This window comes from Bos javanicus, chromosome 27, assembly GCF_032452875.1.
Source record: "Bos javanicus breed banteng chromosome 27, ARS-OSU_banteng_1.0, whole genome shotgun sequence".
In the NCBI taxonomy this organism is placed as follows: domain Eukaryota; kingdom Metazoa; phylum Chordata; class Mammalia; order Artiodactyla; family Bovidae; genus Bos; species Bos javanicus.
The window spans coordinates 6,809,796-6,881,884 of NC_083894.1; the positions used below are offsets into that span (position 1 = coordinate 6,809,796).

General features: G+C 45.5%; 1 long non-coding RNA gene across 3 annotated transcripts; it reads left to right on the forward strand.

The window, feature by feature from the left end:
* Positions 1–41,678: 41,678 nt before the first annotated feature.
* LOC133239819 (uncharacterized) lies at positions 41,679–57,952 on the forward strand. 3 transcript variants are annotated; one of them, XR_009733984.1, is made up of 4 exons: positions 41,679–41,976; positions 44,362–44,614; positions 52,454–52,700; positions 57,744–57,952. It is a non-coding gene; the product is annotated as an uncharacterized LOC133239819 (long non-coding RNA). The 3 variants fall into 3 exon arrangements; XR_009733982.1 differs by having other exon boundaries at positions 41,691–41,976; positions 44,485–44,614; XR_009733983.1 differs by lacking the exon at positions 44,362–44,614 and having other exon boundaries at positions 41,705–41,976.
* Positions 57,953–72,089: the final 14,137 nt, after the last annotated feature.

The following is a 72,089-nucleotide window of genomic DNA, read 5'->3' on the forward strand; positions in this document are numbered from 1 at the left end:
GTCATTAACCAAGCAGGTCCAGTTGTTTAGTCACTCGGTTGTGATCCACTCTCTGCGACCCCATGTACTGTCGCCCACCAGGCTCCTCTGTCCATGGGATTCTCCAGGCAAACATACCAGAGTGGGTTGCCGTTCCCTTCTCCAGGGGATCTTCCCGACCCAGGGATCAAAACCGCATCTCCTGCATTGGCAGGTGGGCTCTTTCTCTGTAGGGCCACCTGGGAAGGCCTTTATCTGGTATGCTTTGGTGCTTCTCACTCAAGAATACACTGATGAGTTACCTGTATTAAGAAATACTCTAGCCCATAAAGGCTCATCTGATTGTGGTCTATGCAAGAACTGTTTAGGAGGGTTCAATCCTCTCTGAAAATGGTATCAGAAAAAAAAAAAAAAAAGGAAAGAAAAAAGAAATGTTGAGAGTGAAACAAGATCATTTTAATTTCCAAAATTCCTTTTGGACGGTCAAAGGTGTATGTGTGTTGGGTTGTTTTTGTTCCGTCAATGAGTCGTGTCCAACTCTTTGGGACCCATGGATTGAGGGTGTTTACTCTGAAAGGAGAAATGGACACATGCAGAGACATGAAAAAAAGGTGAAAAAAAGTGCATAATTTTCCAACAGAATGCAATGTTCAAGGATGTGTCTCCAACAAATGCACCAAGCCTCAGAGCCATAAGCAGAAGTGAGAATCAATGTGGAAATCCTGACATCCTGCAAACCACTTCCTTTAGGACAGGCAAACACTTGGACCATGTGTCCATAGATGAAACATCCTCAAATGAGGCCCAGGCCCAGCTGAACATGTCTGGGAGGATCAAAGCACTTTCTTTCCAGCTGAAATTTTCAAACTCTCTGCCAGACCGCCTGCCCCGATTCAGGTGTGCCACCAGACACTGGTTCTATTGCAATTCCGAAAACTCCTTTCCCATCATGAAGCTACTGTACCTTCCCTTCCTTTTACTTGTGTGTCTTATCCAGACAACATCGGGTTAAATGGCAGAGGCAACTGGTCGGATGATATGGTGGATGAGCTTGGAGCCTAGAGTAGGGAAGCTGAAGTTGGTTCCTCATCCAGGGATGTGCTAAAGGGAATAATAGCAAATCTGAGAGAAGCATAGGATATGCGACATGCTCCATTCTACAAATAATGAAAGAGAAGCTTAAAGACGTGAAAAATAGCCTCCCACGTTTGCCCTTAACTAGTTGGTGGTAAACCCATAAATTGTAACGGTGATAGAAAACATTTACAGGGGCCTTTACAGCTTGCAAACGATTTCCATGTGACTAACAGTAACAGTAAGAATAGTAAATCATGTTGACCACTTCCAATCCCAAAGAAGGGTAATGCCAAAAAATGCCCAAACCAACACACCATTGCACTCATCTCACACGTCAGTTAAGCAGTGCTCAAAATTCTCCAAGCCAGGCTTCAGCAGTGCATGAACCGTGAACTTCCAGATGTTCAAGCTGGTTTTAGAAAAGGCAGAGGAACCAGAGTTCAAATTGCCAACATCCGCTGGATCATCGCAAAAGCAAGAGAGTTCCAGGAAAACATCTGTGTCTGCTTTCTTGACTATGCCAAAGCCTTTGACTGTGTGGATCACAATAAACTGTGGAAAATTCTGAAAGAGACGGGAATACCAGGCCACGTGACCGGCCTCTTGAGAAACCTGTATGCAGGTCAGGAAGCAACAGTTAGAACCGGACATGGAAAAACGGAATGGTTCCAAATAGGAAAAAGAGTACAGTACGTCAAGGCTGTCTAATGTCACCCTGCTTGTTTAACTTATATGCAGAGTACATCATGAGACATGCTGGGCTGGAAGAAGCATAAGCTGGAGTCAAGACTGCCGGGAGAAATATCAATAACCTCAGATATGCAGATGACACCATCCTTATGGCAGAAAGTGAAGAGGAACTAAAAAGCCTCTTGATGAAAGTGAAAGCGGAGCGTGAATAAGTGGGCTTTAACCTCAGCATTCCGAAAACCAGGATCATGGTATCTGGTCCCATCACTTCATGGCAAAGAGATGGGGAAGCAGTGGAAACAGTGCCAGACTTTGTATTTTGGGGCTCGAAAATCACTGCAGATGGTGGCTGCAACCATGAAATTCAAAGACGCTTACTCCGTGGAAGGAAAGGTATGACCAACGTAGATGGTATATTGAAAAGCAGAGATACCACTTTGCCAACAAAGGTCCGTCTAGTCAAGGCTATGGTTTTTCCAGTGGTCATGTATGGATGTGAGAGTTGGACTGTGAAGAAAGCTGAGTGCCGAAGAGTTGATGCTTTTGAACTGTGGTGTTGGAGAAGACTCCTGAGAGTCCCTTGGACTGCAAGGAGATCCAACCAGTCCGTCCTCAAGGAGACAAGTCCTGGGTGTTCATTGGAAGGACTGATGCTGAAGTTAAGGTCCAATACTTTGGCCAGCACATGCGAAGAGCTGACTCATTGGAAAAGACTTTGATGCTGGGAGGGATGGGGGTGGGGGGCAGGACGAGAAGGGGACGACAGAGGATGAGAGGGCTGGATGGCATCACGGACTCGATGGGCATGAGTTTGAGTGAACTCTGGGAGTTGGTGATGGACAAGGAGGGCTGGCGTGCTGCGATTCATGGGGTCACAAAGAGTCAGACACGACTGAGAGCCTGAACTGAACTGAACTTCCTCTTTGACTGAAACGATGAAACTTTTAATGTCTTATCCCAAATATATTCCTCATTCCAATATTTATCGGGTAGGCCATTTTACAAGATGGGATTAAGAAATCAAGTAATTTGTTCAAAGGAGTGCAGATTGAATGTAGGGAGCACTTGAACTCAAGCCCAAGTGGCTTTGACTCCAAAGCCCTTGTTTTATTAAATATTCAACAGTCCCAGAAAACTAACGTACTTACTGAATTACATGAAATCAACAAACGCTTTAGCTCAAGTGTGATCTGTGCATCCGTCGGGACATACTTATCCTACAAGGTTATGTGTTGCTCAGCTGCAACGCAGGCTAAACTGTGTTTCTTGCATTTTCCCTGCAGTCCTCCTCAGATGACAGCATGGTCCAGGCTGTGCTGTTTTGAGATCGCCTCCAGTTCCTAGCATTTCCAGTGAGCCACATTTAATTCTTGGTGAAATCTCGCCAACCCCGGAAGGTCTGGTTGGTCTGATCAGACCCTGCACCTGCGAGGATCAGCCACCACCGTGGGTGCTGCTGGTGCTTAGTCCAAGTAGAGTGTTCTCAGGACTCTTGTGCTGGAGATTAAGGGTCCCAGCCCTGAAGGGAAAGGTCAGTTCCGCTCAGAAGTCATTAATCAAGCAGGTCCAGTTGTTTAGTGACTCGTTTGTAGTCCACTCTTTGTGACCCCATGTAGTGTTGCCCACCTGGCTCCTCTGTCCATGGGATTCTCCAGGCACGGATACTGAAGTGGATTTCCATTCTTTCTCCAGGGGATCTTCCTGACCCAGGTATCAAAACTGCATCTCCTGCATTGGCATGTTGTCTCTTTGTCTTAGGGCCACCTTGGAAGCCTCTTATCTGCTATGCTTTGGTCCTTTTCAGTCAAGAATACATTGATGAATTACCTGTAAAAAGAAATACTCTAACCCATAAAGCCTCATCTGATTGTGTTCTATGCAAGAGCTTGCTTAAGATGGATCAATTCTCTCTGTAAATGGAAAAAAAATAAAATATATATATTGAGACTGAAAAAAGACCATTTTAATTTTTCCAAAATTCCTTTTCATTTTTCGATTGTAAAAGGTATGCGTGTTGGATTGTTGTTGTTCAGTCAATCACTCGTGTCCAACACTTTGCAACCCATGGATTGAGGGTGTTTATTCTGACAGGAGAAATGGACAGACGAAGAGCAATGAAATAAAGGTGAAAAAAAAGAAATGAATAATGTTCTAACAGAATTCAATATTTAATGATTTTTCTCCAAAAAATTTTCCAAACTTCCCAGCCATAAGCAGAAGTGAGAATCAATGTGGAAACCCTGACTTCCTGCAAACCACTTCCTTTAGGACAGGCAAACACTTGGACCATGTGTCCATAGATGAAACATCCTCAAATTAGGCCCAGGCCCGGCTGAACATCTCTGGTACGATAAAAACCCTTTTTTCCAGATGAAGTTTTCAAACTCTCTCCCAGATTGCCTGCCCCGATTCAGGTGTGTCACCAGACACTGGTTCTACTTGGAATTCCAAAAACTCCTTTCCCATCATGAAGCTACTGTACCTTCCCTTCCTCTTACTTGTGTGTCTTAACCAGACAACATCGGGTAAGTGGCAGATGCTTCGGTCGGGTGATATGGTGGATAACCTTGGAGCCTGGAGTAGGGAAGGTCAAGTTGATTCATCATCCAGTGATGTGCTAAAAGGAATAACATCAAATCTGAGAGAAGCATAGCATATGCAACATGCTCCATTTTACAAATAATGACAGAGAAGCTTAAAGAAGCTACAAATACCTCCCATGATTGATTTTTACTAGTTGGTGGTAAATCCATCAACCGTATTCGTGAGAGAAAATATTTACAGGGGACTTTATGGCTTAAAAATCATTTCCATGTGATTAACAGTAACACTAATAATAATAGTAAATCATGTTGACCACTTCAAATCCCAAAGAAAGTCAATGCCAAAGAATGTTCAAACGAACACACAGTTGCACTCATATAACACCCAGTAAAGTAATGCTCAAAATTCTCCAAGCCAGGCTTCAGCAGTACATGAACCATGAACCTCAGATGTTCAAGCTCTTTTTAACAAAGGCAGAGGAACCAGAGATCAAATTGCCAACATATGCTGGAACATAGCAAAAGCAAGTGTGTTCCAGAAAAACATCTATTTCTGCTTTATTGACTATGCCAAAGCCTTTGACTGTGTGGATCACAATAAACTGTGGAAAATTCTGAAAGTGATGGGAATACCAGGCCACATGACCGGCTTCTTGAGAAACCTGTATGCAGGTCAGGAAGTAACAGTTAGAGCTGGACATGGAACAACAGAATTGTTCAAAATAGGAAAAACAGTACGTCAAGGCTGTCTATTGTCACCCTGCTTATTTAACTTATATGCAGAGTACATCATGAGAAATGCTGGGCTGGACAAGATTGCCGGGAGAAATATCAATAACCTCAGATATGCAGATGAAACCATTCTTATGGCAGAAATTGAAGAAGAACTAAAAAGCCTCTTGATGAAAGTGAAAGAGGAGAGTGAAAGCATTGGCTTAAACCTCAACATTCAGAAAACTAAGATCATGGTATCTGGTCTCATCACTTCATGGCAAATAGATGGTGATACAGTTGAAACAGTGCCAGTCTTTATTTTTTGGGGCTCCAAAATCACTGCAGATGGTGGCTGCAGCCTTGAAATTACAATACGGTTACTCCTTGGAAGGAAAGGTATGACCAACCTAGATAGTATATTGAAAAGCAGAGATATTACTTTGCCAACAAAGGTCCATCTCATCAAGGTTATGGGTTTTCCATTGGTCATGTATGGATGTGCGAGCTGGACTGTGAGGAAAGCTGAGTGCTGAAGAATTGATGCTTTTGAACTGTGGTGTTGGAGAAGACTCTTGAGATTCCCTTGGACTGCATGGAGATCCAACCAGTCCATCCTAAAGCAGACAAGTCCTGGGTGTTCATTGGAAGGAGTGATGCTGAAGCTGAAGCTCCAATACTTTGGCCACCTCATGGGAAAAGGTGACTCATTGGAAAAGACCTTGATGCTGGGAGGGATTGGGGGAAGGAGGAGAAGCTGATGACAGAGGATGAGATGGCTGGATGGCATCATGGACTCGATGGACATGAGTTTGAGTGAACTCTGGGAGTTGGTGATGGACAAGGAGGGCTGGCATGCTGTGATTCATGGGGTCATAAAGATTCAGACACCACTGAGCGCCTGAACTGAACTTTCTCTTTAATTAAACAATGAAACTTTTAATGTCTTTTCCCAAATATATTCCTCAGCGTCATTTATGGGGTAGGCTATTATACAAGATGGGATTTAGAAATGAAGTAATTTGTTCAAAGGAGTGCAGATTGAATATAGGGAGCACTTTAACTCAAGCCCAAGTGGGTTTGACTCAAACGACCTTGTTTTATTAAATATTCAACAATCCCAGAAACTGATTTACTTACTGAATTACATAAAATCAACAAATACTTTAGCTCAAGTGTGATCTGTGCATCAGTCAGGACATACTTATCCTACAAGGTTATGTGTTGCTCACCTGCAATCCAAGCTAAACTGGGTGTCCTGCTTTTTCCCTGCAGCCCTCCTCAGGTTATAGCATGCTTCAGGCTGTTCTGTGGTGATAGCGCCTCCAGATCTTGGCATCTTAAAAGAGCCAAAGTTAATTCTTGCTCAAATGACGTCAACCCAGGAGGGCCCCGGTGCTCTGATCAGACCCCCTACTCCGGAGGAGCAGCCACCACCGTGGGTGCTGCTGGTCCTCTGTCTGAGCAGATAGCTCTCAGGACTCTGCTGCTGGTGATTCAGGGCCCCAGCCCCTCAAAGGAAAAGTCATTTCTGCTCAGAATTGTTTAACCAAGCAGCTCCAGTTGTTTAGTGACTCGGTTGTGGTCCACTCTTTGCCATCTCATGGATTGTCGCCCACTAGGCTCCTCTGTCCATGGGATTCTCCAGGCAAGGATACTGGAGTGCGTTGCCATTTGCTTCTCCACAGGATCTTTCTGACCCAGGGATCGAACCTTCATCTCCTATGTCTCCTGCAGTGGTAGGCGGATTCTTTACCAGCTTAGCCATCAGGGAAGCCTGAGGGAAGCCCCATAGTCCCTGTTTAAATGAATGAGCAAGATCACCTTCCTATAGAACAATTTAAGGCCCCTTCTCAGTTTTTACTATTATTTTAAAAAATGTGGAAAACATTCTAAGCTTATAGGTCACACCAAACCGAGGAGAGTGCCAGTTGTGTCCCTGTGGCCTGTAATTTGGAGTCCCTTGCTATACAAGATGAATTCTGGTAGCTTTAGTTACACATGCCTTATTTATTTGTTTCTTTTTCACCTCCCCTTCATTTATAGGGAAAGAAAAAAAGAAAAAACCTTGAATGTGAGAAAATGGGTGGTGCCTGCAAGTATCAGAACACCCATGGGTCTGTCATCCTGCCTGGAGAATGCAAGAGTCGGAAGAAACACTGCTGCATCGTCTAGTTTCAGCATTGGAGCATCCTCAGCAGCACAAGACACTCCCTACACCTGAGTCCTGTTAAAAAAAGCCACTGCTCACTCGGGTCCTTGGGGTCTTTCTGAGTGCATGAGGTCATGAACTGGATGGGAAGATTTCAGTTGGAAGTCGGGTCACACCACTCGTTAGCTGATTAACTCTGGACAGGCCTTGCCTTTCCTAGGTCTCAGTCTCTGCTCCTGTGACTGTTGAAATGGATGTTCTCCACAACCTCATTTGTTGGTGGTGGGGTTTAGTTGCTAAATCATGTCTGACTCTTCTGTGACCCCATGGACTGAGTCCGTGCGATTTTCTAGGCAAGGATACTGGAGTGGGTTGTCCTTTCCTTTTCAGGAGATCTTTCTGACCCAGGGATCAAGCCCACATCTCCTATGTCTCCTGCATTGGCAGGCAGAGTCTTTAGCACTGAGCCCCAGGAAAGCCAACCTGTTCATAGACAAATGTATGGACTGAGGGAAAGAGCTTTGAGTGTGTGTGTGTGTGTGTGTGTGTGTGTGTGTGTACGTGTTATAGTATGAAAAGTCACCGAGGTTTTGTGTCCCTTTGTGGAAGGATATCTGTGTTTTCATTGGCATATGGGTTTCCACATGGTCAACATGTGCTTAACATCACAAGAGACAGAAAACTGCTTTATGAAGCAGCTATAGTCACTGCTGATAATCTCATTGGCCTCTGAATTTCCAGGCTCTCAATGTTCCCATCCCTCGTCACACCTCCATGTAAAATTCTCGGTGTTTCTCTGTAAAAAGGATGAAGGACAAATTCTCTAGTGTCTCAGGTCCTTCACCGGGTTGCCATACTTTCTCGAGTTTCATCTTATCTCAGCCTGGTTCTCAAACTAACCCCTGACACAGTGTTAGTCGTCTTTCTGGCGTATTGTGTTCTCCTCACACTGAAACACACTTACGCTACTTGTCCTCCGAGTTTCCCTGCCTGATTTGTACTCAGTTTTTATAGTCTCAGCTCACACATGGCCTTCACTGGGAAGACATCCTTCATTCACCCAACTTGAGTAAGAGAAGAGACTTTGGTTCCATGGCCTCAGCTACCAGTACAGTTTCTAGCACACAGTAGGTGTTCAATAGATGTTGACAGAATAGTCGATGAATAAAGAAAACGATAGAATGAGGCTTCAGCTTTCCAATGTAATTCAGGGATGATCCATTAAATGTGAATTCCTCAGTTTACTTAATTCAGGAAGTTCCATCAAACATGAGTCCATCATACAGCGGAAGTGTTTACCATGTGATGAAGGCAATTTATTTTCTTCCCAGGCACACACTTGTGTGAGAGTCACACAAATTAAGCATTCAACAACCTAAAGAAAGAACAAAAATGTCTGTTTCTGGAAGAAAGTCTTGAGATCACGATCCGGGGGAAGAAATAATTCAGTTCAACCAGGAATCCCCAAAATACACTGCCAGGAAAGTATTGTCTTATGCACCTCTTTTCCCTCACTTTGTCCCTCCTATTATACTTGCTTGTTCAGTAGGAGAAAGGCTGAATTTCAAATTTGTTGTGAATAGAAAGTTTATACTATAATTTGGAAACTAGGATCAGAGAGTGTAAACAGCTCTCTTGGGCTGACATTTACAGCCTGTTATTGTGCCCTCTGAAATGTGCCATTTTGGGGTTATCAGATGTCTTTTGGAAACAGCACATTAAAATTTTGTAAGTTTGTGTTTTCATTTTCCTGGCAAGGGATCCCGCTGAAGACAAGATGGTAGCACAGCCCTCAGATATTTACTAAAATCTGTGAACATACTTACACATATGCCCCACACAGTTGAAGAGTGTCAGCAATACTCTGAAGGTCACTCACCATTCCCAGGCTAAGAATATACGCCTGCATTCAGGGTTTCTCAGATAAGTCTTACAATTAACATTAAAGATCTAAACATTAAGACCCTGAAGCCAAGGACGGAGAATGATCAGGGCACCAGGTGAGGGGAGAGAGGTTTCTAAAAGAGAAAAGGAATAGCCCGCCTGGCTCCAAACCAGGACTAAGGTTGGTTTGGGACTTCTCTGGTGGTCCAGTGGCTGGGAGTCCACCTGACAGCACAGTGTACACGGGTTTGATCCCTGGTCTTGGAAGATCCCACATGCCTCGGGGCACCTAACCCCATGTGCCAAATGGCTGAGCCTGCGATCTAGAGTCCAGGGCCCACAACAAGGGAAGTCACCACAATGAGAAGCCTGAGGACCACAACTAGAGAGGAGCCCCCAGTCACTGCAACTAGAGAAAGCTTGGGCTCAGCAGCAAAGACCCAGCACAGCCAAAAATTAAAAAAAAAAAAAAAGTTGCTTTTCCTGCCTCTTAGCAGGTGGGGGAGATAAGCAAGGGCCCCCCAAGGACCCTCTAAGTCCAGCCTGTCCACTCTGGGTCATTAGTAGAGGTCACCAGCTTTGGAGCCCAGGTTGAGTGATCAGAGGGCTGGCTCTCCTTGGCTTTGGCCTGGGGGGGGTCAACGCCTTGTGGGATCAATGCCAGGGCTGGCGGCAGGGTCACACTCCCCGCTCTGCCCATTCAGGGACGTCAACCTTGTTTCCACTTTCTTGAACTGCTCATTCTACCCACAGGCTGGAGGGAACATGCCAGCACTTGGCTTCCAGCAGAGAGCTTGCTCATCACATGTCCTTGCACCTGAAGCTCTGTGCCACATTGTGGAGGCTGTCCTGATTCCCACCCATGCCACACTGGGCTTCATCATGGCAGCTATGACCCAGGAGCTCTGACCCCTGGACCGCCCATCGCTGGACCCATGGATATCCTAGCACTGTGCTGAGAATTTCACATGAGGAGTTCTGCGGCTCTATCTTCAATCTTACCCTGGACATCCCCTCAGAGCCCAGTGGAGGAAGGGAATCTACGCCCCCTTCTCTCTGATTGAAAGTTAGCCCAGTGAGGAAACTGACATGGGGTCACTCATCTGAGTGAGGCCACAGAATGGATGACTGTGCCCAGTGGGCCCACAGCAGAGATCGGCTTCTTGACCAGAGGCAGACAAAGGACAGGGTCTGGGGGTGGGCATCAGGGGAGCTACTGCATCCATCCAGCCCCTGCTCGCTTAGCTCATTATCTGTCAGGTTTTGTGAGCTAACACCCTGGGAAGCACAAGGAGCCCTGAGCAGTGAGACCTAGGAAAGGAAGGTTGGTCAGATGAGTGTATTTACATTAGGTGGCTCAGGTGGTCCAGAATCTACCTGCAATGTGGGAGATCTGGGATAGATCCCTGTGTCAGGAAGATCCCATGGAGGAGGGCATGGCTACCCACTTCATTATTCTTGCCTGGAGAACCCCATGGACAGAGGAGCCTGGCTAGACCATGGGGTCACAAAGAGTCAGACACGACTGAGCAACCACATGGTGTGATGTGATGATGGGAGGAAGTGAGTGAGAGGAGACAGAGGATGAAGGGCTGTGGGCACCAAGCACAACATGGCGACAAAAGACAAGAGTCCGTGCAGGAGGTGAGGTGCCGGCTCTCAGGGACCCTCCAGCCCGTCTCAGCCACACCAGCCACTCTCTTCCGGCACATTCAAGTGATCTTACTGCCCTCTGAGCTGTCCCGTGACAGTTAGCACTTCCACTGATGCGAGGAGCAATCACACAGGGGCTCAGACCCTCACCTCTCCTTCTTTTCTCATCCCTGCCACCGCTTGCTCAAGATATGGAGCAGAATATACATCTGTGTTTTTTCCCAAAATGCCGTGGTTCTACCTATATGAATTATCTCCTACAGAATACCTCTAAGCCTCCTCTTTTTTCGTGCTCTGCAGCCAGGAACAAAATGCCTCTGGAATGAGGCAAACTTTAGATACTATTATCAGCTCAGACACACGTCAGTAGGTGGAAGGTTTAAAAAAGGAGACTATGTGTGATATGGCTATATCATCATATTAGACTTTAAAGAAAGCAGATGATGGTTTGTTTCCATTCTTTCCCATTGACTTCAGGGTTTCTTCTCTATGCCTCCAGGCCAGATGGCCTTTGGCAAACCTGGCTGGGAAACTTCCCTTTTCTTCGCTTCCCAGATTAGCATCCCTGAGCTGCTTTGGGGACACCAGGGTATTTCTCTGAAAGTGGAGCAGGTTGGAGAAATGAAATTGAACTCAGACATGACAGGGAATTGCCAGAGACCATTTACCCGGGATCACTTGAGAAAAGAAGACAAGAAAGATGAGAAGGTAAGACAGCTTCAAGGCTGATTCAGAAGAGACTCCTTGCAAGTTCCTGGAAAGGAGAAAACAAACAGCCCTTCAGTGGGTTGAATAAAAAGCGACCCAAAGCTTCTTTTATAGGTCCAATCAGGGCGAATGCATGTGGAAGACAGTGTTCAATTCTGATCTGAGTACTAACTAAAATATTTGCTGGACTTCGAAAGCCCATGATATGAACAGGAGCAACGATTAACAATGTTTCAGGCAAAGCTGGAGGGGTTTCTTTTGTTAGCTCTTAATGGGTACAGGACCAGAAGAGAACAACAATGATGATGACAGTAAAAATAAGAGAATGAATAGATGGGATGTCCCTGGCAGTCCAGTGGTTAAGACTTGGCCTTCCAATGCAGGTGATGTGGGTCCCAACCTTGACTGGGGAGCCAAGATCCCACATGCCTTGTGGTCAGAAAGACAAAACATAAAGCAGAAGAAATAGGGTAACAAATTCAATAAAGTTTTAAAAACAGTCCACATCAAAAAAAAAAAAAAAGTCTAAAAGAATGATTAAAATTGATGGAGCACTTACTCTATGGGAACCTGTGAATGGTTTAGATGACGTTTTCCCCATTTGCTTTCATGGAGTTAGTACCATCCACTACTTCAACTCAGGCACAAATACAGTCAAGATACAATCTTTTATTTTTCCGATAGTCACTCTTGCACTTAACCAAATGGGACTTCGAGAAGGAAAACTATCACAGGGTTCAGGACTCACTTCTCTTCAGATGCCGAGAGGTGTCTGCGATCTATTGTAGCATGTCACTTGGCTCAGTTTGTAGAAGACGGTCCCCCTGTGTCTGACAATGGGCTTTATCTGTGCTCTAGGAATGACCCTGCTGATTCAGGGCCCTGTCCAGGCCATGGTGATGTCTAATGACCCGTAAAGCCTCATGATCTTGACTCTTGTGCTGTAAAACACAGCATAGTTCCAGGGTAAGTGAAAGTCGAAGGGCTTTGCTCCTTAGCCAAAGCCTGAATCAAAACAAGTTTGGGACAGGGACTTAGTGTCCCTGATGAAGGACAGAAGGAATGAAAACAGCTCACCAAACTGAGATGGCATCTTGAGACCAAAAAATAAGGAGGCTGCTGGATATAATCAGTAAGTCCATTTTTTACCACGGTGGGGGGAGCACCTTACTTACTCACAGAGCAGGACTCCAACGCTCCCTCTGAGGAGCCACTGGGGCTATTTTGTTGCTAACCTGGTGTATGCAGGTGGGGGCTTGGAAATAGGGATCTATTTTCCTAAGATTTGTATAAGGGTAACTAGTCACATGGGAATACATCAGGGAAGTTTATCCTCATTGTTTGGGGACTAACAGAGTATAGAGGCTGCCTGGTCCTAATGGTTATTAAACAATATCTATTAACTACAAGACCCTGATGACAGAGATGTGATTCACCACACAGGCCAGTTCCGGGCAGGGTCAGTGGTGGGAGCTGCCCGAGCCCAGGATGGCGTCAGTGATGCTAACAGACATCCAGGCACCCTCCTCCTGGTTTTCCTTAACCTGCTGTTTCTCTCTTCTGTCCCCGGGCTTTGGCTGAGCTGTCCCTAACTTAAGTCTCAGCAGCTGGGGGTGAGATTTCAGTTTTTTCTCACCCAGAAAATCTTGGGCTTCTCATAAGAAATGATCCCCCTTATTCTGAATGAAGCATTTTTCAGTAACAAATGTCTTCAAAATGACTGACTCAAGAATTCTTGTATTTTCCCTCTCATCTCAAGATGATGGCTGATTACTAATCCTACATTTATGCAGTTAATCAGAACCCACCAAGTGAAGCGTATTGAGGTGATTATGATGGCCTTCCTACAACCAGAAGTAAATTAGTCTTACATTATACCAATACTAATATCATCCCTAATGGTATCCATGAGGAAAAAATAAGACTAGAGATATTCAGTGTGGTGTTCGAGTTTGTCTGTGGTGAAATTAAAGATGGAATCAGGAATCTGACTCTAGATACTGAATTCTTTATTACTGCACGATGTTCTACTGGTCTCTGTCCTCAAGGATTAAGTATTAGAATCAAGTGAAAATTATTATACATTTTAAAAGAATGATAAATTGGCTCACGACTTTCCATACACTAGTAATAATCTAGAAATTAGGATTAAAAATATTTTTATATTGACCAAATTAATTTTAAAATACCCTGTAAAGGGAAAACTTGCAAGAATAAGCAGGATAATTTTTATAAAGAACAACGCAGTGACTTTCATTACCAGTTATTAAAATTTATGATGATGCTGAGGCTTGAAATATGTTACTTTGGCTGAGGAATTAAAATAAAATGAAACCTGAGGCAAAACAAAGAAGCCAGAAACAGTACACTGGTTGTTCATCTGCTAAACTGTTCTGAATTTTCTTTAATTATTCATGATTGAAAATCAAGTGAAAGTGTTAGTTGCTCAGCGGTGTCTGACTCTTCCTGACCCCATGAACTGTAGCCCACCAGGCTCCTCTGTCCATGGGATTTCCTAGACAAGAATACTAGAGTGGATTGCTGACTCCTCCTCCAGGGGTTCTGTCCAACCAGAAATCTGCATAGCAGGCAGATTCTTTACCATCTGAGCCACCAGGGAAGCCCACTCATCACTGATTGGGACCCAGTTATAGAACTGGTCCTCGTCACATCACCGCAATGCCAGTCACACTCTTTCTTTCCCATGGGATTCTTCAGGTTTTGGAAGAATGCTCGTGTCTCTTGTCCTTCCTCTTTGTCCCCCGCTTCCTGGGCACCTTGCATCCTGTCTCCATCCTCCCACCCTAAACCTGCTCTGTAAACTGAAGAAAGCTGTGGTCCTGTCAAGGCCTGCTCCCTCCCCAGAGGGAGAAGAGTGACACCTGTATGGAGAGGCAGCCTACTCAGCAAACTACAGACGGGGCCACGCCTTGGACAAGACACGTGAGCAAGGAAGACATCGAATGACCGCACCTCTCTCAGGACTCCAGCCTCGGGCCAAAGTGGCTTAAGGGTCACATTTGCTCTGTGAATGAAAACACTGTTGCAACATTTGTGTTCAGTCGCTCAGTCCTGCCGAACTCTTTGCAACCCCATGGACTGTAGCCTGTCAGGTTCCTCTATCCATGGAATTTTCCAGGCAAGAATTTAAAGCATAATAACTGTCTCCCTCCCACTGCCTACCCTGCCATGGAAAACAACATCAGTCCTAATGATAAAACATTCGATTGTGTAGATGTGAGAACTGTCTGCTTTTATTTGCACAAGAGGAGACTTGCTCAGGGTCTCTCGCCGGGTTCCTCAGCTGGGCTGTCTCCATCAGCTCAGCTTTATTTTGCAGCAAACGGTGAATGCCCAGCAGGGTCCTCTGAAGGGCTCACAGCTCGGCATCCCTTGCTTCAGGCAGATTCCACCCTGAAGATGGCAGGGTCTTTCAAAATTGAGCGCCCTAGTGCTGTCTGGAAAAGGAAAAGACATTTATATGAAGCCTCGTGGAAGTCTCATGAGGAAATCTGGGGGTCTCACCATCTGACTGGAATCCCGTTCTTTCCCAGCTAAACACCAATAGCAAACATCCCCCTCGTATCCCTCACTCTCTGTTCTGATGTAAGATGTCAGTGTTGCTGATGAACCTGGTTCGAGAAGATCCCACATGTGGGAGCAACTAAGCCCCTGAGACACCACCATGAGCCTGTGCCCCAGAGCCCGGGCTCCACAGTGAGAAGCCCCTGCAACGAGAAACGTGGGCCCTGCAACTGGAGAGTAGCCTGCACTCTCCAAAACTAGAGAAAAGCCTGCGCAGCAGTGAAGACCCAGGACAGCCAAAAGAAAACAAACAAACAAACAAACAAAAAATATATATATATACACACACCCTTCCTGCCACAGGAACACCTGGGTGGTAACCGCAGGGTCAGTAACCACTGCCCCGTGTGCCTCACCAGTCACCCCACCTCCCCATCATGCAAAACCCACCCAGCTCTCACAGGCTCGTCAGATGGAAGCCTTATCCAGTGGAACTCAAGGTCACACCGTGACATGTGGCAAGAGGTCTCCGGTCCAAGCCTGAATAAAGGAAGTTTGTCTCATACTGGGTTATACCAGCCAAGTGATTCAACTGATTTAGTTCACAAATCATTCAGCTCATTACAGGGAAAGGAGAGGAAGGAGAAAGTTACCACCAATAAGACATTTAAGGTCATGAAGACTCAACAACATGCTTTGGAAAGAATTCTCTAATCACTCAATGCCCAATTTGGGTGTCGAATTGACCTACTAGTAGCTCTATCATGCTTTACTTTCTGATGATGGTTAACTCAGGGAAGAAAAAACAAGTAATGATAAGAAAGGGCATCGTGGCTGGTATTTACCGGGCAGTACCTGGAAGAGGATCGAGAGAGCAGTGAGGAAGACATGGAGGAGCCTCATTTTCCCAGAACGGAGGTCCCAGAAGGCCTGGTGGGAAGGATCAAGGACACAGTCAGAAGTCCGAGGAGTTCAGGGCCTCCAGGACCAGAGCAGACACGACCTCCTGCCCCGGGGCCCTGCACCTGCCTCGGCAGGAAGAGTGTGACTGCTCCGTCCTTTCTGGCTCCCTGAGCCCCAGCTGTCACTTGCCTTGGGTTTTCTCAGACCTGGGTTTTCAGATCTGGGGTTGACGCCCTCCTTGTGCCCACATCTATGGAGGTGGCGTCCCCGTGAGGCAGAGCCTGGAGCATCCAAAGCCAGTGGTAGGGTGGGAGTACGGCTGTTACAAAAGGAGGGTAAGGCCAGCCCCTTGTGTGTGAGGAGGTTCATTAGAAAAGATTTAGAGCTCAGTTGATTGGATCTTCAGGGCTACTTGAAAGGAAGATCCAGAATGGTGGTGGGTTATAATCTTCCCAGAGAATCCACGTTAAAGGAAGAAAGAGTTTGTACTGGTAAAAAAATTAGTGGAGAAATATACCCAATTATTTCTAGGATTTTAATTTTAATGTTTACTTTCATTTAAATCTATCACAGTTTTTCTGATTATAAAAAAAAATACACATCAGAAAGTTTCAACTAAAATCACGCAACATTTCAGGTCATAAGTAAATGCAAAAATGAAAGATTTTTTAAAAACCCATAGGCCCACCCTTCAGTTATAACTACTACCTACAATTCAGAATATTTCAGCTCTTTTCCTTTGCAAATGAAATTGTGTAAATATTTATTTTTAATTTAAAACATAGAATCTTACTTCACACTCAATGCTAATGTGTTTTTACCACTTAAATATTATCTTGGAAAAATTTTACATCTGTTCAAATGAATTTGCGTCATAAATTTGTAGGACCATATATATATATATATCTTGAGAAATTTATATAACACTTACTTTTGTATAAATTCCTACAAGTGGAATCTCCATATACATACATATATATATATATACATATATATATGTGTGCATTTTTCAACTTTTAATGGTTTTTTTCCCAATTGCCCATGCTAGAAACTGTTGTACCACTTTATCCTCTTGCTGACAATTTTAAAAAAGTATATTTGACAGTCAATATTCTCATTACTAGTGGTTTTAAGAATTTTTTCAATTTTTCCAAATTGAATGAGGGAATAATATTTTCTTTTTTGTTTTAATATATTAAAAAAATTGTTTCTGAGGTTAAACATTTTGAAAAATGTTTTTTGGCTATTTTTATCTCTTACACGTTACCCATTTTTCTATTCATCTTTCCTTGCTGACTTCTCAGAATCCCATGTATATTTACGGTCACTAATCCTATATTCTATGTGTTGCAAAAATTGTTTCTGGCTTGCTTTTGGCTGTGTGCTTGCTCATCTAATAGATGAAATTTATAGCTACCCTTAGAGATTACATTTGGTTTTCTTCAAAGATATTTATTAATATGTTTATCTACTTCTGTCTGTATTCCTGGTTAGTCTCATCCTTAATTCTTTCAGTCCTGGAATGGAGGCTCTTCTGAAAACCTATGACAGACAAGTCCCCAGCAGTGACCTAAGAACTGCTGCTTGCACCATCCAGCACTATGAATTTCCTGAGCCCACAGACATGCCCTCACTCCCACATGTCTCATATGGAAGGCTGATGTCTGAGTTCACATCTCTGTCCTCTTAGGAAACCTAGTCTTGCATGGAAGAGAAACAAGCTCATACATGATTGGAAGGAATTGAAAATGATCAGGGCCACCCTGGTGATCCAAGTACAGCAGGCCGTCTGGGGGAGGACGGGGGCGAGACACATTTTGTACACCCATCAGAGCACCTAAACCACACAGCCTGCCTGGCACCTACCTAGTCCTGGTCAGAGACAGTTCTGTTCCTTCTGCTCTTCTGTTTGTCTCTGCCGGAGGCAGCACTAAGTGATCTGAGCTATTAATAACACAGCTCCTCCAGTTCAAGATAATCAAATCTCCCACTTTAGTCTCTTTCAGAAAGCATGGCTACACTCACTGATTCTCTATTACCAAATAACATTTAAATTATTCCATCAAGTTAAACACAGTGTTATTGCTTCATTGAAATTACAGGTTTTACTAAAGAAAAAAAAATGATATGTGGGTGATTGAGTCTAAGAACTAGATTTCCCTTTAGATGTTTTTGCCTCCTCTTAGTACAACCTTTTGTACTAAGAAACTTACCTTCAGTAAGTTTCTTTCTGGGTCCTTCAGAGTGTTTTTGTAACTTGACTCCTAGATATTTCATGGTTTTTCTTTTTGAGCCACATTCTTCTTTCATTACATTTTATAACTGCTACTGTCTGCATAAGAAAAGCTGTGGATCTGGGATAATAATGCATCACTAGCCCACAAGTTGAACTCTTATTCATTTAGATTTTTTGTGGTTACTTCTCAGTGGTTTTGCAGTTCTAAAATTATAGGTCTGTAAGGATTATCTTTAACCTCCTTGATTCTGAAGTATAGGATTCTTCCTTTCTGCTCTCAATGAAAGACATTGACTCACAATGCCTGGAACTGTCAGAGATCCTCAAAGCCAACTTCCTTACTTCACAGAAGAAGAAATTGTGGCCAAACAAGGTCAAAATCATGTCTAGGGATTATTCTCTGGTAAATGTCTTTTATGCTGTAAACTCTTTTTCAGTTATGACAATGCAAACATTAAGTTGTTTCTATCCATTTCCCCTGTTTTCCTGTTTCTTTATCCCTTCTTTCTCCTGTCAAAGATCAAGTTCCTCAATCTCAAAAATGAAACAAGGTTTTTCAAAAACAGTTTTTAAAGATAGTTGCTGTTTTTTAAATAGATGCTTCCACCTCTTTTTCTTTATGTGTAATTTCTTCTGTAGAAACCTTTGATTTTTCTTCCAGGGCTTGATGAAGAATTTCAACTCATGCATGAAGCACAAGTTGTAGTTTCAGCCAAGATGTCCTTGGGTGGTCAGAAATGACTGTGTCCAGTGAAGAAATGGAGGGAATTTTAATGACTACACCAACACCCAGTGCTTCTGCGACCCTGGGATTAAGTCTACCACTGTTGCAGAGTCAAAATGGAGATGACTGAGTTCACGTCAAGATTTCTGTTTGAAAAATTAGAGGGAGATAAACATCCACATTGGGTCTAGTAATGTGAGCTAATTCTGATTATGGGCCCTGAGTGAAATCTCCTGAGGATGTATGGGCTGTGAGAGAAATTGTCCAAGGCAGGGATGGTTGCTACTTTAAAGGAGAGAAAACAGAAATAGAGGGAAGAAGGGAGGGAGAGAGAGCAGTCACAGAATCTCCTAAAATTCTTCTTCTGTTTTGGGGCCATAAAAGGCCCCAGTCTGCTCCCCACGTGCTCCTCCAGCAGAGCAGGCCAGGGAGCATGTGGCCCTGGGTTAGCACGTCTCTTCTCTATCGGGTCCTGGCAGCTCTGTTCCCACCCGGCTCTGCCCTGAGGAGCTTACTGACTGCACTCTGACAGGACAGGCCTCACTCTGAGCCCTCGTTCTCTCCCTAGAGAAACAGAATGACGTCCTTGAGTCATGAACGAGTTGGGAGTCCTGTTACCTGTCGACCTTGTTTCACCTACAAGACTCTGAGGTCTTGAAAACCCAAGACTGAGTCTCCTCAGCGTTGAGCTGAGGTGTGAACCAGACGAAGAATAAATCGAGCCTGGAAACAGGAAGCACCTTTGACAGAACCATAGGAACGTGGGATTCTTCTCCTTCGTCTGTGCCCAGACTTCTCCCATCCGAGCCCGGGCTCCCACGGCTTCCATGCTGGACCCTGAGGGGGCTCACTCATCGCTCCTGAATCAGGGGCTCAGGAACCCGGGTCCCCGTCCTGCCCGCCTCTGCACACACTCCAGTCTTGGGGTCGTGCTTCCATTGAGAACAAGAAGGGGGCCTTCAACCCCGCTACGCTCTGCCTCGGGCCGGTCTGGGCTCAGCACTATCCCACGTGCGCACGGGCGGCTTTGGGTCTTGGGCCGCGGTGGGCTGCCATGAGCGTTGGTTGAGCCCAGAAGTGTGTCGGTATCAGGCGGCACCGGGCCGGCTTCGCGCAGAGCGCCCCAGGACCTACCCTGCGGCCTCAGATGGCCTCTGGGGGGCGACCTAGAGCGGCCGTTCCCTCTGCCGAGAGCAGGACCACACCGAGGTCAGGAGGACTGAGCCCTGGGTGGACAGAGCCGGGCCCCGCCACCGCGCATGTCCCGTCCCGCAGCCCCCTCACTCCCTCAGAAGCAGCCTCAGACACCTCTGGGATGTCGTGTGGAAAGATGACGCTGGACTGAGGCTTTGGACCCTGGCTCCGGTCCCGGCTCTGCCTCCGACTACAGGTCACATCCCTTCCTGGCGCCTCCACACCCTCTTTGGCGAGATGCCAGAGCTGGGTGAGCTGACCCCAGGTACCCCGGTTCTGAGGCACGTGGCTCCAGGCGCTTCTGAGAGGCGCGTGGGCCTGACGCAGAGCGGGGACCGAGGGAGGACGGCCGCTCGCCTGGTCCTCAGGCTCCCGCCTGGGGTCCCCCAAGCCGATACCTCGTTCCTCCCGGCCCTCAGCTTCACTCACTCACCTCCTCTCCCTCCTGTGGGCAACGGGGCCTGAGGAGCCTCTCCTTCGTCCTCCAGGGCCTGTTCCTGGAGGCGCCCTGACTGCCTGCCATGTTCCCATCACTGGGTGCTAGTGAACCAGAGAAATCACTGAGTGGGCACTTTTGGACCCCCGGCGCCTCCTGGCAGGGACCCAAGGGCCAGCGCCTGGCGCCCGGGGCCTCTGTACCTGGGCCTGGCACATTGGCAGAAACTGGAGGGGATGCGAGGCTGCAAAATACGGGGGGCTCATCACTGCCCCTCCCTCAGCAAGCTCAGGGAGCCAGTCACCGCCGACCCCCGAGAGCTGAGCTGCTGGGCGAGTGGAGGGTGTCGGAGGGTCCGAGCCCTGCTGCAGGGCCAGGAACACTGAGGACGGGAGGGCACAGAAGGAGGAGAACAGCTCTCTGTGACACCATGGCACGGCCTTAGGGCTCAGATGGTCAGATCCCCCTGCAGAAGGGAGGAAATCAAGAGGACATAGGGCAGCATGCCAGCAAGATAAAAAGAGAAAACCTGTCTGGGCAGACAACACAGTAAATCATACCTAGACGTGTGCTTTAACCATCGCATCAGCGGGCAAGTAGAGGGCAGGGGTGGGGAAGCAACGAACTCAGCTGAGAAGAGGTGAAGAGTCTTGGGGTCTTCAGTACCTTGGTCTGTGGAGGGTGCATCAGGTGCATTTGAAATAGACAAAAAAAATGGTTTAAGTTGAAAATGACAAAAATACTTTGGCAATAATAAGTGTCCATAAAAGGAAATAGCACAAGATTGCTTAATTTCACGTTTTGATCTTCTTTTATTTTCTGATTTCTCTTCTGATTATTATTCAGAACTCTAGACATTTCCTCCATGAAAGAGTGTCATTAATAAGTCTTAGGATTAACTGAGAAAGCACCAATTTTAGAGTCAGGAAACCAGGACTGTGGCTGCAGAGATACCACTTGCCTCTGGTCCCCTGGGAAGTACCCTCTCTTTTCTGGACCTTAGTTTTCTCATCTGGAAAATGCAATGATCACTTAGGTCCCTCCAACTCGGAGATGCTACAGCATCGGAGCCCAGGGCTCGCACCTGCTGACACTAGGCTCTGATGAATGGTTTCTTAGAATTAAAAAAAAAAAAAAAAGATGCTTCCTGCACTAAGTAAAAGCCAAATTATCTGCCTCTGGGGAAAATATGTTTGTCCCTCCTGCTTAATAAAAGGAAATAAGTTACTCAGAATGTAGGCTTATCTTCCTGCTTCATGTTACATGAGTATAGTACTCTAACATCCTTGAAGTTTCTGGGCAAAGCACTCAAGTGAGAGGAATTACACAAAGATAGGAAACAGTCAGATGGGTCCCTTCAGGCATCACCTGGTTCTTAGTTTCTAGCACTCTCCTGGCCCCCTTTCCAGGCACAGGGCAGCTTGGCTCAGCACCATTCTTCCTGAGACCCATTTCCTCTGCTCCCACGATTTCCAGTTCCTAAGCAGAATCAGATACAAAATGAACAAAATGTGCTCCCAGAATGCCAGGGGCTTTCAGCTGGATCAAACAGATCCACACTGTAACAGTTCATCACTATTCACTGCAGTGAGGAGGAGGGGTCTTAAAGGAAGGAACAGCTGTTCCTGTTCCTATAGTGTGGAGGTGGGAGTAGGGGGAGAGGTTGAGAAAACTTTGCTGTGAGGTCAGTTTTTGATTTATGGTCTAAGGGATGAGTCAGTATTTATGAGGCAGACACACACACAGTGGTGAAGCCAGTCCTGGAAAAAGGAAGATCATAGGCAAAGATAGAAAGGTGTAGATTTCAATGTGAATTTGGGAAGTCATGTGTCCTTTGGCTAAAGAAAAAGGAAACACTGTAGGATATGTAGACTCAGGTTTGGGTATTTGAATTTATCTTACAAGCAAAGAGAAGAAACTGAAGGACTTTAAATGAGAAAATAACACTGTCAAGTTTGTAATCTGGAAATAACTCGGTAGCTATATATAGACTGGATTCAGGAAGTGAAGGTAAAGGACTGTTATAAACCCATAATATATAAAACAGCTAGCTAGTGGGAAGCTGCTTTATAACACAGGAAGCTCAGCTTCAGGAAGGAGAAGAGATGTGCTGACTTGACCATCACATGAGGGACCACACTGGTAGGAAGCAGTCTGCTTAGGAGGCAGCAGTTGTGAATCTGGTTATGAGAATGTGGATGGTCCATTTGTGTTATTCTCATTGGTTACCCATTGAAAGAAGGTATTCATAGTAACAGACATGCATCATAGGGAGAAATCCCTGTAGCCTGGTACCCAATTCTGTCTACCCCCCTATAAAACCTCTTTAAAGTAGACTGTACAGGGACAGCTCTGGTGATCCAATGGTTAAGACTCTGAGCTCCCAATGCTGGGGCACGGGTTCGATCCCTGATCAGGGAACTAGATCCCACATGCCACAACTAAGAGTTCACCTGTAACAACTAAAGATTCTGCATGCAACAGCAAAGAGCCGGCACAAATTAAAAAACAAATATGTCAACCTGTTAAAAGCTATTAAAATTAAAACAAACAAACAAACAAACAAAAAAAGAATCAGTATAAAGCAAGCAGTTAAATACAATAAATAAAGAAAAATAGCACAGGAATATTTCACCTGGACAAAGATGAGTCATCATCAAACAGAAACCACTCAGAATCTCTCAAAGATGCTCAAAGAAAAAGGAGGTGGTGTGGACCGGGAAAGGGGGGCAGGGAGAAGAGACAGGAAGGTGTGCAGGGAGCTTGGCGAGAATCACACGCCACACGTGGGCACAGACGTGGACACCCCTGGGGGCCGCAACTGGGGAAACTCACTTCTGGTTGCTTTGATTTTCTTTGAAAACCAGGCATGATGTCTCTCAGCTGAGAGTGGGTGTGGGGAGCTGACGGGAGCTTTGGAGGAGAAGGTGCCGTGTGAAGCGGTTGTGGGGAGTGAAGGCAAGCGGAGGGGAAAGGGGCGTCCAAGCAGGGCCAGTGGGGAGACAAACTCAGTGGCTACAAACTCAGGAATCCCAGTACCTGCCCCTTCAGGTTGTATGATTTGCTAGACTGACTCACAGAACTCCAGAAAACACCAGAGGAAGGGCCAGGCCACGGCCCCCTCCCCAGGCTCCTTTGTTTTAGAAACCTTGGTTGATTTCTGTAACTGGCCATTTGGGTCACTTGTTTGTTGGTTTCTCTTCCTACACTTTAAATTCTCCCTCGTATGTTTTCAGTTCACCAATAGTGCATCCTTGAATGGAGAAAGCACTGGCAACCCACTCTAGTATTCTTGCCTGGAGAATCCCAGGGACGGAGGAGCCTGGTGGGCTGCCTTCTATGGCGTCGCACAGAGTCGGACATGACTGATGCGACTTAGCAGCAGCAGCAACAGCAGCAGCAGCAGCATCCTTGAAAACCCAGACCCCCAACCCTATACCTGAACAAAAGCAAAAGCCTAAGCCCCCCATGCATTCTTTCCCTACCTGATACCATGGTAGCGAGAGTGTGCTGTGTAAGTTTTAGGTCTCCTAAACAAAAAGACTGTATTTTTGTCTGTTTTCAGAGCTTCCTGAGTGTGTCAGACCCACACCGTGGTAGGAAGGTGTGCTGTGTAAGTTTTAGGTCTTGTAAGCAAAAAGTCTCTATTTTTTTTTCTTTTTTCAGAGCTTCCGGAGTGGGTCAGACCCACAGGAGGCAGTCTGTCCACAACACTGGTGATTCACAGGCTGAGAATAGCAGAAAATAGTGCAGGACACCCTGGGCTCCCTTTGCTACCCCGGTGGTGCCTCCAGCTCCCTGCTGCAGAGGCCACATGCGTAATCTGAGCCCAGTAAACAACCAAGCCCTCCTGGGTTCTCAGTGTTGGCTCCACAGTCACTGAGGCAACATACTTCATGGAGTACCTGTCAGGAGCCAAACACAGACAAGTTCGTGGTCCCTTCCCCCTCCAAGAGATCACTGTTGTTGTGCTTGTTATTGTTCAGTTGCTTTCCCAGTCATGTCTAACTCTGTGACCCCACGGATTGCAGCACTCCAGGCTCCTCTGTCCTTCACTATCTCCTGGAGTTTGCTCAAATTCATGTCCATGAGACTGTGATGCCATCCAACCATCTCATCCTCTGCCACCTCCTTCTCGTGCCCTCAATCTTTCCAAGCATCATGGTCTTTTCCAATGACTTGGCTCTTTGCATCAGGTGGCCAAAGCATCGGAGCTTCAGTATTAGGCTTCCAATGAATATTCTGGGTTGATTTCCCTTAGGATTGACTGGTTGGATCTCCTTGTAGTCCAAGGGACTAATGCCCACCATTCAGTGAAGATGAGGGTAAATATTATTTAAAGGTAAACTACAATGAAAAACCATGTGAGTTGAGAACTACTGGCATTAAACTATGGGAACTTATCAGAACTACTGGAATACAAACCCGGAGGTCCTTGCACTGCTGAGAATGTGTCCTGACCCCACCACCCAGATTCCACAGAGTTCTGCAGGCGGGATGAGCAGAAGAGGGTCGGAGAGGAGTAGGGGAGGAGGTCAAGGTTACTTGGGGCTGGATGGGGCCATCCCACAGTTTGACAAGGATTTGGGATCCAGCTGGACACTCAGGATCTGTGCTCCTCACTCTATGCAAGCTCTGCTTCAATTGAAAATTGGCAAAGACAAAATGCAGGCTCTGTAATAAAAAGAGCCCTTTAGGTCTCATTTTAAAATGGATAAATGCGGCGGACAGGAGGGATGGAGGACCACTCCCATATGTCCTCTCACCTCTAAGGGACCACAAATGCTGTCCGTCTCAAAGCTTCTAATGGCTGGAAACCCACACTGTGAGGGAAAGGGAGACAAGACAGAGAAGAGCAAACCTGAGAACCTCCCTGTGGTGCTTCATCTCATGTATGGATGCGGCTGGGCCTTGGTGCCCGGATATTTGGCCAGACATCATTCTGGATGTTCCTGTGAGGATGTTTGGAAATGAGACCTACATTTAAATCAGTGGACTTTGTTAAAACAGGCTATTATTACCCTTGTGTGACATGGGTGGGCCTCATCCAATCAGTTGAAGGCCTGAACAAAGACTGACTTCCCCCAAAGGGAAGGAATTCTGCCAGCAGCCAGCCTTCAGATTTAAACTCCAGCATCAGCTCCTCCCTGAGTCCTGCTGGTCTACCGCACTGGCACTGGATCTGTTTGTTTGTTTTGGGACTTACTTTCATAATGGTGTGAGATGATTCCTTAAAGAAATGGGTTATTTTGTGGAGAACCCTGACTGACTCACAACCAAATGTGGACAAGTGAAGAGGAAAAAGATGGGAGGCACTCCCCAGAAAGCCCCTCACGGATGGGCTGTGGGTGTCTACACTCTGAAGTAACTTTTCCTGGGTTGCAGAACCTTTTGAGAACACCCTGCCCCCGCCGCCCCTACACAACCCCCCCCAACACAGACACAATACAGTCTTGGAAAATTTCAAAGTTTCTTCACCAAAACTTGGCCACAGACTGCAGCTGAGGTTGTGTTAGCATGATGTGGACCACATGTTTTTGCAACCCTGCAATAACTGACACACAGACACACCTGGTGGGTGAAATGAACAGAAGCTAAGAAACACAGAGCAAGAAGGGTGGCCCCAAATGCCAGGGCCGGGAAGCCGAGAGTGGGGGTTGGGGTGGGCAGAGGACCAGGGAGTCCGGGGAGGCTCAGGAGGCAGCCACTGCCAGGGAGCGCAGGGCTCAGGGAAGAGCCTCTGCGGAGACCCTGGGTGATGATGGCGGGTCTCTGGGAAGCCCCGCCGACTGGCAGCCATGTGGTTTCCATTGCTTCCTTCCTCCCATGGTCCATCAGAATAGACCTCCACCCCTGAGTCCCTCTGAGCAGAGTGGACAGAGCTCCCATTCCTAAGGTCTTACCTCCTGCCTGAAGCTGCTGGGTAAAATAAATGAGGTGGTACAGGTAGCTCACTGGAACCACCGTCTACAAAAGCTTGGAGCTGGGTCACCTCTCCTTTAGCAGTTTCCCCTCCACAAGATGAGACAGGCTGAGGATATAGAAAGAGGGTGAGAAAGAGGAGGGGAGGGAAAGGGAGGGAAGCAAAAGGAGCCAGAGCGACGGAAACCTGCTCATAGAACCTGCATCACTGCCCCTGAAACGTGCAGGAAAATTACATGAAAGCTCGAAGGGACTGGGATCTTCAGCAGGAACTAAAGCAAGGGGCATCATTCAGGAACATGCAGTTCCAGGAGAGTACAGGAATGTTGCAGAGGTGAGGGGAGTTGTTTACCTGAGTATATTCAGGGTTACAATATTATCTCAGGACGAAAGGGCACACCCTCAAAGACAAGAGCTTGGACCACAGAATTCAGCATTTAAAAAAATAAATGGACTGTGATGGGACTGTATTCTGCCCTCCTACAGTACACAACTAAGGAACCAGGCAAAACCTGTGAAACTACTGATTCAGACTCTGGCACATGCAGTACAGGACTGTAATTGAGGAGAGAAGAAAACAAGTGAGGTGAGGGACTTCCCTGGCGGTCTGGTGGCTGGGATTCTGTGCTCCTGACACAGGGGGCCTGGGTGCACCCCTGGTCAGGGAACTAGATCCCACATGCCACAACTAAGATCCTGCCTGCCATGATTAAGGTCCAAGGCAGCCAAATTAATGAAAGCTAATTAAATGTTATGTGCTTAACCATTTATAAAAAAAGAAAAGAAAACAAGTGAAGTGAGACTTATGACATCTCCAGTCTCTACAGATTTCCAGGCCTAAAGCTCAGGCAACAAGAACCCAAACAGACCAACAATTCTTCTGAGTCCCAGAGAGAGGGGTCAAAGTTCAGAGAGTGCAGGTATCTTCACTTCTGGACAGAAAACCAGCAATGGACATCGGATCAGGGGTGTGTGCCTGTGTGCTAAGTCGCTGCAGTTGTGTCCGACTCTGCTACTCTGTGGACTGTGGTGGTGCTGACTGTTTGTGACCCCATTGACTGTAGCCTGCCTGTGTAGCCTGCCTAAAAACTCTGTGCTTCTCGTTCAATTCTAAAACTGCTCTGAAAAACTGAAAAACGAAGTCTATGATACTAGATGGAATTTTGGCTCAGCTTGATGGGATAAAGTCTGATGCTAAGATTCTAGACCCTATCTTAAGGAGAGAGATGGTCATTTCAGTAAAAAAAAACAACAAAACAAGAATCAGATATAAACTAACTATAAAAAACCCACTTGAGACATCAAATATAAAGGCAAGTGGATTTAAAATGAAAGATGGAAACAGATCTGCTGTGGTCATTGTTTAGACCCTCAGTCGTGTCCAACACTCTTGAGACCCCCATGGAATCATCCAGTCAAGATTACTTCAGTGTGTGGCCATCCCTCCTCTGGGGAATCTCCCCGACCCAGGGATCAAAACCATGTCTCTGCATCTCCTGCATCTCAAGCAGATTCATAACTGTTGAGCTGACAGATATGCTATGGAAACATTAATTTAAAGAAAACATGGTAGGCTGTATTGGTTAATTGACAGGCTTCCTGGTGGCTCAGATGGTAAAGAATCTACTTCCATTGCGGGAGACCTGGTTTGGTCCCTGGTTTGGGAAGATGCCCTGGAGGAGTTCATGGCAACCCACTCCAGTATTCTTGCCTGGAGAATCCCCATGGACAGAGGAGCCTGGCAGGCTACAGTCTATGGGGTCACCAAGGGTCAGACATGCCTGAGTGACTAAGCACAGCACAATCAAGTAACTTTTAGGACAAGGACCAGATATAGAAAGCTGGTATTTATCCTAATGATAAAATGTTTAATTCATCAAGAATACATATGAATACTGAATCAGAATGTACTTAGCAAAGGAATTTTAAAATTCTTAAAGAAAACTTACAGGAATAATCGGGGAGACAGACAAATTAGCAGTTACAATTGGAATTTCCCTGACCATCCAGTGGTTAAGATTCCAAGTTTTCAGTGCAGGGGGCACAGGTTCCATTCCTGGTTGAGCAAGTAAGATCTCTTATACCCTACACAAAATTCAATGCAAGATAGATTAAAGGTTTACAAAAACCACAAAACTGAAACCACAAAACTCCTAAAAGAAAGCATAGGAGAAAAGTTCTTTGGCATGGGTCTTCACAAGGATGATTTTGAGCTTGACACTAAAAGCATAAGCCACAAAAACAAAGCTACATTGTAGGATCCATCGAACTGAAAAGCTTCTGCACAGCAAAGGAAACCATCAACAAACTGAAAAGACGATGCTCTTTTAACGCTCCAGTGATCTCTCAGGCTGGAGAAGATGGCAGCAGTGTTGCGGGAAAGAGAGTGGGGTGAGAGAGGATGGTCGCATCCCAGGTCACGTCCGAGTCCCTGGGATGGCCGCCAAATGTGGGGACTTGGCTTCGCATAAGCAGGGACTCAAGAGCGAGTCATGGTGAAGGAAGGTCAATCCAGGGAGGAAACATGCTACACGGAGAGTGTGGGCCATCTTGGAAAGCAAGCCCAGCACCAGGGTATGGGGCTGTTGGTGTTTATAGGGGTGGGTCATTTCATAGGCTAATGAGTGGGAGGAGTATTCCAGCTATTTTGTGGAAAGGGTTGGGATTTCCAGGAACTGGGTCAGCACCTCCTTTTTGACCTTTCCGGTCAGCCTTGGAATTGTCACGGCGCCTCTGGGTGTGTCACCTAGCTGCCATGTTACAAAGGGATATAAAAAAATATATTTACTTCAGGTCTTAGTTGCAGTATGCAGGATATTCATCTGAGCACACTGGCTTAGTCTCCTCACGGCATGTGGAGAAGGAAATGGCAACCCACTGCAGTATTCTTGCCTGGATAATTCCATGGACAGAGGAGCCTGGTGGCCAAAGGTCCATGGGGTCGCAAAGAGTCAGACACAACTGAACGACTTCACTTTCTTTCTTTCATGTGGAATCCTAGTGCCCAGGCCAGAGACTAAATCCACATCCCCTGTGCTGCAAGGCAGATTCTTAACCAGTGGACCACCAGGGAAGTCCCCATCATTCTTTTAAAGGTTGTGCCCCGCCCAATTCCGATCTCATTAGCACCAGATAGCTGGCATTTGACAGCACTATTCAGGCTTTCCAGTTATAGGAGAATGTCCTGGTAAAGCTCTCAGGACACTGTGGAGACTGCAGGAGGCAGGCAGGAACATTGGAAGAGAGGTCGATTTTGCTCCAAGTTACATCACTGCCACTTAGTAGACTGCGGCCTTGGACACAACTTTTTGTTGGATTTGCAGCCAATTTTAATCGACTGTTTAAGTCAGTTTTGCCTGTGGCCTCAGACATGGCTTTCTAGTCCTCGGGACCATCTTGTATAAACCTTGGGGCATACCTACCTGGCGGGTTTGTTTAGGGGAATTCAAAGAGATAATTTGAATAAAAGTGCCCAGCTACTGAGCAAGGCTCATTGCAAAATATAATTGTGGGACAAATTCAAAGAAGAAACTAGTAAAAGTGTCAGTGGGAGAGCACAGCATTAGACCCAGCCCTGGCCCCCTTCTCAGGGTAGGTCTCCACGTGACTGTCAGAAGCCATGACGCCCGGCCCGTCCATAGGACAAGGGAACTGGGGACAACGGCCTCTGCCCATTAACACCCAGGGCTCCATGCTGAGAACACCTGTTTGTGGAGTCATAGATGTAAAGGGATTTGGTCTTCAAAATCTTATCTGTAGAACTGGGACTCCCCTTCTTACCTGAGGAACTGAGGCGCTTTGCTGGAAAGACCCTGCCTCAATTTCCGACTCACAGGTTAAGGGTTTGGGGACACAGCATTTATCTTCCCTTTAAAGAATGAATCCATGAGTTAACTCTCAGCCCAGGCATGAAGCAACCACGATCCACATGGCCTTGTTTGGCTTTGAACCTGGGAAAACTAACAGTTCATGTAGACTTGACCTAAAAATAACCCTTCCCTCTATTCTATATGAATTCATCTCTGGTTTCTGGTGAGCCACCCCGTGCTTTCTTGGGTGTGTGACCTCCTTGCTGAGGCAACAGGACCCTTCCCTGATGTACAGAGATGCCCCTGGGTGCTATCTGCAGGATTAACATAGCTGCAAAGGACTCATCTTTAGACCTTGCCAAGGAAAAATAAGCCACTGCAATTGTGCAATTCCTGACAAGGGCCGTTTTCCAACTGGTGAGGAACCATGGCAGGAAACTCCGTTGAAACTCACCATGGCACCCTGACCCCTTTTGGAAATGCCCTTCTATGAAAAGTCATGCCTGGTCTTGCACATAAAACTGCATCATCAGCTTCCTTAAAAGAAGAAAAAAAAAATCTGCTGTGCTGCAAACCATAGATCACTAAAACACACCAATTTTTGTTCTGTTTATTTATTTAGGCTGTACTAGGTTGTAGAAAATTCTGAAAGAGATGCGAATATCAGACCACATGACCTGCTTCTTGAGAAACCTATATGTAGATCAGGAAGCAACAGTTAGAACTGGACATGGAACAACAGACTGGTTCCAAATAGGAAAAGGAGTACGTCAAGGCGGTATATTGTCACCCTGCTCATTTAACTTGTATGCACAGTACATCATGAGAAACACTGGGCTGGAAGAAGCACAAGCTGGAATCAAGATTGCCAGGAGAAATATCAATAACCTCAGATATGCAGATGACACCACCCTAATGGCAGAAAGTGAAGAGGAACTAAAAAGCCTCTTGATGAAGGTCAAAGAGGAGAGTGAAAAAGTTGGCTTAAAGTTCAACATTCAGAAAACTAAGATCATGGATCTGGTTCCATCACTTCGTGGGAAATAGATGGGGAAACAGTGGAAACAGTGTTGCACCTTATTTTTTTGGGCTCCCAAATCACTGCAGATGGTGATTGCAGCCATGAAATTAAAAGATGCTTACACCTTGGAAGGAAAGTTATGACCAACCTAGATAGCATATAATAAGCAGAGACATTACTTTGCCAACAAAGTTCCATCTAGTCAAGGCTATGGTTTTTCCTCTGGTCATGTATGGATGTGAGGGTTGGACTATGAAGAAAGCTGAGTGCCAAAGAATTGATGCTTTTGAACTGTGGTGTTGGAGAAGCCTCCTGAGGGTACCTTGGACTGCAAGGAGATCTAACCAGTCCATTCTAAAGGAGATCAGTCCTGGGTGTTCTTTGGAAGGAATGATGCTAAAGCTGAAACTCCAGTACTTTGGCCACCTCATGTGAAGTGTTGACTTATTGGAAAAGACCCTGATGCTGGGAAGGATTGGGGGCAGAAGGAGAAGGGGACGACATAGGATGAGATGGCTGGATGGATTCATGGACTCGTTGGACGTGAGTTTGAGTGAACTCCAGGAGTTGGTGATGGACAGGGAGGCCTGGCATGCTGCAGTTCATGGGGTCGCAAAGAGTCAGACATCACTGAGCGACTGAACTGAACTGAACTGAGGTCGTAGTTGTGGCATGTGGGATCTACTTACCTGATGTGCTATGCTTGGGAGTACAGAGTCTTACCCACTCTTACCACTCTTACCCACTCTTCAAGGAAGTCTCATAAAACAGCATTTTTAAAAATTATTTTTTAAAAAACTTTGGAGTATAGCTGATTAATAATGTTGTGATAGTTTCAGGTGGACAGCAAAGAGACTCAGCTGTGCATATACATGTATCCATTCTGCCCCAAACTTCCTTCCCATCCAAGCTGTCACATAACATTAAGCAGAATTCCCTGAAAAACATCATTTTCAATGAAGAGACACAGTAGACAATGATTCAGTCTCACTTCTTTCTCCAGTGTAGTACTATAGCGTGTTTATAAATTGACCCTGTAGTATAGATTTTGCCTGCAAGGTCCATAAAAAAACAGATGTATATATATATATATATATATATATATATATATATATATATATATATCTTATGTATAGATAATTATATATATATATATATGTAGATGATATCTACCGCTCTCAAATATCATTTAGAGCTAAACCACGAGGAACTATGATCAAGACAACTTATTTTCCATCAGAAAAATCCTATCCCTGGGTGCCAGCCAGGGACTCTGTCTGCTCGAGGCAGCTTCCATGGCTTTGCCGAGCCTCAGATGCAAGACTCTGAGCCACAGCGGGGGACCTGAACAGGACTGAAGCTCCGGGGGCTCCTTCAGGATGTGGTCCTCCTGGGTTCCCACATTTCTAAAGGGCTTGGAGTTCTACTCAGAGCTGTATGGCAAGTTCCATCCTGAGATTTAGTGTTTCTGAAAAGCCAGGTCAGTGCCTCTCCAACACTGAGATGGACGGATGTTACTAAGTGAGGGATGTTACTTAGTGATGGAGGTCCCTCTCAACCCAGTGAAGGGGTCCCCACTGCTTGGCCTGCTTCGTGATACTAGGCTGGGAATATGCGTTCAGTGGCAGCGTCATCCTCCCACTCTGTCTCTGATAAAGGGAAACAGAGCACCCATCTGCCCATCACGTGTCCCACTGAGATTTCATGAGACAGGTGTGTGATTGTGTTGCAGAGAATTAATAAAAGTTTTTTTCCCCCTCTTTCTTTCTTTTTTCCCTTTTGTGTCTTTCTCCACTTGAACTGTTCCTAACCTACAGTCTGTATTGATAACCAAGTTTTTTCTTTGCAGAAGACTAACCTATTATGTGAACACTGACACTTATGGCCCTCCATTTCTGCAGGAGCCACATTCTGCATCTATTATCCTTTAACTTATTCTAGCCACGTCCTGATACTTAACTTTATGGCATCATAAACCTCCCCTTGTAGTTTGGTTCCTCTCTTTGCTCTATTTTAACCTCATCTTGATGCTTAACTTTATGGTGCACTCTCTTTGGAAGCCACCCCTAGTGGATTGCTTTCCCCCTTTTGTATTACAAGAAGAAAGTCACCAGGAAATCCCCAAAGGACTATGGACCCAACCACCGGGACCAACTGCCAGACCCAAATACCTAGCTACCTAACACTGGCGTATTGACAGTTTCCCAACAGTGCAAAAGAGAGAATTCAGGACCCCTACACCTTTTGTCCCATATCTCCAAGCCCTGACTGTGAGCCCCGACTGTATGATCCCCTGGATTCCCGATGGAGGGGAGACAGGCTCCTTGAGGCAGGAACCTATCGAGTTCTCCCTTCTGCCAGCTTAATGATTAAAGCCATCTTTATGTTTCCTCCAAACTCTGTCTCCACAATTTTTATTCAGCTCTGGTGGGCAAAGAAAACCAAGATTTTGGCGGCGACTCTTGATGCCATCCCGTAACAGGTTAGCTGGTGTGGGGAGCAGGTCGGGACCACTGGGTCTCTTCCCTCAGTGCTCCAGGGGCCAGAAAGAGCGTGGCTGTCTCTGCGGATGCTGGGAGTCAGCAAGTCTTGCCCAGGGAGTGAAACTGCCTCTGAACGAGTTAGTCCCTATTTGGGCCTGAAACAGCCTTTCATGGAAACAGTGTATGTGTTAGTTGCTTAGTCATGTCCGACTCTTTGCAACCCCGTAGACTGCAGCCCACCAGGCTCCTCAGTCCATGGGACTCACCAGGCAAGAACACTGGAGTGGGTTGCCATTTCCTTCTCCAAAAGGAACTATCAGTTCAGTTCAGTTGAGTCGCTCAGTAGTGTCCAACTCTTTGCGAACCCATGAATTGCAGCATGCCAGGCCTCCCTGTCCATCACCAACTCCCAGAGTTCACTGAAACTCATGTCCATCGAGTTGGTGATGCCATCCAGCCATCTCATCCTCTGTCGTCCCCTTCTCCTCCTGCCCCCAATCCCTCCCAGCATCAGGGTCTTTTCCAATGAGTCAACTCTTCGCATGATATGGCCAAAGGATTGGAGTTTCAGCCTCAGCATCAGTCCTTCCAAAGAACACCCAGGGGTGATCTCCTTTAGGATGGACTGGTTGGATGTCCTTGCAGTCCAAGGGACTCTCAAGAGTCTTCTCCAACACCACAGTTCAAAAGCATCAATTCTTCGGCACTCAGCTTTCTTCACAGTCCAACTCTCACATCCATACATGACAACGGGAAAACCATAGCCTTGACATTTTTTGGCAAAGTAATATCTCTGCTTTTTAAATGCTATCTAGGTTGATTATAACTTTCCTTTCAAGGAATAGGCGTCTTTTAATTTCACAGCTGCAATCACCATCTGCTGTGATTTTGGAGTCCCAAAAAATAAAGTCTGACACTGTTTCTGCTGTTTCCCCATGTATCTTCCATGAAGTGATGGGGCCGGATGCCATGATCTTAGTTTTCTGAATGTTGAGCTTTAAGACAACATTTTCACTCTCCTCGTTCATTTTCATCAAGAGGCTTTTTAGTTCCTCTTAACTTTCTGCCCTAAGGGTGGTGTCATCTGCATATTTGAGGTTATTGATATTTTTCCCTGCAATCTTGATTCCAGCTTGTGCTTCTTCAAGGCCAAAAGGAAGTATAGAAATAAAGAAAGTGAAGTCTCCCTTTCATGTCTGACTCTCTGCAACCCCATGAAGTGTAGCCCACCAGGATCCTCCATCCATGGAATTTTCCAGGCAAGAGTACTGGAGTGGGGTGCCATTTCCTTCTGCACAGGAAAACAGTGGGCAGTTTCAAAGCCCTGGAAGGGCGAGGGTGGGGCTGGGGAGTGGGTAAGCTAAGGTTCCGCAAGAAGTCTGTGCCCCTGCCAGGGGAAACAGGCAAGTCTGTGCCCCTTGCCACACCCCTGCCCACCCGCTGAACTGACTGCCAAGGAGAAGTTTGTGGTTAAAAGGGCAGCAGGAAAGCTTTTCCTGGGGTTTCCACAGCCTCATTAGCATACAAGTGACTGCCCCTGCTTTGTGCTATAAAGGCCACTCCCATGACACACAGGGAAGAGGCTAAGTTAACCAGATCCTAATAACCAAATCCACAGCCAGCGCAGAATTCCTCCCGGAACCTGGCACCTTTTTAAAGCGGCAAGCGCAGCCTCTTCTCCAGCATCAGCCACAGAGCTCGGGACGCCAGCATGAGGCTCCATCACCTGCTCCTCGCGCTCCTCTTCCTGGTCCTGTCTGCTGGGTCAGGTGAGCTCGTGGGAGCCCCAGGGGGAGCCGTGGGCTCTCTCTCCTGTTTCTACCTCCTTCTGTCCTGCTACCCCCATCTACACGTGGTCAGACTAAACCCACCATATTTGGTGCTTCTGAGAAGCCACCACTGAGTCCTCAGTAGCAAGAGGGTTCTGAAAACCACCCTTCAAAATTCCAGGTTGTTTCTAAGCCACTCTAGCGAGTCAAGCTTCTGAGCCCATCTCCTCATTGGTTTCATGAGGAGGAAACAGAAGTTGCCTCTGTTAAGTGACTCTCCTTTTTTTCTTTTTCATAAAAGCAAGAAATTTGATTTTGTCCCACGACAGAAGTACAGAATGTCTCTTTATAAATCTTTCTATTTGAAGGGTGGTGGCTCTGGGTGACCAGACAAGTCCAGAGGAGAGTCAGGCCGAGCCTGGGCTTCAGGAGCTCCCTTTGCGATGCTCCGTGCTGAGTCTCCTCAGCAGGAAGGTCCTCCAGGACACGTCGCTGACGATGCAACCCTCTCTCCACAGCTGGGAGGCAGCACATCCAAAGCAGTGTGCAGGATAGGCTGTCTGAGTTTAATCTTACCCTTGATATTTCCGGAAATGGGATGAAAATATGTAGGAAGGAAGGAGGGAGGGAGGGAGGGCGGGAGAGGCTGCGGAGACTGAGACCTGAGACAACTGATTAGATGTCAAAATCAAGTTGAAAAGGCCTTGTTTGATCAGTGTTGGTTAAGACTGTAACCCAACTCTTAGCCCAGTGGCAGGCAGAGAGGACGGGGGTGTAAGGAGTGTGGCCCGGGTTCTATCCCTGGACGGGGAACTAGAGAGGGACCAAAGGTGCCTTGTGGTCAAGAGGAAAAAGGCGTGTGAGGAAGACGGGAAGGCCCCTGGTCAGGCGTGTGAGAGGACGGGAAGGCCTCTGGTCGGGAGGAAACCACAAAGGGAGGAGGAGAGGGGCTGACTCGCACCAGCGCTGAGAGCGTTCTGCGTTAGTAGAGACGATGATACAAAACTTTTTTTTCTGAACCATTGTCACTGTCAGCTGTAAGTTGCTTTGAGAGTAAGTTCTCTTTAAATAGTTCTTACACTTTCAGCTGCATCTTTTCCTCCTATCTCAGCTGCACTACTTGACTGACTCCATGAGTTTGAAAAGTAAACAGTGAAAATAGAACCTACGGGCCGCTTCTGACTCCTGGTGGGAAGGTGGATGTAGCAGAGCTTCCCGGTCTTTGCCCTCGTGGTGGACACAACCAGGGTCCTCACACCCCAGTCCCTCAGCCTCTGGTTCTGGAAATGTGAGGGTCCACCAGAGCCTGGGCAGGGCCAGTGTCTGTCTGGAAGCTGGTCAACGAGTTCCTGGACTCACATCTTGTTGTCACGAGGCCATGTCCACATCTCAGCACAGAAAGCCCCAGGGCCTCGCTCAGAGGGGACACAGCTGGCCTTCTCGAGATGCCGCTTTCCTGCTGACACATTTTTCTCTCTTCATTCTCTTTTTAGGATTTACTCAAGTGGTAAGAAATCATGTAACCTGCCGTATAAATAGAGGCGTCTGTTTCCCGATCAGGTGCCCTGGACGCATGATACAGATTGGCACCTGTTTCGGGCGCCCAGTAAAGTGCTGCAGGTCGTGGTAGAAGAAGGCGAAGATGCGGCCGGGACCGATGCGGAGACTGAAACTGCGCCCTTCGACAGAATGTCTAAAATTTAAACCAGAATAAATTTTGTTCAAAGTTAAAGAATCTTGCCCACTGGTCATTGAGGTTGTTGTGTAGTGTCTGATCCCAGGCGAATTCTGAAATCCCTGAGGATGCTCTCTGAGCTCCCCATGCAGACCATCGGGAATTGTGGTGGGGTGCTCTGTGCTCCCAGGGGTGTGACCCCCTGTTCCTTGGGGGCCTGACCTTCCCCAGCCCCTATGTCTGCTGTCCTTCCTGCTTCCCAGCCCAGGGCATCCTGACGTGCCCCACGTCTCTCCTCAAACATGCACCCCAGGGGTCCAGAATCACCAGCACACCAGTCCCATAGGAAAGCCCCCGCCCCCGCTCCAGGAGGAAACCCCCCTCCTCTGTCCCCTGCAGCCCTCACTTCCATTTGGTTTGTGCTTCTTACTCCTGCCTTGTGCGCACGTGGATACACTTCTGATTCCCTTTGGGGCTATAAGATCTCTATAGGCATGGATTGTCCTATTCCTGTATGTGCTGGGCATTGAGATGAGACATTGCTTCACAAATTGTCATCAACTGAATGACAGAGTTGACATGGACAAAGCATGTCTCTCTGTGTGTACATGATATGATGCAACTAGATGCTACGGAAAAACAAGTCCTGTGGAAAGCACAATTCAATGAAGACAACACAGCACAGAACACAGAGACCGCAGGGGGCGGGGCAAGCATGCTGACCTCAGCCTGCTTGCAGTTTCTTCAGAGGGTTTGCTAGTTAAACCAAGAGCCTTGCTGGTGCACACTGTACGTGTGAGCAGCTCTCTGGTCTTTGCACTAACGCTTCCCTCAGTGCAAGCTGAGGTCACCAAGGGGATGGTTTTAGGAGACAGGGCCTTTGGGAGGTGATTTGGTCATGAGGGTGGGACCCTCCTGGGTGGAATGAGGGCCTTTATGAAAGAGACCCCAGAGAGATGGCCCACCCCTTTTGCCCTCTGAGGACACAGGGAGACCGCTGTCCGCCAGCCACCTGGTCTGTCTTGATCGTGGAGCTCCCAGCCTCCAAAACTGAGAAGTAAGGGTCTGTTGTTAGTAAGCCACCTATTACAATACCACATGTAAAATAGATAGCCAGCATGGATTTGCTGTGTGACTCAGGGAAATCAAACAGGGGCTCTGAGACCAGCTAGAAAGGTGGGATTGGGAAGGAGATGGTACGAAGTTCGAGAGGGAGGGGACATGGGTGAACCCATGGATGATTCTTGTTTTTCTATGACAGAAAGCCACGAAAATCTGTAAAGCAATCATCCTTCAGTTAAAAAACAAAGTGCAAAGAAAGAGCCACCTGGCCTATGGTGTTTCTGTTTCAGTAGCCTGAAAGGGCAGACACATGACAAGTGAGAATTACAGCACAGGTGAATTAAGGTACCTAAGCATTCAGCCTTAAGATAGGGAAATGACGTGGAGTATCTGGCTGTGCCCAATGCCATCTCATTACAAGGAGCCTTAGATGTGGAGGAGGGACACAGACCAGTGTCAGAGATGCACACTGAGAGGCTAAACCAGCCCCGGCTCACACTGATGTGCAGAGGCCATAAGCCAAGGAGGGCAGGCAGCTTCTAAGCGTGAGAAGGAAGGAAGCCTCCAGAAGGAACGGCATCCTGCTAACACAGTGATTGGAAGCCAAAGAGACCCATTTGGGACTTTGGATCCTCAGAACCACAATAACAAGTATGTGTTCCTTGAAGCCACATAGCTTGTGGCAATTTGCTACAGCGGCAACAGGAAATCAATACAGCAGTAGCTTAAAATCATGCCTTGAGCCTAAAATTAGCAGCTCAAAAGAGACAAACCTGTGTGTTTTTAATGGAGGAAAAAAATGATAACAGCTGTCAACATTTTACTCAACTTTATATTTCTTTCTTCATAGAAATGCCCATGGTACATCTGCCAACTCTTCTTCATCTCGAAGGTTGTATTTGGGACTCAGTCTTACACCTCATATATCTTGTATCCCTTTTATCCTTTATTTTTAGTTTGTTTTATTATCATGGAACGTTTATCTGCCATAAAGTGTGGTTTGGTGGTACTGTTTATATGAAATTTTGATCATATTCTTTGTTGGGATTTCAGTTTTTAATTTCTATTTAATTTTAAGTTGCATTCTTGTATCTGTTGATGTTTTACTGCCATAACATTTCTGGGTGTCATGTTGGACTCCTGCATGGGAGGAATGCTCGTGTCATTTCAGCACCGGGAGGATGATGGCTTTCCCATGTGACTCTTGAGCCAAATGGGCTCATGCTCTGGTCCAAGGCCAGCCTTTCCACCTGGGTCCTGGGTCTCTTCTCATGCTTACTCAAGGGTGAGACCCAAACTGTCTCTACCTCTTGCCCCCATCTAGTGCAGCTACAAAAACTAAAAGCAGGGACTTCCCTGGTGGTCCAGTGGTTAAAACTCCAGCTGCCAATGCAAGGGGCATGGGTTCATCCCTGTACAGGGAACTAAGATCTCATATGCTACAGTTCAGTTCAGTTGCCCAGTCATATCTGAGTCTTTGCGACCCCAGGGACTGCAGCATGCCAGGCCTCCCTGTCCATCAACAACTCCCAGAGGTTACTCAAACTCATGTCCATCAAGTTAGTGGTGCCATCCAACCATCTCATCCTCTGTCATCCCCTTCTCCTCCCACCTTCAATCTTTCCCAGCATCAGGGCCTTTTCAAATGAGTCACTTCTTCCCATCAGGTGGCCAAAGTATTGGAGTTTCAGCTTCAGCATTTGTCCTTCCAATGAATATTCAGGACTGATTTCCTTTAGGATGGACTGATTGGATCTCCTTGCAGTCCAAGGGACTCTCAAGAGACTTCTCCAACACCACAGTTCAATAGCATCAATCCTTCCATACTCAGCTTTCTTTATAGTCCAACTCTCACATCCATACATGACTACAGGAAAAACCATAGCTTTGACTAGATGGACCTTTGTTGACAAAGTAATGTCTCTGCTTTTTAATAAGTTGTCTAGGTTGGTCATAGCTTTTCTTACAAGGAGCTAGCGTCTTTTAATTTCATGGCTGCAATCACCATCTGCAGTGATTTTCGAGGCTAAAAAATAAAGTCATCTATTGCTTCCACTGTTTCCCCATCTATTTGCCATGAAATGATGATATCATAGGCCATGATCTCATTTTTTGAATGTCAAGTTTTAAGTCAGCTTTTTCCACTCTCTGCTTTCAGCTTCATCAAGAGGCTCTTTAGTTCCTCTTCACTTTCTGCCATAAGGATGGTATCATCTGCAATCTGAGCTTATTGATATTTCTCCCAGCAATCCTGATCCAGCTTGTGTTTCCTCCAGTCTGGCATTTCTCATGATGAACTCTGCACAGAAGTTAATAAGCAGGGTGACAAAATACAGCCTTGACTTACTACTTTCCCAGTTGGAACCAATCTGTTTTTCCATGTCTGGTTCTAACTGTTGCTTCTTGAGCTGCATACAGGTTTTGCACGAGGCAGGTCAGGTGGTCCATCTCCTTCAGAATTTTCCACAGTTTATTGTGATCCACACAGTCAAAGGCTTGAGCATAGTCGATGAAGCAGAAGTAGATGTTTTCTGGAAATGTTTGCTTTTTCTATGGTCCAACAGATGTTAGCAATTTGATCTCTGGTTCCACTGCCTTTTCTAAATCTAGCTTGTACATATGGAAGCTCTCAGTTCATGTACTGTTGAAGCCCAGCTTGGAGGATTTTGAGCCCTACTTGGCTAGCAATCAACAGTCTGCATTGATAACTAAGTTTCTTCTTTTCAGAAGACTAACCTATTATGCTGGATAAGGTAATGGCACCCTACTCCAGTACTCTTGCCTGGAAAATCCCAAGGAGCCTGGTGGGCTGCAGCCCATGGGGTCCCTAGAGTCAGACACGACTGAGCGACTTCATTTTCACTTTTCACTTTCCTGCATTGGAGAAGGAAATGGCAACCCACTCCAGTGTTCTTGCCTGGAGAATCCCAGGGACGGGGGAGCCTGGTGGGCTGCCATCTATGGGGTCGCACAGAGCCGGACATGACCGAAGTGACTTAGCAGCAGCAACCTATTATACAAACTACATCTGTACCTGTTGCCCTCTAACTCTGCAGGAGCCACACTCTGCATCAATGATTCTTTAACTTATTCTAGCCATGTCCTGATACTTACCTTTATGGCATCATAAACCTCCCCTTGTAGTTTGGTACCTCTCTTTGCTCTATTTTAACCTCATGTTGATGCTTAACTTTATGGTGCACTCTCTTTGGAAGCCACCCTGTAGTGGTTTGCTTTCCCCCTTTTGTATTACAGGAAGAAAGTCACCAGGGAATCCCGAAAAGACAATGGACCCAACCACCGTGACCAACTGCCAGACCCAAATACCTAGCTACCTGACAGTGGCCTAGTGACTATTTTCAAACAGTGCAAAAAGAGAGAATTCAGGACCCCTACAACTTTTATCCTGTATCTCCAAACCCTGACTGTGAGCCCCGACTGTTTGATCCCCTGGATTCCCGATGGAGGGGAGACAGGCTCCTTGAGGCAGGAACCTATTGTGTTGTCCCTTCTGCCAGCTTAAGGGTTAAATCCACCTTTCTGTTTGCCCCAAACTCTGTCTCTGCAAATTTTATTTGGCTCCAATGGACAGAGAAAACCAAGATTTTGGTGGCAACAATGCCATCGAGTCTGGCTGTTTTCCCACCTCTCCGCCAGGATGACTCCTGCCAACGGGGATCAGGAGGCATCCTGTGTGACCTCACTCATCCCTTCCTCTGCCCTTTGTTGACCTGGCCTCTAATTGTGTAGCCATGGACAGGGGCTCCCAGGTGTCTCTGCCGCAGTCCACCTGAGAAGGGCAGAACTGCAGAACAACAAGGTATGTTTCCAGGAGAGAAAGAGATATCTGTGGTTGAAGAAAGCGTGGGAATAGATGTGTAACATTTAGGGAGTCAGTGTAAAGGATCACATTCAGTATAAAAGTACAAGAGAGAAATGTGGCCAATTGCCTGTAGGCTATACTTTCTTTTCCATTATTATAAAAGTACTGTTGCTGGGACCAAAGAAGTAAAACCCTCACAGCTATTCTGTAAAATTAAGTAAGACTTATTTAAACAGCTTGCTGCAAACAATTACTCTATTTTTAGATTGATGCCACTAAACTAAAATAGGTCTCTGCTTAGTGAAAGATTCAAATGCAGATCAAAAGATTAAAAGTGAAAACATTTTATTGCTGAGTTGCCTCAGGACAGAGAGAAAAACGTCCGAACATATAGTTCACGTAAGATGGAAGAGAGGTGGGTGAGTGAAGGCTAGAGACCATGACGTATTATGACCTGCTTTGCCCTGTTAGGTTGGGAGTGGGTGAGCGGGTACTTGTGCTTGGGAACACTTTGGGATAAAGCAAGTTAATGGGCTCTCTCCAGACCCTCAAAACCCTAAGGATTATGCCCAAGCTTCCTATCTTTTCTCCTTCCCTCCCTCATTCCCTCCATTCATATCCATTTATTCATTCACCATATGTTGACTCTTCCATACTAGTACCTATTCATAGAAACAAATGTTTGACTACCTGCTCTATGCCAGGCACTGTTCTAGGTGCTGAGAATGTGAGATAATAAAACAGGACTTCTTACTTTGGAGATTTACATATAAAGAAAAAGAGAGGTATGAACACTGTAAAGTAAAACTGTTGGGGGCCAGAGTGAGGTACTCCGCCCGTGACAAAGGTCATGAGGAAGGAGGCTCGACATATGCAAAGGCGGGATCAAGCCTCAGGAGTCTCCCTGGAAATTCTCGAGCAATCTACCCCCCAAACCAGAGTCTGCCTACTTTCTGCTTTGTGCTTTCACCTACACCTCTGACTTTACGGGGGGCTGTCCCCCACTACCTCTCTGAAAAGAGTTAGCTTACAGCTCCAGTTAATAATTCCTGGGTGTGACAGTGTTTCAACCTACAAACTCCCTTGGAAGTCCTCTAGCCTGCCTGAATAGGTTTTTCCGGCCACATGTGATTGCTCAGAGCCTCCAAACTGTGAGAGGCATGAGATGTTCTAAACTGTCTAAATACAGATTCCTTTGAGCAGTTAAAAGATTGATTAGAAATTGTATTGGTGAAGGGATTCTCACTTGTTGGGCCAATGTTTGCTGCTAAGTCTCCATATCCCTTACCTGCTGTGTCCCTGGCAGTGTATTGATTAATATAATTGGTGTAAATAGTAGCTTTAATGTTTGTAACCTGGGACCCTTGAATTAATTCTTTTTCTTGTTATAGCCCACCACACCTTTGCTCTGTAGGAATGCAACTTTATCTAATGCTTTTTGGAGGCTGGCGCCTGACTTTAGAATAATCACCTTTAGAGGAAAAGGCCTCCGGGCCAGAAGATGATGCAAATCACCTAAACTTTTGCATATGATAAGTTTGCAGGAAGAAAGCCTGGCTTGCTGCATGACTCTACCCCTTCCCCCATTATCCTCTATGCATAACTTAAGGTATAAAAACGACTTTGGAAAATAAAGTGCGGGCCTTGTTCACCGAAACTTGGTCTCACCATGTCGTTCTTTCTCTTACCTTCTGGCTGAATTATTCAGCCTCTTTTCTCCACTGAATTTCCTCACTGAGCTATCCTTATTTCAGCCTCTTTTCTTCACTGAATTTTCCTACTGAGCTATCCTTATTCCATTACTCTTTATATCCTTAATTAACATTTAATTAAGCAATTGTTTCCTGATCTTCGCCTACGCCGTCTCTCCTTCGAATACCCTGGATCAGCCGGGGCTCGTCCCCGGCATAAAACCAAGTGGAGAGAAGGAAGACATGGAGAAAAATATCAATGATTTACCTGGTAGGCATGTGTGCTAAGTCACTTGTCTATGCAAGAGCTTGCATAGGATGGATCATTTCTCGCTGTAAATGATAGCAAAAAAAAAAAAAATAAATGTTGAGAGTGAAAAAAGATAATTTTAATTTCCAAAATTCCTTTTGGACGGTCAAAGGTGTATGTGTGTTGGGTTGTTGTTGTTCAGTCAATCAGTTGTCTCCAACACTTCGTGACACATGGATTGAGGGTGCTTATTCTGAAAGGAGAAATGGACAGATGCAGAGACATGAAATAAAGTAGAAAAAAAGAAATGAATAATTTTCTAACAGAATTCAATGTTTAATGATTTTTCTCCAAAAATTGCACGAAACCTCAGAGCCATAAGGAGAAGTGAGAATCAATGTGGAAACCCTGACTTCCTGCAAACCACTTCCTTTACGACAGGCAAACACTTGGACCATGTGTCCATAGAAGAAACATCCTCAAACTAGGCCCAGGTCCAGCTGAACATCTCTGGTGGGATAAAACCACTTTCTTCCCAGCTGAAATTTTCAAACTCTCTCCCAGATCGCCTGCCCCGATTCAAGTGTGCCACCAGACACTGGTTCTACTTGGAATTCTGAAAACTCCTTTCCCATTATGAAGCTACTGTACCTTTTCTTCCTGTTACTTGTGTGTCTTATCCAGACAACATCGGGTAAGTGGCAAATGTAACAAGTCGGGTGATATGGTGGATGACCTTGGAGCCTGGAGTATGGAAGGTCATGTTGATTCATCATCCAGTGATGTGCTAAACGGAATATTATCCACTCTGAGAGAAGCATAGCATATGTGACATGCTCCATTTTACAAATAATGAAAGAGGAGCTTAAAGAAGTGAAAAAAAAGCCTCCCATGATTGTCCTTAACTAGTTGGTGGTAAACCCATAACCTGTAATGGTGATAGAAAAGATTTACAGGGGACTTTATGGCTTACAAATCATTTCCATGTGACTAACCGTAACACTAATAATAATAGTAAATCATGTTGACCACTTCCAGTCCCAAAGAAAGGCAATGCCAAAGAATGCTCAAACGAACACACAATTGCACTCATCTCACAAGCCAGTAAAGTAATGCTCAAAATTCTCCAAGCCAGGCTTCAGCAGTACATGAACCGTGAACTTCCAGATGTTCAAGCTGGTTTTAGCAAAGGCAGAGGGACCAGAGATCAAATTGCCAACATCCGCTGGATCATGGAAAAAGCAAGAGAGTTCCAGAAAAACATCTATTTCTGCTTTATTGACTATGACACAGCCTTTGACTGCATGAATCACAATAAACTGTGGAAAATTCTGAAAGAGATGGGAATACCAGACCACGTGACTGGCCTCTTGAGAAATCTGTATGCAGGTCAGGAAGCAACAGTTAGAACTGGACATGGAACAACAGAATGGTTCCAAATAGGAAAAAAAGTATGTCAAGGCTGTCTATTGTCACTCTGCTTAATTAAATTATATGGAGAGTATATCATGAGAAATGCTGGGCTGGAAGAAGCACAAGCTGGAATCAAGATTGCCAGGAGAAATATCAATTACCTCAGATATGCAGATGACACCTTCCTTATGGGAGAAAGTGAAGAGGAACTAAAAAGCCTGTTGATGAAAATGAAAGAGGAGAGTGAAAACGGTGGTTTAAACCTCAAAATTCAGAAAACTAAGATCATGGTATCTGGTCCCATCACTTCATGGCGGATAGATGGGGAATTAGTGGAAACAGTGTCAGACTTTATTTTGGGGGGCTCCAAAATCACTGCAGATGGTGTTTGCAGCCATGAAATTAAAAGACGCTTACTCCTTGGAAGGAAACTTATGACGAACCAAGATAGTATATTGAAAAGCAGAGATATTACTTTGCTAAAAAAGGTCCTTCTAGTAAAGGCTATGGTTTTTCCAGTGGTCATGTATGGATGTGAGAGTTGAACTGTGAAGAAAGCTGAGTGGCAAAGAATTGATGCATTTGAACTGTGGTGTTAGAGAAGACTCTTGAGAGTCCCTTGGACTGCAAGGAGATCCAACCAGTCCATCCTAAAGGACATCAGTCCTGGGTGTACATTGGAAGGGCTGATGCTGAAGCTGAAGCTCCAATATTTTGGCCACCTCATGCGAAGAGCTGACTCATTGGTAAAGCCCTTGATGCTGGGAGGGATTGGGGGTAGAAGGAGAAGGGGACGACAGAGGATGAGATGGCAGGATGGCATCACCGACTCAAAGGACATGAGTTTGAGTGAACTCTGGGAGTTGGTGATGGACAAGGAGGTTTGGCGTGCTGCGATTCATGGAGTCACAAAGAGTCAGACATGACTGAGCACCTGTACTGAACTGAACTGAACTGAATTTCCTCTTTAACTAAAACAATGAAACTTTTAATGTCTTATCCCAAATATATTCCTCATAGCAATATTTATGCGGAAGGCCATTTTGCAAGATGGGATTAAGAAATGAAGTAATTTGTTCAAAGGAGTGCAGATTGAATGTAGGGAGCACTTGAACTCAAGCCCAAGTGGGTTTGACCCCAAAGACCTTGTTTTATTAAATATTCAACAATCCCAGAAAACTAATGTACTTACTGAATTACATAAAATCAACAAATCCTTTAGCTCAAGTGTGATCTGTGCATCACTCAGCACATACTTATCCTACAAGGTTATGTTTTGCTCACCTGCAATCCAAGCTAAACTGGCTGCCCTCGTTTTCCTTGCAGCCCTCCTCAGGTGACAGCATACTCCAGGATGTGCTGTGGTGACAGTGCCTCCAAATCTTAGCATCTTCAAAGAGCCAAAGTTAATTCTTGTTCAAATGACGCCAACCCTGGAGGGCCCGTGTGCTGTGATCAAACCCCCCACCCCCGATGAGCAGCCACCACTGTGGGTGCTGCTGGTCCTGTGTCCAAGCAAAGCGTTCTCAGGACTCTGGTACTGGCGATTAACGGCGCCAACCCTGAAGGGAAACGACAGTTCCGCTCGGAATTCATTAGCCAAGCAGGTCCAGTTGTTTAGTCACTCGGTTGTGGTCCACTCTTTGCGACCCCATGGACTGTTGCCCACCAGGCTCCTCTGTCCATGGGATTCTCCAGGCATGGATACCGGAGTGGATTGCCGTTCCCTTCTCCAGGGGATCATCCCGACCCAGGGATCAAAACTGCATCTCCTGCATTGGCAGGTGGGCTCTTTGTCACTAGGGCCACCTGGGAAGCCCCTTATCTGGTATCCTTTGGTGCTTTTCACTCAAGAATACATTGGTTAATTACCTGTATTAAGAAATACTCTAGCCCATAAAGCCTCACCTGATTGTGGTCTATGCAAGAGCTTGCTTGGGATGGATCACTTCTCTCTATAAATGGTAGCAAAAAAAAAAAAAAAAGTTGACAGTGAAACAAGATCATTTTAATTTCCAAAATTCCTTCTCATTTTTCGATTGTAAAAGGTGTATGTATGTTGGGTTGTTGTTGTTCAGTCAATCAGTCGTGTCCAACTCTTTGCGACCCGTGGATTGAGGGTGTTTCTTCTGAAAGGAGAAATGGACAGATGCAGAGACATGAAAAAAAGGTGAAAAAAAGAAATGAATAATTTTCTAACAGAATTCAATGTTTAATGATTTTTCTCCAAAAAATGCACCAAACCTCAGAAGCCATAAGGAGAAGTGAGAACCAATGTGGAAACCCTGACTTCCTGCAAACTTCTTCTTTTACGACAGGCAAACACTTGGACTATGTGTCCATAGGTGAAACATCCTCAAATTAGGCCCAGGCCCAGCTGAACATCTCTGGTAGGATAAAAGCACTTTCTTTCCAGCTGAAGTTTTCAAACTCTCTCCCAGATCACCTGCTCCGATTCAGGTGTGCCACCAGACACTGGTTCTACTTGGAATTCCAAAAACTCATTCCCCATAATGAAGCTACCCTAACTTCTCTTCCTCTTACTTGTATGTCTTATCCAGACAACATCGGACAAGTGGCAAATGCACCTTGTCGGGTGATATGGTAGATGACCTTGGAGCCTACAGTAGGGAAGATGAAGTTGATTCATCAACCCGTGATGTGCTAAACGGAATAATATAAAATCTGAGAGAAGTATAGCATATGCGACATCCTCCATTTTACAAATAATGAAAGAGAAGCTTAAAGAAGTAAAAAACAGCCTCCCATGATTGCCCTTAAATAGTTGGTGGTAAACCCATAAATTGTAATGGTGATAGAAAAGATTTACATGGGACTTTATGGCTTACAAATCACTTCCATGTGACTAACCGAAACACTAATAATAAGAGTAAATCATGTTGACCACTTCCAATCCCAAAGAAAGGCAATGCCAAAGAATGCTCAAATGAACACACATTGCACTCACCTCAGAAGCCAGATCAGATCATATCAGATCAGTCGCTCAGTCGTGTCCAACTCTTTGCGACCCCATGAATCGCAGCATGCCAGGCCTCCCTGTCCATCACCAACTTCCAAAGTTCACTGAGACTCACGTCCATCGAGTCAGTGATGCCATCCAGCCATCTCGTCCTCTGTCGTCCCCTTCTCCTCTTGCCCCCAATCCCTCCCAGCATCAGAGTCTTTTCCAATGAGTCAACTCTTCACATTAGGTGGCCAAAGTACTGGAGTTTCAGCTTTAGCATCATTTCTTCCAACGAAATCCCAGGGCTGATATCCTTTTGAATGGACTGGTTGGATCTCCTTGCAGTCCAAGGAACTCTCAAGAGTCTTCTCCAACACCATAGTTCAAAAGCATCAATTCTTCGGTGCTCAGCCTTCTTCACAGTCCAACTCTCACATCCATACATGACCACAGGTTAAACAATAGCCTTGCCTAGACTAACATTTGTTGGCAAAGTTATGTGTCTGCTTTTGAATATGCTATCTATGTTGGTCATAACTTTCCTTCCAAGGTGTAAGCGTCTTTTAATCTCATGGCTGCAGTTACCATCTGCAGTGATTTTGGATTTCAGAAAAATAAAGTCAGATACTGTTTCCACTGTTTCCCCATCTATTTCCCATGAAGTGATGGGACCGGATGTCATGATCTTTGTTTTCTGAATGTTGAGCTTTAAGCCAACTTTTTCACTCTCCACTTTCACTTTCATCAAGAGGGTTTTTAGTTCCTCTTCACTTTCTACCATAATGGTGGTGTCATCTGCATATCTGAGGTTATTGATATTTCTCCAGGCAATCTTGATTCCAGCTTGTGTTTCTTCCAGTTCAGTGATTCTCATAATGTATTCTGCATATAAGCTAAGTAAGCAGGATAACAATAGACAGCCTCGACGTACTCCTTTTCCTATTTGGAACCGGTCTATTGTTCCATGTCCAGTTCTAACTGTTGCTTCCTTACCTGCATACAAATTTCTCAAGAGGCAGATCAGGTGGTCTGGTTTCCCATCTCTTTCAGAATTTTCCACAGTTTATTGTGATCCACACAGTCAAAGGCTTTGGCATAGTCAATAGAGCAGAAATAGATGTTTTTCTGGAACTCTCTTGCTTTTGCGATGATCCAGCGGATGTTGGCAATTTGACCTCTTGTTCCTCTGCCTTTTCTAAAACCAGCTTGCACATCAGGAAGTTCCCGGTTCACATATTGCTGAAGCCTGGCTTGGAGAATTTTGAGCATGACTTTACTAGCGTGTGAGATGAGTGCAACTGTGCGGTAGGTTGAGCATTCTTTGGCATTGCCTTTCTTTGGGATTGGGATGAAAACTGACCTTTTCCAGTCCTGTGGCCACTGCTGAATTTTCCATATTTGCTGGTATAATGAGTGCAGCACTTTCACAGTATCATATTTCAGGATTTGGAATAGCTCACTGGAATTCTATCACCTCTACTAGCTCGGTTTGTAGTGATGCTTTCTAAGGCCCACTTACTTCACATTCCAGGATGTCTGGCTCTAGGTCAGTGATCATACCATCGTGATTATTTGGGTCATGAAGATCTTTTTTGTACAGTTCTTCTGTGCATTCTTGCCATCTCTTCTTAATATCTTCTGCTTCTGTTAGGTCCATACCTTTTCTGTCCTTTCCTGAGCCCATCTTTGCATGAAATGTTCCTTTTGGATCTCTGATTTTCTTGAAGAGATCCCTAGTCTTTCCCATTCTGTTGTTTTTCTCTATTTCTTTGCATTGATCGCTGAAGAAGGCTTTCTAGTCTCTTCTTGCTATTCTTTGGAACTCTGCATTCAGATGTTTATATCTTTCCTTTTCTCCTTTGCTTTTCACTTCTCTTCTTTGCACAGCTATTTGTAAGGCATCCCCAGACAGCCATTTTGTTTTTTGCATTTCTTTTCCATGGGGATGGTCTTGACCCCTGTCTCCTGTACAATGTGACGAACCTCATTCCATAGTTCATCAGGCACTCTATCTATCATATCTAGGCCCTTAAATCTATTTCTCACTTCCACTGTATAATCATAAGGGATTTGATTTAGGTCAAACCTGAATGGTCTAGTGGTTTTCCCTACTTTCCTCAATTTAAGTCTGAATTTGGCAATAAGGAGTTCATGGTCTGAGCCACAGTCAGCTCCTGGTCTTGTTTTTGCTGACTGTATAGAGCTTCTCCATCTTTGGCTGCAAAGAATGTAATCAATCTGATTTTGGTGTTGACCATCTGGTGATGTCCATGTGTAGAGTCTTCTCCTGTGTTGTTGGAAGAGGGTGTTTGTTATGACCAGTGCATTTTCTTGGCAAAACTCTATTAGTCTTTGCTGTGCTTCACTCCGAATTCCAAAGCCAAATTTGCCTTTTACTCCAAGTGTTTCTTGACTTTCTACTTTTGCATTCCAGTCCCCTGTAAAGAAAAGGACATCTTTTTTGGGTGTTAGTTCCAAAAGGTCTTGTAAGTATTCATACCACCATTCAACTTCACATGCCAGTAAAGTGATGCTCAAAATTCTCCAAGCCAGGCTTCAGCAGTACATGAACCGTGAACTTCCAGATGTTCAAGTTGGTTTTAGAAAAGGCAGAGGAACCAGAGATCAAACTGCCAACACCACTGGATCAGCACAAAAACAAAAGGGTTCCAGATAAACATCTAAAACATTCTGCTTTCTTGACTATGCCACAGCCTTTGACTGTGTGGATCACAATAAACTGTGGAAAACTCTGAACGTGATGGGAATACCAGACCACGTGACCAGCCTCTTGAGAAACCAGTATGCAGGTCAGGAAACAACAGTTAGAACTGGATGTAGAACAACAAAAGGGTTCCCAATAGGAAAAAGAGTACATCAGGGCTGTCTATTGTCACCCTGCTTATTTAACTTATATGCAGAGTACATCATGAGAAATGCTGGGCTGGAAGAAGCACAAGCTTGAATCAAGATTGCCGGGTGAAATATCAATAACCTCAGATATGCAGATGACACCATTCTTATGGGAGAAAGTGAAGAGGAACTAAAAAGTCTATTGATGGAAGTGAAAGAGGAGAGTGAAAAAGTTGGCTTAAACCTCAACGTTCAGAAAACTAAGATCATGGTATTTGGTCCCATCACTTCATTGCAAATAGATGGGGAAACAGTGGAAACAGTGCCAGACTTTATTTTTTGGGGCTCCGAAATCACTGCAGATGGTGGCTGCAACCATGAAATTAAAAGACGCTTACTCCTTGGAAGGAAAGTTATGACCAACCTAGATAGTATATTGAAAAGCAGAAATATTACTTTGCCAACAAAGGTCCGTCTAGTCAAGGCTATGGCTTTTCCACTGGTCGTGTATGGATGTGAGAGTTGGACTGTGAAAAAAGCTGAGTGCCGAAGAATTGATGCTTTTGAATTGTGGTGTTGAAGAAGACTCTTGAAAGTCCCTTGGACTGCAAGGAGATCCAACCAGTCCATTCTAAAAGAGATCAGTTCTAGGTGTTCATTGGAAGGACTGATGCTGAAGCTGCAGCTCCAATACTTTGGCCACCTCATGCAAAGAGCTGACTCTTTGGAAAAGCCCTTGATGCTGGGAGGGATTGGGGGCAGGAGGAGAAGGGAATGAGAGAGGATGAGATGGCTGGATAGATTCACTGACTCAATGGACATGAGTTTGATTGAACTCTGGGATTTGGTGATGGACAAGGAGGCCTGCATGCTACGATTCATGGGCTCACAAAGAGTCAGACACGACTGAGTGCCTGAACTGAACAGAACTGAATTTCCTCTTTAACTAAAACAATGAAACTTTTAATGTCTTATCCCAAATATATTCCTCATAGCAATATTTATGGGGTAGGCCATTTTACAAGATGGGATGAAGAAATGAAGTAATTTGTTCAAAGGAGTACAGATTGAATGTAGGGAGCACTTTAACCCAAGCCCAAGTGGTTTTGATTCCAAAGACCTTGTTTTATTAAATATTCAACAATCCTAGAAAACTAATGTACCTACTGAATTACATAAAATCAACAAATACTTTAGCTCAAGTGTGATCTGTGCATCACTCGGGACATACTTATCCTACAAGGTTATGTGTTCCTCAACTGCAATCCAAGCTAAACTGGGTGTCCTGCACTTTCCCTGCAGCCCTCCTCAGGTGACAGCATGCTCCAGGATGTGCTGTGGTGACAGTGCCTCCAGATCTTACCATCTTCAATAGCCAAAGTTAATTCTCGATGAAATGATGCAAACCCGGGAGGGCCCGGGTGCTCTGATCAGATCCCCTACCCTCGAGGAGCAGCCACCACCGAGGATGCTGCTGGTACTGTGTCTGAGCAAAGCGCTCTCAGGACTCTCATGCTAGAGATTAGGGGCCCCAGCCCTGAAGGGAAAGGTCAGTTCCGCTCAGAATTCATTAACCAAGCAGGTTCCGATTTTTAGTCACTCGGTTGTGGTCCACTCTTTGTGAACCCATGGACTGTCAGCCACCAGGCTCCACTCTCCATGGGATTCTCCAGGCAAGGATACTGGAGTGGGTTGCCATTCCCTTCTCCAGGGGATCTTCCTGACCCAGGGATCAAAACTGCATCTTCTGCATTGGCAGGGGAGCTCTTTGTCACCTGGGCCACCTGGGAAGTCCTTTATTTGGTATCCTTTGGTGCTTTTCACTCAAGAATACATTCATGAATTACCTGTATTAAGAAATACTCTAGCCCATAAAGCCTCACCTGGTTGTGGTCTATGCAAGAGCTTGCTTAGGATGGATCAATTCTCTCTGTAAATGGTAGCAAAAAAAAAAAAAATGTTGAGAGTGATAAAAGATCATTTGAATTTCCAAAATTCCTTTTTGATGGTAAAAGGTGTATGTGTGTGGGTTGTTGTTGTTTAGTCAATCAGTCCTGTCCAACACTTCAAGACCCATGGATTGACGGTGTTTATTTTGAAAGGAGAAATGGAAAGATTCAGAGACATGAAATAAAGGTGAAAAAAAGAAATGAATAATTTTCTAACAGAATTCAATGTTTAATGATTTTTCTCCAAAAATTAGACCAAAACTCAGAGCCATAAGAAGAACTGAGAATCAATGTGGAAACCCTGACATCCTGCAAACATCTTCCTTTATGACAGGCAAACACTTGGACCATGTGTCCATAGATGAAACATCCTCAAATTAGGCCCAGGCCCAGCTGAACATCTCTGGTAGGATAAAAGCACTTTCTTTCCAGCTGAAGTTTTCAAACTCTCTCCCAGATCACCTGCCCCAATTCAGGTATGCCACCAGAAATTGCTTCTACTAGGAATTCCGAAAACTCCTTTCCCATCATGAAGCTACTGTATGTTCTCTTCCTCTTACTTGTGTGTCTTATCCAGACAACATCGGGTAAGTGGCAGATGCAACTGGTCGGGTGATATGGTGGAAGACCTTGGAGCCTAGAGTAGGGAAGGTCAAGTTGATTCATCGTCCAGTGATGTACTAAACAGAATAATATCAAATCTAAGAGAAGCATAGCAAATGCAAGATGCTCCATTTTACAAAAAATGAAAGAGAAGCTTAAAGAAGTGAAAAATAGCCTCCCATGATTGCCCTTAACTAGTTTGGTGGTAAACCCATAAATTGTAATGGTGATAGAAGACATTTACAGGGGGCTTTATGGCTTACAAATCATTTCCACGTGACTAACAGTAACAATAATAATAATAGTAAATCATGTTGACCAATTCCAATTCCAAAGAAAGGCAATGCCAAAGAATGCTCAAACGAACACACAATTGCACTCATCTCACATGCTAGTAAAGTAATGCTCAAAATTCTGCAAGCCAGGTCTCAGCACTACATGTACCGTGAACTTACAGATGTTCAAGCTGGTTTCAGAAAAGGCAGAGGAACCAGAGATCAAATTGCCAACATCTGCTATATCATCACAAAAGCAAGAGAGTTCCAGAAAAACATCTATTTCTGCTTTCTTGACAATGTCAAAGCCTTTGACTGTGTGGATCATAATAAACTGGAAAATTCTGAAAGAGATGGGAATTCGGGACCACATGACTGGCCTCTCGAGAAACCTGTATGCAGGTCAGGAAGCAACAGTTAGAACTGGATATTGAACAACAGAATTGTTCCAAATAGGAAAAAGAGTACGTCACGGCTGTCTATTGTCACCCTGCTTATTTAACTTATATGTGGTGTACATCATGAGATATGCTGGGCGGAAGAAGCACAAGCTGGAATCAAGATTGCTGGGAGAAATATCAATAACCTCAGATATGCAGATGACACCATCCTTATGGGAGAAAGGGAAGAGGAACTAAAAAGCCTCTTGATAAAAGTGAAAGAGGAGAGTGAAAAAGTTGGCTTAAACGTCAACATTCAGAAAACTAATATCATGGTATCTGGTCCCATCATGTCATGGCAAATACATGGAGAAAGAGTGGAAACTGTGCCAGACTTTATTTTTTTGGACTCCAAAATCACTGCAGAAGGTGGATTCAGCCATGAAATTAAAAGACCCTTACTCCTTAGAAGGAAAGTTATGACCAACCAAGATAGTATATTGAAAAGCAGAGATATTACTTTGCCAACAAAGGTCCGTCTAGTCAAGGCTATGGATTTTCCAGTGGTAATGTATGGATGTGACAGTTGGACTGTGAAGAAAGCTGAATGCTGAAGAATTGTTGCTTTTGAACTGTGGTGTTGGAGAAGACTCTTGTGAGTCCCTTGTAATGCAAGGAGATCCAACCAGTCCATCCTAAAGGAGATCAGTCCTGGTGTTCATTGGAAGGACTGATCCTGAAGCTGCAGCTCCAATACTTTGGCCACCTAATGCAAAGAGCTGACTCATTGGAAAAGCCCTTGATGCTGGGAGGGACTGGGGGCAGGAGGAGAAGGGGACGACAGAGGATGAGATGGTGAATGGCATCACCGACTCGGTGGACATGAGTTTGAGTGAACTCTGGGAGTTGGTGATGGACAAGGAGGGATGGCGTGCTGTGATTCATGGGGTCACAAAGGGTCACAAACGACTGAGCACCTGAACTGCTCAACTGAAATTCCTCTTTAACTAAAACAATGAAATTTTTAATGTCTTATCCCAAATATATTCCTCATAGCAATATTTATGGGGTAGGCAATTTTACAAGATGGGATTAAGAAATCAAGTAATTTGTTCAAAGGAGTGCAGATTGAATGTAGGGAGCACTTGAACTCAAGCCCAATTGGCTTTGACTCCAAAGACCTTGTTTTATTAAATATTCAACAATCCCAGAAAACTAATATACTTCCTGAATTAGATAAAATCAACAAATGCTTTAGCTCAAGTGTGATCTGTGCATCACTCGGGACATACTTATCCTACAAGGTTACGTGTTGCTCACCTGCAATCCAAGCTAAACTGGGTGTCCTGCATTTTCCCTGCAGCCCTCCTCATGTGACAGCATGCTCCAGGCTGTGCTGTGGTGACAGTGCATCCAGATTAGCATCTTGGAAGAGCCAAACTTAATTCTTGCTCAAATGACGCCAAACCGGGAAGGCCCGGGTGCTCTGATCAGACCCCCCACCCCCGAGAAGCAGCCAGCACCCTGGGGGCATCTGGTCCTGTATCTGAGCAAAGCGGTCTCAGGACTCGTGCTGGCCATCAAGGGCCCCAGCCCTGAAGGGAAACGTCAGTTCTGCACAGAATTCATTAACCAAGCAAGTCCAGTTGTTTAGTCACTTGGTTGTGGTCGACTCTTTGTGACCCCATGGACTGTCTCCCACCAGGCTCTTCTGTCCATGGGATACTCCAGGCAAGGATACCGGAGTGTGTTGCCATTCCCTTCTCCAAGGAATCTTTCTGACCCAGGGACCGAACCTGCATCTCCTTGTTTCCTCAATTGGTGGGCGGATTCTTTACCAGCTTAGCCATCAGGGAAGCCTGAGGGAAGCCTCATGCTGCTGCTGCTGCTAAATCACTTCAGTCGTGTCCGACTCTGTGTGACCCCATAGATGGAAGCCCACCACGCTCCCCCATCCCTGGGATTCTCCAGGCAAGAACACTGGAGTGGGTTGTCCTTTCCTTCTCCAATGCATGAAAGTGAAAAGTGAAAGTGAAGTCACTCAGTCATGTCCGACTCTTAGCAACCCCATGGACTACAGCCTACCAGGCTCCTCCATCCATGGGATTTTCCAGGGAAGAGTACTGGAGTGGGGTGCCATTGCCTTCTCCAGAGGGAAGCCCCATAGACCCTGTTTAAATGAATGAGCGTGATCACCTTCCTAGAGAACAATTCCCACATCAGGAAGCAACAGTTAGAACTGGATATGGAACAACAGACTGGTTCCAAATAGGAAAAGGAGTTCATCAAGGCTGTATATTGTCACCCTGTTTATTTAACTTATATGTAGAGTACATCATGAGAAATGCTGGACTGGAAGAAAAACAAGTTGGAATCAAGATCACCGGGAGATATCAATAACCTCACATATGCAGATGACACCACCCTTATGGCAGAAAGTGAAGAGGAACTCAAAAGCCTCTTGATGACAGTAAAAGTGGAGAGTGAAAAAGTTGCCTTAAAGCTCAACGTTCAGAAAACGAAGATCATGGCATCCAGTCCCACCACTTCATGGGAAATAGATGGGGAAACAGTGGAATCAGTGTCAGACTTTATTTTTCTGGGCTCCAAAATCACTACAGATGGTAACTGCAGCCATGAAATTAAAAGATGCTTACTCCTTGGAAGGAAAGTTATGACCAACCTAGATAGCGTGTTCAAAAGCAGAGACATTACTTTGCCAACAAAGGTTCGTCTAGTCAAGGCTAAGGTTTTTCCTGTGGTCATGTATGGATGTGAGTGTTGGACTGTGAAGAAGGTTGAGCGCCGAAGAATTGATGCTTATGAACTGTGGTGTTGGAGAAGACTCTTGAGAATCCCTTGGCCTGCAAGGAGATCCAACCAGTCCATTCTGAAGGAGATCAGCCCTGGGATTTCTTTGGAAGGAATGATGTAAAAGCTGAAACTCCAGTACTTTGGCCACCTCATGCGAAGAGTTGACTCATTGGAAAAGACCCTGATGCTGGGAGGGATTGGGGGCAGGAGAAGAAGGGGACGACAGAGGATGAGATGGCTGGATGGCATCACTGACTCGATGGGCATGAGTCTGAGTGAACTCTGGGAGTTGGTGATGGACAGGGAGGCCTGGAGTGCTGCGATTCATGGGGTCGCAAAGAGTCGGACACACGTGAGTGACTGACCTGATCTGATCTCAGTTCTTACTATAATTTAAATAAAAATGTGGAAAAACATTCTAAGCTTGTAGGTCAAACTAAACCAAGGAGAGTGCCAGTTGTGTCCCTGTGGACTGTAATTTGGAGTTCCTTGCTATATAAATGAATTCTGGTAGCTTTAGTTACACATGTCTCATTTATTAGTTTCTTTTTCACCTCCCCTTCCTTTAAAGGGAAAAGAAAAATGAAAAACCTTGAATGTGAGAACATGGGTGGTGCCTGCAAGTATCAGAACACCCATGGGTGCGTCATCCTGCCTGGAGAATGCAAGAGTCAGAAGAAACAGTGCTGCAGAGTCTAGTTTCAGCATCGGAGCATCCTCAGCAGCACAAGACACTCCCCACAGCTGAGTCCTGTTTAAAAAGAGACACTGCTCATTCGGGTCCTGTGGGGTCTTTCTGAGTGCATGACATCATGAACTGGATGGGAAGATTTCAGATGGAAGTCTGGCAACACCACTCGTTAGCTGATTAACTCTGGACAGGCCTTGCCTTTCCTAGGTCTCAGTCTCTGCTACTGTGACTGTTGAAATGGATGTTCTCCACAACCTCATTTGTTGGTGGTGGGGTTTAGTTGCTAAATCATGTCTGACTCTTCTGTGACCCCATGGACTGAGTCCATGAGATTTTCCAGGCAAGGATACTGGAGTGGGTTGTCCTTTCCTTTTCAGGAGATCTTTCTGACCCAGGGATCAAGCCCACATCTCCTGTGTCTCCTGCATTGGCAGGCAGAGTCTTTAGCACTGAGCCCCAGGAAAGACAACCTGTTAATCTATGTCTACAACTGTATGGACTGAGGGAAAGAGCTTTGAGTGTGTGTGTGTGAGTGTTATAGTATGAAAAGTCACCGAGGTTTTGTGTCCGTTTGTGGAAGGACGTCTGTGTTTCCATTGGCATATGGGTTTCCACATGGTCAACATGTGCTTAACGTCACAAGAGACAGCAAACTACTTTCTGAAGCTGCTGATAATCTCAGTGGCCTCTGAGTTTCCAGTCTCTCCATGTTCCCATCCCTCGTCACACCTCCATGTAAAATTCTCGGTGTTTCTCTGTAAAAAGGATGAAGGACAAATTCTCTAGTGTCTCAGGTCCTTCACTGGTTTGCCATACTTTCTCGAGTTTCATCTTATCTCAGCCTGGTTTGCAAACTAACCCCTGACACAGTGTCAGTCGTCTTTCTGGCATAGTGTGTTCTCCTCACACTGAAACACAGTTAAGCTACTTGTCCTCTGACTTTCCCTGCACAATTTGTACTCGCTTTTTATAGTCTCAGTTCACACATGGCCTTCACACTGGGAAGAGATCCCTCATTCATCCAACTTGAGTAAGAGAAGAGACTTTGGTTCCATGGCCTCAGCTACCAGTACAGTTTCTAGCACACAGTAGGTGTTCAATAGATGTTGACAGAATAGTCGATGAATAAAAAAAAAATGATAGAATGAGGCTTCAGCTTTCCAATGTAATTCAGGGATGATCCATTCAATGTGAATTCCTCAGTTTACTTAATTCAGGAAGTTCCATCAAACATGAGTCCATCATACAATGGAAGTGTTTACCATGTGATGAAGACCATTTATTTTCTTCCCAGGCACACACTTGTGTGAGAGTCACACAAATTAAGCATTCTACAACCTGAAGAAAGAAAAAAAAAATGTCTGTTTCTGGAAGAAAGTCTTGAGATCACGATCCGGGGAAGAAATAATTCAGTTCAACCAGGAATCCCCCAAATACACTGCCAGGAAAGTATTCTGTCTTATGCACCTCTTTTCCCACACTTTGTCCCTTCTATTATACTTGCTTGTTCAGTAGGAGAAAGGCTGAATTTCAAATTTGATATGAATAGAAAGTTTATGCTGTAATTTGGAAACTAGGATCAGAGAGTGTAAACAGCTCTCTTGGGCTGACATTTACAGCCTGTTATTGTGCCCTCTGAAATGCGCCATTGTGGGGTTATCAGATGTCTTTTGGAAACAGCACATTAAAATTTTGTTAGTTTGTGTTTTCATCTTCTTGGCAAGGGATCCCACTGAAGATAAGATGGTACCACAGACCTCAGATTCTTACTAAAATCTGCGAACATACTCACACATATGCCCCACGCAGTTGAAGAGTGTCAGCAATACTCTGAAGGTCACTCACTATTCCCAGGCTAAGAATATACCCCTGCTTTCAGGGTTTCTCAGATAAGTCTTACAATTAAGATTAAAGATCTAAACATTAAGACCTTGAAGCCAAGGACCTAGAATGATCAGGGCACCAGGTGAGGGGAGAGAGGTTTCTAAAAGAGAAAAGGAATAGCCAACCTGGCCCCAAACCAGGACTAAGGTTGGTTTGGGACTTCTCTGGTGGTCCAGTGGCTGGGAGTCCACCTGCCAGCGAGGGGACATGGGTTTGATCCCTGGTCCTGGAAGATCCCACATGCCTCGGGGCACCTAACCCCATGTGCCAAATGGCTGAGCCTGTGATCTAGAGTCCAGGACCCGCAACAAGGGAAGTCACTACAATGAGAAGCCTGAGGACCACAACTAGAGAGGAGCCCCCAGTCACCGCAACTAGAGAAAGCTCGGGCTCAGCAGCAAAGACCCAGCGCAGCCAAAAATTAAAAAAAAAAAAAAAAAAAAGATTGCTTTTCCTGCCTCTTAGGATGTGGGGGAGATAAGCAAGGGCCCCCCAAGGACCCTCTAACTCCAGCCTGTCCACTGGTCTGAGTCATTAGTAGAGGTCACCAGCTTTGGAGACCAGGTTGAGTGGTCAGAGGGCTGGCTCTCTTTGGCTTTGGCGTGGGGGGTCAACGCCCTGTGGGGTCAATGCCAGGGCTGGCGGTAGGCTCACACTCTCCTTCTGCCCACTCAGGGAAGTCAACCTTGTTTCCACTTTCTTGAACTGCTCATTCTACCCACAGGCTGGAGGGAACATGCTAGCACTTGGCTTCCAGCAGAGAGCTTGCTCATCATAGGTCCTCATACCTGCAGCTCCATGCCAAATCGTGGAGGCTGTCCTGATGCCTACCCAAGCCATGCTGGGCTTCATCATGGCAGCTGTGACCCAGGAGCTCTGACCTCTGGACCACCCATCGCTGGGACCCACTGATGTCCTAGTGCTGTGCTGAGAATCTCACATGAGGAGTTCTGCGGCTCTGTCTTCATTCTTATCCAGGACATCCCCTCAGAGCCCAGTGGAGGAAGGGGATCTATATTCCCTTCTCTCTGATTGCAAGTTAACACAGTGGGGAAACTGAAGTGGGGTCACTCATCTGAGTGAGGCCACAGAATGGATGACTGTGCCCAGTGGGCTCACAGCAGAGAGCGGCTTGTTGACAAGAAACAGACAAAGGACGGGGTCTGGGGGTGGGCATCAGGGGAGCTACTGCATCCATCCAGACCCTGCTCGCTTAGCTCATTATCTATCAGGTTTTGTGAGCAACACCCTGGGAAGCACGAGGAGCCCTGGGCAGTGAGACTTAGGAAAGGAATGATTGGTCAGATGAGTGTATTTACATTAGGTGGCTCAGGTGGTCCAGAATCTGCCTGCAATGTGGGAGATCTGGGATAGATTCCTGCGTCAGAAAGATCCCATGGAGGAGGGCATGGCTACCCACTCTATTATTCTTGCCTGGAGAACCCCATGGACAGAGGAGCCTGACCAGACCATGGGGTCACAAAGAGTTGGACACGATTGAGCGACCACATGGTGTGATGTGATGATGGGAGGAAGTGAGTGAGGGGAGACAGAGGACAAATGGTGCTGGATACCAAGCTCAACATGGCGGCAAAAGACAAGACTCCCTGCAGGAGGTGAGGCGCCGGCTCTCAGGGACCCTCCAGCCCCTCTCAGCCACACCAGCCACTCTCCTCCCACACATCCAAGTGATCTTACTGCCCTCTGAGCTGTCCCGTGACAGTCAGCACTTCTGTGATGCAGGGAGCAATCACACAGGGGCTCAGACCCCCACCTCCCCTTCTTTTCTCATCCCTGCCACTGCTTGCTCAAGATATGGGGCAGAATATACATCTGTGTTTTTTCCCAAAATGCCGTGGTTCTACCTATATGAATTATCTCCTAAAGAATACCTCTAAGCTTCCTCTTTTTTGTGCTCTGCAGCCAGGAACAAAATGCCTCTGGAATGAGGCAAATGGTAAACTTTAGGTACTGCTATCAGCTCAGACACATGTCAGTAGGTGGAAGGTTTAAAAAAGGAGACTATGTATGTTATGACTATGTCATCATATTAGACTTTAAAGAAAGCAGATGATGGTTTGTTTCCATTCTTTCCCATTGATTTCAGGGTTTCTTCTTTATGCCTCCAGGCCAGATGGCCTTTGGCAAACCCGGCTGGGAAACTTCCCTTTTCTTCTCTTCCCAGATTAGCATCCCTGAACTGCTTTGGGGACACCAGGGTATCTCTCTGAAAGTGGAGCAGGTTGGAGAAACGAAATTGAACTCAGACATGACAGGGAAATGCCAGAGACCATTTACCTGGTATCACTTGAGAAAAGAAGACAAGAAAGATGAGAAGGTAAGACAGCTTCAATGCTGGTTCAGAAGAGACTCCTTGCAAGTTCCTGGAAAGGAGAAAACAAACAGCACTTCAGTCGGTTGAATAAAAAGCGACCCAAAGCTTCTTTTATAGGTCCAATCAGGGCGACTGCATGTGGAAGACAGTGTTCAATTCTGATCTGAGTACTAACTAAAATATTTGCTGGACTTCGAAAGCCCATGATATGCACAGGAGCAATGATTAACAATGTTCCTGGCAAAGCTGGCGGGGTTGCTTTTGTTAGCTCTTAATGGGTGCAGGACCTGAAGAGAACAACAATGATGATGACAGTAAAAAAAAAAAAAAAAGAATGAATAGATGGGATCCCTGGCAGTCCAGTGGTTAAGACTTGGCCTTCTAATGCAGGTGATATGGGTTCCAACCTTGACTGGGGAGCCAAGATCCCACATGCCTTGTGTTCAGAAAGACAAAACATAAAGCAGAAGCAATAGGGTAACAAATTCAATAAAGATTTTAAAATGATCCACATCAAAAAAATAAAAATCTAAAAGAATGATTAAAACTGATGGAGCACTTACTCTATGGGAACCTGTGAATAGTTCAGATGACGTTTTCCCATTTGCTTTCACGGAGTTAGTACCACCCGCTACTTCAACTCAGGCACAAGTACAGTCAAGATACAATCTTTTATTTTTCCGATAGTCACTCTTGCACTTAACCCAATGGGACTTCGAGAAGGAAAACTATCACAGGGTTTAGGACTCACTTCTCTTCAGATGCCGAGAGTTGTCTGAGATCTATTGTAGCATGTCACTTGGCTCAGTTTGTACAGAAGACGGTCCCCCTGAATCTGACAATGGGCTTTATCTGTGCTCTATGAATGACCCTGCTGATTCATGGCCCTATCCAGGCCATGGTGATGTCTAATGACCCATAAAGCCTCATGTTCTTGACTCTTGTGCTATAAAACACAGCATAGTTCCAGGGTAAGTGAAAGTCGAAGGGCTTTGCTCCTTAGCCAAAGCCTGAATCAAAACAAGTTTGGGACAGGGGCTTAGTGTCCCTGATGAAGGACAGAAGGAATGAAAACAGCTCACCAAACGGAGATGGCATCTTGAGACCAAAAAATGAGGAGGCCGCTGGGTATAATCAATAAGTCCATTATTTACCATGGTGGGGGGAGCAACTTACTTACTCACAGAGCAGGACTCCAAGGCTCCGTCTGAGGAGCCACTGGGGCTATTTTGTTGCTAACCTGGTGTATGTGGGTGGGGGCTTGGAAATAGGAATCTATTTTCCTAAGATTTGTGAAAGGGTAACTAGTCACATGGGAATACATCAGGGAAGGTTATCCTCATTGTTTGGGGACTAACAGAGCATAGGGGCTGCCTGGTCCTAATGGTTATTAAACAATATCTATTAACTACAAGACCCTCATGACAGAGATGTGATTCACCACACAGTCCAGTTTCGGGCAGGGTCAGCAGAAGGACAGCAGGAGCTGCCCGAGCCCAAGATGGCGTCAGTGATGCTAACAGACATCCAGGCACCCTCCTCCTGGTTTTCCTTAACCTGCTGTTTCTCTCTTCTGTCTCCGGGCTTTGGCTGAGCCATCCTTAACTTAAGTCTCAGCAGCTGGGGGTGAGATTTCAGTTTTTTCTCACCCAGAAAATCTTGGGCTTCTCATAAGAAATGATCCCCCTTATTCTGAATGAAGCATTTTTCTGTAACAAATGTCTTCAGAGTGACTGACTCAAGAATTCTTTTATTTTCCCTCTCATCTCAAGATGATGGCTGATTACTAATCCTATATTTATGCAATTAATCAGAACCCACCAAGTGAAGTGTATTGAAGGTGATTATGATGGCCTTCCTACAACCAGAAGTAAACTAGTCTTACCTTATACCAATACTAATATCATCCCTAATGGTATCCATGGGGAAAAAAACAAGACTAGAGATATTCACTGTGGTGTTTGAGTTTGTATGTGGTGAAATTAAAGTTGGAATCAGGAATCTGACTCTAGATACTGAATTCTTTATTACTGCAGGATGTTCTACTGGTCTCCTTCCTCAAGGATTAAGTATTAGAATCAAGTGAAAATTATTATACATTTTAAAAGAATGATAAATTGGCTCACGACTTTCCATACACTAGTAATAATCTAGAAATTAGGATTTAAAAATATTTTTATATTGACCAAGTTGATTTTAAAATACCCTGTAAAGGGAAAACTTGCAAGAATAAGCAGGATAATTTTTATAAAGAACAACGCAGTGACTTTCATTACCCGTTATTATAATTAATGATCGTGCTGAGGCTTGAAATATGTTACTTTGGCTGAGGAATTAAAATAAAATGAAACCTGAGGCAAAACAAAGAAGCCAGAAAGAGTACACTGGTTGTTCATCTGCTAACCTGTTCTGAATTTTCTTTAATTATTCATGATTGAAAGTCAAGTGAAAGTGTTAGTTGCTCAGTGGTGTCTGACTCTTCCTGACCCCATGAACTGTAGCCCACCAGGCTCCTCTGTCCATGGGATTTCCTAGGCAAGAATACTAGAGTGGATTGCTGTCTCCTCCTCCAGGGGTTCTGTCCAACCCAGGAATCTGCATAGCAGGCCGATTCTTTACCATCTGAGCCACAGGGAAGCCCACTCATCACTGATTGGGAGCCAGTTATAGAACTGGTCCTGGTCACATCACCGCAATGCCAGTCACACTCTTTGTTTCCTGTGAGATTGTTCAGGTTTTGGAAGAATGCTCGTGTCTCTTGTCCTTCCTCTTTGTCCCCCACTTCCTGGGCACCTTGCATCCTGTCTCCGTCCTCCTCGCCTAAACCTGCTCTGTAAACTGCAGAGAGCTGTGGTCCTGTCAAGGCCTGCTCCCTCCCCAGAGGGAGGAGAGTGACACCTGTATGGAGAGGCGGCCTACTCAGCTAACTACAGACGGGGCCACGCCTTGGACAAGACACGTGAACAAGGAAGACACCGAATGATCGCACCTCTCTCAGGACTCCAGCCTCGGGCCAAAGTGGCTTAAGGGTCACATTTGCTCTGTGAATGAAAACACTGTTGCAACATTTGTGTTCAGTTGCTCAGTCCTGCCAAACTCTTTGCAACCCCATGGACTGTACCCTGTCAGGTTCCTCTGTCCATGGAATTTTCCAGGCAAGAATTTAAAGCATAATAACTGTCTCCCTCCCACTGCCTACCCTGCCATAGAAAACATCAGTCCCAATGATAAAACATTCAATTGTGTAGATGTGAGAACTGTCTGCTTTTATTTGCACAAGAGGAGACCTGCTCAGGGTCTCCCACCAGGTTCCTCAGCTGGGCTGCTTACATCAGCTCGACTTTATTTTGCAGCAAATGGTGGACGCCCGCAGGGTCCTCTGAAGGGCTCACAGCTCGGCATCCCTTGCTTCAGGCAGATTCCACCCAGAAGACGGCAGGGTCTTTCAAAATTGAGCGCCCTAGTGCTGTCTAGAAGGAAAAGACATTTATATGAAGCCTCATGGAAGTCCCATGAGGAAATCTGGGGGTCTCAGCATCTGACTGGGATCCCCTTCTTTCCCAGCTAAACACCAATAGCAAACATCCCCCTCGTATCCCTCACCTTCTGTTCTGATGTAAGATGTCAGTGTTGCTGATGAACCTGGTTTGAGAAGATACCACGTGTGGGAGCAACTAAGCCCCTGAGACACCACCGTGAGACTGTACTCCGGAGCCTGGGCTCCACAGCGAGAAGCCCCTGCAATGAGAAACCTGTGCCCTGCAACTGGAGAGTAGCCTGTGCTCTCCAAAACTAGAGAAAAGCCCATGCAGGAACAAAGACCCATCACAGCCAAAAGAAAGAAAGAAGAAAAAAAAAAATATATATATATATATATACACACACAAACAGTTCCTGCCACAGGAACACCTGGGTGTTAACCGCAGGGTCAGTAACCACTGCCCCGTGTGCCTCCCAAGTCACCCCACCTCCCCATCATGCAAAACCCACCCAGCTCTCACAGCCTCGTCAGATGGAAGCCTTGTCCAGTGGAACTCAAGGTCACACCGTGACAGGTGGCAAGAGGTCTCCAGTCTGGGCCTGAATAAAGGAACTTTGTCTCATACTGGGTTATACCAGCCAAGTGATTCAACTGATTTAGTTCACAAATCATCTAGATTATTCCAGGGATTTGGGAGGAGGGAGAAGGTTACCACCAACAAGACGTTTAAGGTCATGAAGACGCAACAACATGCTTTGGAAAGAATTCTCTAATCACTCAATGCCTACTTTTGGGTGTGGAAGTGACCTACTAGTAGCTCTGTCATGCTTTACTTTCTGATCATGGTTGACTCAGGGAAGGAAAAACCAAGTAATGATAGGAAAGGGCATGATGGCTGGTATTTACAGGGCAGTACCTGGAAGAGGACCAAGAGAGCGGTGAGGAAGACACAGAGGAGACTCATTGTCCCGGAATGGAGGTCCCAGAAGGCCTGGTGGGAGGATCAAGGACACAGTCAGAAATCCAAGGAGCTCAGGGCCTCCAGGACCAGAGCAGACACGACCTCCTGCCCCGGGGCCCTGCGCCTGCCTCAGCAGGAGGAGTGTGACTGCTCCGTCATTTCTTGCTCTCTGAGCCCCAGCTGTCGCTTGCCTTGGGTTCGCTCACACCTGGGGTTCAGATTTGGGGTTGAGGCCCTCCTGTGCCCACATCTATGGAGGCGGCGTCCCCGTGAGGCAGAGGCTGGAGCATCCAAAGCCAGTGGTAGGGCGGGAGTCCGGCTGTCACAAAAGGAGGGTAAGGCCAGACACTTGCGGGTGAAGAGGTTCATTAGAAAAGATTTAGAGCCCAGTTGATTGGATCTTCAGGGCTACTTGAAAGGAAGATCCAGAATGGTGGTGGGTTATAATCTTCCTAGAGAATCCATGTTAAAGAAAGAAAGAGTTTGTATTGGTTAAAAATTAGTGGAGAAATATACCCAATTATTTCTAGGATTTTAATTTACTTTCATTTAAATCTATCATAGTTTTTCTGATTATAAAAAATAATACACATCAGAAAGTTTCAACTAAAAGCACCCAAAATTTCAGGTCATAAGTAAATGCAAAAATGAAAGATTTTTTAAAAACCCATAGGCCCACCCTTCAGTTATAACTACTACCTACAATTCAGAATATTTCAGCTCTTTTCCTTTGCAAATGAAATTGTGTAAATATTTATTTTTGTTTTAAAACATAGAATCTTACTTCACACTCAATGCCAATGTGTTTTTACCACTTAAATATTATCTTGAAAAAATTTTATATCTGTTCAAATGAATTTGCCTCATAAATTTGTATGACCGTATATATATATCTTGAAAAATTTATACAACACTTACTTTTGTATAAATTCATACAAGTGGAATCTCTCTCTCTCTCTCTCTCTCTATATATATATATATATATATATATATATATAATATGCATTTTTCATGTCTTAATGGGTTTTTCCTAATTGCCCATGCTAGAAACTGTTGTACCACTTTTTCCTCTTAATGACAATGTTAAAAAATATATTTGACAGTCAATATTCTCATTACTAGTGGTTTTAAAAAGTTTTTCAATTTTTCCAAATTGAATGAGGGGATAATATTTTCTTTTTTGTTTTAATATATTAAAAAAATTGTTTCTGAGGTTGAACATTTTTTTAAATGCTTTATGGTTATTTTTATCTCTTACACTTTACCCATTTTTCTATTCATCTTTCCTTGCTGACTTCTCAGAATCCCATGTATATTTAAGGTCCCTAATCCTATATTCGGAGAAGGCAATGGCACCCTACTCCAGTACTCTTGCCTAGAGAAACCCATGGACGGAGGAGCCTGGTAGGCTGCAGTCCATGGGGTCTCGAAGAGTCAGACATGGCTGAGTGACTTCACTTTCACTTTTCACTTTTCATGCATTGGAGAAGGAAATGGCAACCCACTCCAGTGTTCTTGCCTGGAGAACCCCAGGGGCAGGGGCACCTGGTGCGCTGCTGTCTATGGGGTCGCACAGAGTTGGACATGACTAAAGCGACTTAGCAGCAATCCTATATTCTATGTGTTGCAAAAATTGTTTCTGGCTTGCTTTTGGCTGTGTGCTTGCTCATCTAACAGATGAAATTTATAGCTACCCTTAGAGATTACCTTTGGTTTTCTTCAAAGATATTTATTAGTATGTTTATCTACTTCTGTCTGTATTCCTGGTTGGTTTCATCCTTAATTCTTTCAGTCCTGGAATGGAGGCTTTTCTGAAAACCTATGACAGACAAGTCCCCAGCAGTGACCTGAGAACTGCTGCTTGCACCATCCAGCATTATGAATTTCCTGAGCCCACAGACATGCCCTCACTCCCACATGTCTCATATGGAAGGCTGATGTCTGAGTTCACATCTCTGTCCTCTTAGGAAACCTAGTCTTGCATGGAAGAGAAACAAGCTCATACATGATTGGAAGGAATTGAAAATGATCAGGGCCACCCTGGTGATCCAAGTACAGCAGGCCGTCTGGGGGAGGACGGGGGCGAGACACATTTTGTACACCCATCAGAGCACCTAAACCACACAGCCTGCCTGGCACCTACCTAGTCCTGGTCAGAGACGGTTCTCTTCCTTCTGCTTCTCTGTTTGTCTCTGCCAGAGGCAGCACTAAGTGATCTGAGCTATTAATAACACAGCTCCTCAAGTTCAAGATAATCAAATCTCCCTCTTTAGTCTCTTTCAGAGGGCATGGCTACGCTCACTGATTCTCTATTACCAAATAACATTTAAATTATTCCATCAAGTTAAACACAATGTTATTGCTGATAAACACTTTATTGACTGATTCTTCATTGAAATTACAGGTTTTACTAAAGAAAAAAAAAATGACACGTGGGTGATTGTGTCTAAGAACTAGATTTCCCTTTACATGTTTTCCTCCTTTTAGTATAACCTTTCTGGGTCCTTCAGAGTATTTTTTTGTAACTTGATTCTTAAATATTGTATAGTTTTGCTTTTTCAGTCACCTTCTTTGGCTATATTTTATAACTGGCTACTGCCTGCATAAGAAAAGCTGTGAATTAGGAGTAATAATTTTGTCACTAGCCCACATTGAACTCTTATTCGTTTAGATTTTTTTGTGGTTACTTCTTGATAGTTTTCCAGTCCTAAAACTATAGATCTGTAGGAATTATCATTAACCTCTTTGATTTGATGTGTAGGCTTCTTATATTCTGCTCTTAATGAATGGCATTGACTCACAATGGCTGGAACCTTTGGAGACCATCTAAGCCAACTTCCTCTTCACAGAAGAGGAAACTGTGCCCAGGCAAGGTCAAAATCATGTCCTGGGTTTATCCTGTGGCAGATATCTTTTATGTTGCTAAATCTTCCTCAGTTGCGTGTGTGTGTGCTTTGTTACTTTAGTCATGTTTGACTCTTTGTGACCCTATGGACTGTAGCCCACCAGGCTCCTCTGTCCATGGGATTCTCCAGGCAAGAATATTGGAGTGGGCAGCCATTTCCTTCTCCAAGGGATCATCCTGACCCAGGGATTGAACCCAGATAGCCAACACTGCAGGCAGATTCTTTACTGCTGAGCCACCAGGCAAGACTCCTTTCTCAGTTACCACAATGCAAATATTACCCTATTTTTACGCATTTCCCCTGTTTTCTCATTTTTCTTATTCCTCCTTTAACGTCAAAGATCAACTTCCTCAGTCTTCAAAAATGAAACAAGGTTTTTCAAAAACAGTTCTTTAAAGACAGTTTTTTTTCTTTTTAAATAAATGCTTTCATTCTTTTTTTTTTTAAACATGTGATTTATTCCGTAAAAATCTTTGATTTTTCTTCAAGAACTTAATGAAGAATTTCAGCTGATGCATGAAGCACAAATTGTGGTTTCAGCCAAGATGTCCCTGGGTGGTCAGAAATGACTGTGTCCAGTGAAGAAATTGAGGGAATTTTAATGACAACACTAACACCCACAGCTTCTGTGACCCTGGGATTGAATCTAACCAGTCTTGTGGAGTCAAAATTGAGATGACTGAGTTCACATCAAGATTTCTGTCTTAAAAGTTAGTTCAGTTCAGTTCAGTTCACTCGCTCAGTCATGTCCGACTCTTTGTGACCCCATGAACCACAGCACGCCAGGCCTCCCTGTCCATCACCAACTCCCGGAGTTCACTCAGACTCACGTCCATCGAGTCAGTGATGCCATCCAACCATCTAATCCTCCGTCAGCCCCTTCTCCTCTTGCCTTCAATCTTTCCCAGCATCAGGGTCTTTTCAAATGAGTCACATCTTTGAATCAGTTGGCCAAAGTATTGGAGTTTTAGCTTCAACATCAATCCTTCCAATGGACACCCAGGGCTGATCTCCTTTAGGGTGGACTGGTTGGATCTCATTACAGTTTAAGGAACTCTCAAGAGTCTTCTCCAACACCACAGTTCAAAAGCATCAATTCTTCGGTGCTCAGCTTTCTTCACAGTCCAACTCTCACATCCATACATGACCACTGGAAAAACCAGAGCCTTGACTAGACGAAAGTTAGAGCGAGATAAAAAAACACATTGGGTCTAGGAATGTGGGCTACTACGATGTATTGACCCTGAGAGAAGTCGCTGGAGGATGTCTGCACAGTGAGAGAAATTGTCCAAGGCAAGGATGGTTGCTACTTCAAAGGAGAGAAAATAGAAATGGAGGGGAAAAGGGAGGGAGAGAGAGCAGTCACAGAGTTTTTAAAAATTCTTCTTCAGTTTTGGGGCCATAAAAGGCCCCAGTCTGCTCCCCACATGCTCCTCCAGCAGAGCAGGGCTGGGAGCATGTGGCCCTGGGTTAGCACGTCTCTTCTCTGTCAGGTGCTGGCAGCTCTGTTCCCACTCGGCTGTGCCCTGAGGAGCTTCCTGACTGCACTCTGACAGGACAGGCCTCACTCTGAGCCCTCGTTCTCTCCCTAGAGAAACAGAATGACGTCCTTGAGTCATGAACAAGTTTGGAGTCCTGTTACGTGTCGACCTTGTTTCACTTACAAGACTCCAAGGTCTTGAAAACCCAAGACTGAGTCTCCTCAGTGTTGAGCCCTTAGGTGTGAACCAGACAGAGAATAACTCAAGCCTGGAAACAGGAAGCACCTTTGACAGAACCATAGGAACATGGGATTCTTCTCCTTCTTCGTCTGTACCCAGACTTCTCCCATCTGACCCCGGGCTCCCACGCCTTCCGCACTGGACCCCGATGGGGCTCACTCATCGCTCCTGAATCAGGGGCTCAGGAACCCCGGCCCCCATCCCGCCCACCTCTGCACACACTCCAGTCTCAGGGTCCTACTTCCAGTGAGAACAAGAAGGGGCCCTTCAAGCCCCCGATGCTCTGCTCTGGTCGGTCTGGGGGAGGCACCATCCCACGTGCGCAGGGGCGGCTTCAGTGAAGTGCGTCAGTTGAGTCCGGAAGTGTGTGGGCATCGGGAGGCACCGTGCCAGCTTCGTGCGGAGCGCCCGGAGACCCTCTCCGTGTGGAGTGCACTGGGACCCTCCATGCAGCCTCCGGGAGACAACCTCGAGCAGCCGTTCCCTTCATGAGGAGCAGGACCACACCGAGGTCAGGAGGACTGAGCCCCGGGTGGACGCAGAGCAGGCCCCGCCACCGCACGTGTCCCGTCCCGCAGCCCCCTCGCTCCCTCAGAAGCAGCCTCAGACACCTCTGGGATGTCGGGTGGAAAGATGACGCTGGACTGAGGCTTCGGACTCCGGGCTCCGGTCCCAGCTCCACCTCCAACTACAGGTCACGTCCCTTTGCAGCGCCTCCGGGCCCTCGTCAGCGAGATGCCAGAGCTCGGTGAGCTGACCCCCAGGTCCCCCCGGTTCTGAGGCGGGTGGCTCCAGGTGCTTCCGAGAGGCACTGGGGCCCAACTCAGAGCGGGACCACAGGAGGACGGCCGCTCGCCTGGTCCTCTGGCTCCTGCCTGGGGTCCCCCGAGCCGAGACCCCATCCGTCCAGGCCCTGAGCTTCACTTACTTACTTCCTC